This window comes from Myxocyprinus asiaticus, chromosome 40, assembly GCF_019703515.2.
Source record: "Myxocyprinus asiaticus isolate MX2 ecotype Aquarium Trade chromosome 40, UBuf_Myxa_2, whole genome shotgun sequence".
Lineage (NCBI taxonomy): Eukaryota > Metazoa > Chordata > Actinopteri > Cypriniformes > Catostomidae > Myxocyprinus > Myxocyprinus asiaticus.
The window spans coordinates 32,209,701-32,281,789 of NC_059383.1; the positions used below are offsets into that span (position 1 = coordinate 32,209,701).

General features: G+C 40.5%; 1 long non-coding RNA gene across 1 annotated transcript; it reads right to left on the reverse strand.

Moving 5' to 3' along the window:
* Positions 1-11,490: 11,490 nt before the first annotated feature.
* On the reverse strand, positions 11,491-34,586 carry LOC127431068 (uncharacterized). Its single transcript, XR_007895521.1, has 3 exons — positions 34,350-34,586; positions 16,344-16,467; positions 11,491-12,315 (listed from the first exon to the last, which is right to left on the reverse strand). It is a non-coding gene; the product is annotated as an uncharacterized LOC127431068 (long non-coding RNA).
* Between the last annotated feature and the right edge of the window lie 37,503 nt (positions 34,587-72,089).

Here is a 72,089-nt window from a genome sequence, read left to right on the forward strand (position 1 = left end):
GGGAGTACCCTGCCGTTGAGACAACATGGCCCCGACACTGTTGGTGGAAGCATCAACTTCAACGATGAAGGGAAGTTTGGGATTGGGATGCTGGAGAATGGGTTCAGTCGTAAATGCATCTTTTAGCTGCTGGAAGGCTTTGGCTGCTTCTTGTGACCAAGGAAGGATTTTGGGCTTGTTTTTGAGGAAAGAAAATAAGGGAGCGACGATGGAGCTGAAATTCCAGATGAAATGGCGGTAGAAGTTTGAGAATCCTAGGCTGAAGCTCTTTCAAGGTGGTGGGTTGTGGCCAGGATTGAACGGCTTGAATCTTTCCAGGATCTATCTGCACACCCTCGGGACTGATGATATAGCCCAGGAATTGAACAGAAGCTTGATGGAAGGAGCATTTCTCAGCCTTGAGGAATAACTGGTGCTCACAGAGATGTTGGAGGACCAGTTTCACATGGTGGGAGTGATCTGCTAGGTTGGAAGAATTTAAGAATATCATCAATGTAAATTAAAAATCAGTGGAGTTACTCACGGAAGATCTCATTCATGAAACTTTGGAAACCTGAAGTGGTGTTGGGAAGGGCAGCACAGTCTTTGCAGTCCTTGTTGAGACTAGACACTGCAGGTAAGCACGAGGTTTGTATATATGGAGTCTATGATTACATAGTTGATTGTGTCCAGGTGTGTGTGTGATTAAAACTCTGGTGAGAGGGAGTGGAGAGTGGAATGAGGCTGAGAGTCTGATGGAAGCGTGACAGTTACATCTGCATGACCCATTAATGTGCAACCGCTGTGCAAAAAAACTTTCCTCTGAGATGGTACAATGATAAAATCAGATGGTAATGCATGGCACTTTGAAATTTACCATGGCACTAATTGATATCGTGGCATGTACCATGTTATTTGCATGGTACCTTATACAGAAAATCTAAAGTTCTGACAAATTTGCCATAAATTATTTTCACATGCAAATGAGCTTGCGATTCGCTGCAAATGCTAGCCAGATGTTTTCAAAAAATGTGAAGAGTTTGCCGCAAAGCTCATATGCATGTGAAAATAATAAGTGGCGAACTTGCAGCAAGTTTGCCAGAACTCTTACATTTTTGAAAGGGACTTTAAAGAATACCATGGTATATGGTCAAAAAACATGGTACTACCATAGTACCATGATTCATGGATGAAAAACATCACGCTAATAAAAAAGCACCATGATGGTAGTACTTTTTTTTGCTTTATTCCACTTTCACAGTTGCATCTGGTGATGCAAAATTCAACTCGTCGCTAACATGAGACTAACACAGAAATCTGTTAGCCCTATGCCAATGCGTCTAAAGAATTTAAAACACATCTAGATTTAAAAGCTGAATCCTGTGCATAGTGAAATGTTTTCGTGAGGATTTGGGAACAGTAGGGAACATCAGTAGGGAGTCTGATGGAGCTCTGCCGCTAAAATTGAATTCAACCCCCTGCTGCTTCCAGAGTTTCTCCTATTTGAGAGGCCTGAACCAACAGGAAACAAGTAAATCCACACAATTTATTTGACATGACCTTTTTTTTAAAAAAAAAACAATGCGTCATTTCTTTCATTTCTTTCATGGCAGTTACTGGGGATACATGCTTTCTGGCATGTTCAGTGGCCCAAAAATTATTTGCACACGTAAAGAAATAGTTAATCCAAAATCTAAAATTATGTTGACATTTACTCGCTTTTATTATCATAGTTAATGTGATGAAATAGACCTGTGGATACTGTGCTTGAGCACCTGTGTGAACCTGAAAGGAAATTACATCATACATCCACTAAAATAGCCAATAGGCAAACATGACTAAGAAAAGTGAAGTTAGTTCTGCAAAAAGGTCTGGCATTATTTGTTTGCAGATTGATAGTTATTTTCTATTGCAAAGACATTCATACATTTTAAGTGTTGCTTAAGTGTCCAAATACTTTGTGGTTACTGTACTAATACCCGATAAAGATACATGCCGCTCAGTTTCCAATTAAACAATTAATTGTGTCTTGCATAGATACAATGAACGTTTCATTGTCATTGCATTACACAGCAGAATAAATGCATGAAACTTGTATGGCTGTTGTCAAACTAGTGTTAAGCACACATATAAATAACTGCATACGTTTGCCCACAGGGCTTATTTATCACATCTACAACTGAATGCAAGCACATGCACCATTTGTCTTGAATAATGCATGGTCTGTCTGAGACATTTTGCAAATGCTGAAATATTCATGAAATTTCTATAAATTAGAAAGCACCTGTCCCCCATGTTTCAAGCATATATACAATGAACAACGTGCTTCATAGAAATTCAGTGCTACAATAAAAATCCACCTTTAATTTTCTACACCAGATGGGTCTGGCAAGAGAGGATAACACACCACCACAATCAGTTCCAAAACAAATTACTTTTATTTTTCACAGGGGCTATGTAAAGCAACCGGGCTGGCCAAAGACATCAAGAGGCAGTGCTACCACCAAGAATAAGTGCATTTATCACTCAATTCAATGAAGAAAAAACCCCACTACACACTAGTGATAAACTAGCACACTTAAAACCACACAACTATCCAGTACATGCAAGAATTAAATAGGATTTTGGCTTTCCACATACCACCTTGTCTAAGACTCAACCCACACTACAGTTTACCCTTGAATTTCAAATATTATTTTATTAAACTCGATTAAATACATAGGCCTATTACACACACACAAAAAACATTCAAATCTTAAAAGCACTTAACTTTCCAATGAACCACGTCCCCTGCTCCTGGGGGTCCGTGCGAAGTGTGGCACCGTTGTCACAGCACACGTTTTCTTTTTGGCAGCAAGATGAGTCTGTCTGGAGTGGAGAGCTGAGGCCCACCCATGAAGACTAGTGTAGAGCGGATGCTTTCTTTTCACCCAAGAAGGGGAAACAGTCCACACAGCCCAGTCATGAGGTGTGAAGTTAATTCCAGTGTCAAGCGAATGTGTCCAAACTTTACTCCAGCTCTAAAGAAAGTGTCTGCAACGTGGGCAGTACCACAACAACAAAGTTGAACCCCGTTTCTCTGAAACGGAAAGGGCGGCTCTCCTACAAACCCAGTCCATATCTACAATAATTTCACACCCTCTAACTGTCTGTCTTCATCGCTGAGGACTCTAAACAGCCACGAACGACACCCCCCTCCCAAATTAACGAGGGCCACCATACTCGTCCTTTCAGGCATTTTCGTGAATGTGTGACATCAACAGTTATTTATTTGTCCTTTATGTTTGTAGCTTGTCAGAATGTATGACATAACTAGGGATTGGCATTTTGGTAATTTTGTCTACTCGAGTACTCTAAGTAATTATGCAACAGTCTTTTATGATAATATGTTATATTTATATAGTGCAAGAGCTCAAGGATGCTTTGCAAGAAAATCACATTATAGGGTCAAATGGGAGTGAAAAAAAACTCAATTCAACAGCTTTTGATGGACTTAAAATGTTGTGCGACAAGATAAGTCTTTAATTGAGATTTGAAGGTGGAGATAGAGGTGATGTTGTGGAGGTTTAGTGGAAGTGAGTTCCAAAGTTTAGGAGCGACTACACTGAATGACCCGTCAGCCATAGTGGAGAGTCAAAATCCTGGGACAAAAGGCAGTCTAGCATCAGAAGATTGGAGTGTACGCTTAAGAATGTAAGGGAGGAGTAATTCACATAGGTAGTGCAGTGCTAGGCCATGAAGTGCTTTGAAAGTTAACAGAAGTATTTTTAATTGGATGCAAGATGAGATGGGTAACCAGTTTAGATTGAACATGATGGGAGTGATATGTGCAGACCGTTTGGAGAGTACTCTAGCAGCTGAATTTTGAACATACTGTAACCTAACAATGGTTTTTGTGGGTACGTAAGTGAAAGGAGCATTACAGTAATCAAAACGAGTGGTCATTAATGAGTGGACTAATGTTTCAGCATCTGTCTGGCTAAGAATTGGACGGAGACGTGCTATGCGTCAGAGATGGAAAAATGCAATCTTAGTGAGGGAGCTAATGTGGGCTTCAAAGGTGAGGGAAGAGTCGTGTGTGATGCCGAGATTTTTAACAGTATTAGAAGGTCCAATGAGTGTTCCATCAATGTCAATACATACATCTATGTTTCTGTTGGTGTGCCAAAAATTATGATCTCAGTTTTATCATTGTTGAATCTGAGAAAGTTTCAGTTCAACCAGTTTTTTATATCTTTGATACAGGCGGTTAAAGTAGAGTGTGGAAGGGTTTTATCTGACTGAAAAGCTGTATAAATCTCAGATAACTGGGGCCATGATGGCGAATAATGTGACAAAGGGGATATAGACATATAGACTGTGAAGAGTAGTTGTCCAAGAACAGAGCCTTGGGGGACACCTTGGGTAAGGAGGGCTATGGGGGATTTGTAATTTTGAATAGAATTGCAGTATTGTCTGTCACTGGAGTAGGAGGAAAACCAGGAAAAAAGCCGGATCTGTAATGCCAATGTCAGAGAGTCAGGAGATGAGTGAATTTTGACAGATGATGTCAAACTGAGATTGAGCAAAATCAGGGCAGTAAGGAACCCAGAGTCAGCAGAAAGGAAGAAGTCATCGGTGACCTTTAGCAGAGCAGTCTCAGTGCTGTGATATTGACGGAAACCAGACTGAAATGGGTCATACAAATTATTGGCAACCAGATGAGATTCTAACTGGGAGGCAACAACCTTTTCTAGGAGCTTTGAGATAAAAGGAAGACTGGAGATAGGTCTGTAGTTAAGATTATGTTAGACTGTACAATGTACATCTTGCATTGTCAGTCACAATTGACAGCGATCAATTGTTTCAAGTTTCGACATCCTTATCGACATACAAAATTGAAATGGAAGCAAAGAAACCCAAGCAAGCTCTTGTGAAATCGTTGGCAATGTTTTGCCAGGAAAAGAAAAGCAAAAATTTTTGTCTGGAGGCAAAAGAACTAGGTATTTTGATTTCTCCTTAGACATTGATGGAATCCTTGTTAAACCCGCTAAGTACGTGTCGTGTATTTTGTTGGTTCATCTTTTTCATGTCTTTTATTTTGAAATTCTAGTTCCTGTTTCATGTCATGTGTTCCTGGTCATGTGATGTCCTGTCATGTGTCTTGTTTTCATTGGTTTATTGTCTTGTTATCTTGTTATCAGTTCTGTCTGTTCATTGGTTCCTTCATCATTGTTTTACCCCTTGTCCATGTATTTAAGCCCTCATGTTTACCATTGTCCTTTGTCAAGTATTGTATGTGAATGTATCATTGTCGGTTCTAAGTCATGTTTATGTTTTGTTTCATAGTCTACCAAGTCATGTAAAGTTATGTTAAGTCAAGTTCATGTTCACGTTTAGAGTTAGGGTTTTTGGATTTCACGATTTATAATAAACGCACTTGGGTTCGCACTTCATTGTCTCTTCGTCTGCCTGTTGCCAGCAACCTTACAGTACGTCTGTAACCTAGGTGATACATTTGACTTCTCCCTCAACTTTGAAGACCAGATTAGCTCCATTTATAGAACTGCTTTCTACCATCTCTGTAACATAGCTCGTCCTCGACATATGCTCAATGAACAAGATGCTGAAATTCTGGTCCATGCCTTTATCACTTCTTGCCTTGATTACTGCAATGCCTTTCTCACTGGGCTTCCTTATTAAACCATCTCCAGACTTAAACACATTCAAAACTTAGCTGCCAGAGTTCTCACCCACAGTTCTCTCATATTACACCTATTTTATATAATCTACACCGGCTTCCCGTCTCATCTCGTATTGATTGTAAAATCCTCCTTCTGACCTTGCCATGAAGAGATTTATTTATGAGTTGATACTATTCTTTTATTTGTACTGGTTGCTGTACTGACTCTACTACTAATTTTATTGATTGTAAAGTATCCTTGAGCTTTGGAATGCTACAAAGTTAAGTTAATTTTAATCATATGTTCAAATGTTGTGAAGTGAATGCCAAATAATAAGATATTTACATTGAATATTATATAGAAATTAATATAAACATTTATGACTTCTTGCACACACTGTGGTTGCTGTGCTCCTATTGGCTATTGATTAGATGGCTGTCCGAGATTGCAACCCACATTTTTGGATACTCCTGGAACTTCATCAGAAGCTAGGATTCATGGCAAAGGCAATCAAATGGTCGTCTGTGAGCTTGTCACACTAACCCTGACAAAAAATCTAGAGTTGCCACAAACATGCTGCAAACTTGCTGCAAATGAGCTTTGCAGCAAACTCTTCATTGTTGTCAAAGGTTTGCTGCAGGTTCCCCACTACCAGTGAAGAGCAGCAAACTTCTGGAAAACATTTGTGGCGAATCACAAGCTCATTTGCATGTGAAACTTATGAGTGGTGAATTTGCGGCAAGTTTGCAGCAATTTTGCGGCAACTCTAGATTTTTTGTAAGGGATTCGAATTGATCAAAGACTGCCAATTTTGCCTTATGACGAAATAAAACTTTAATGACTCACAAAATTTGTGTCAGACAGCAAAATCGTGGCTGAGATCATATAGGTGCTCTGACCTCTTCCCAATCCTGTAAAATTAGCCTAAAACGCCAATCCAAGGCATCACAAATTAAATTTAAAGCTGTTCTTGATTTGGAATTTGGAGTATGTGCATGGTTGTGGTCTCTTTTGAAAGGGGACACTCTGACGTTTTTTTTCCCCAGCAGTCAGAATCACTGTAAGTGCTATTAATTTTGAGTAATAGAAGTTTGAACACACTGAAATAGAAGTTTGCTTTTTTCCGCCTGTATTTTTTGCATACAGGTTCCTGCAGATGACTATAACTGGGAGCTATTAGCTGGAAAACACAATGGGACCACAGCATGAAGCCTTACCTAGTCCAAGTTCAAATTTGATAACAATACCACAGAAAGTGAATATTTTACACATGTTTATCTAAGGGTATGTCCAGGCATTTTCCAAAAATGCCTTTTGGATACTCCAAAGGACCTTTGGTAACCATGGCCACATACCTAAGATTAAAAGGCTACTATTTTTGAACGCTTTAACGTACAGTCACAATTTTGGGCTTTAATGAAAGGTGACACTTAGAGCTATCATATCCCATATCCAGCTCCACTATTAGTATTGCTGACACAGAGTAACTGAAGCATATACACATTAGAGTGCTTTTTTCCCTTCTTGAAACTAAACTTTGTGCATATAAAAGAGTCAAAACAAGTGCTATGGTGGAAAAGCAGTTTATATAAGAAATACACACCAAAATATTTACATACTTTTTACACAACATATTTACATACATTTATACCTTTTACAGGTTTTTGGCAACATACCAGTCATTGTAGCAGTCACGTTTGGGGACAAAGCATAAAGGCACATCACAGGAGGAGCACTTCACAGGTGTCTTTGCATGGCACTGCCTGCATTTCAGTTGACCAGCGGTGCTGAGTCCACTGATATGCACTGGACTGTGATGTGCTCTCTGTGGAGCAGGAGATACGGGTCTGGCTGTGGAGTGAGACCCCAACTCTACCAGCTCCTCAGCAAGGGTCTCTCTGAATGCCTTCTGGTGCATTCTCCTTCTGGTACCTCTCCTTTACCTTTTGCAATGTCTTTGTGGAGGAGAAGGCGTTCACTATCGCGATGTCCATGAAATGATAAAAGAACATCTTGTACCACTTCTGGGTCTTGTGGATGGCTTTATAGTACCCTATCAGGGAGTCAGAAAGGTCCACTCCACCCATGCACCTGGATGGACAGAAAAAAAACAACATTGAAAAAATATACCAAAACATAAATATATCAACCACACATATTATTACATTTCAAACAGCATAAAACATAGTTGAATATATAGTATGTACTGGTTGTACTCCTTTACTGCTGGTGGAACTGGGATGTCCTTCAATGCCCAGTGCTGATCTGCACTTTTGACCCTTCTCCATCTTGGCTCCAAGATTCAAGGCTCTCAATCTGCAATATGTAGAATGTTCCACACAGCAGGGATCCATCCATCTCACCGGCTGTATAAGGTCAAACACCACCTCACATACATGAATGCAAACAACCTGAAGGTCTTTGATTTATAGTGGCTAGATACAAACACATTTCACTTAGAATAGATGTTCGGCTGTAATATATACATAGCCAAATGCCTATTGGTCGATATTGGAATTTTAAAGGCCCCTTTGAAGCTGAGACCATTTACATTTGCATTTCAAAATAAAACCTTCTAATAAAAAAGAAAAAATTGCGAGAAAAGGAAAATTTAAGTAGGAGGAAAATTTAATCTCTTTCCAAATCTCTCTCTCTCATCCTCTACTCTCGCCCCCACTCGCTCTTTTTCTCTCTCCATCTTTATTTCTCTAGGTTTTTCCCTCTTTGCAGAAAGCTCACTTGTTGTATTTGATTAGTTTTTATTCTAGCAGTCATCTACCTATATGTCTGTGGTCCATGAGAAGGGCAGCAGCGATTCTGGATCACTTCCTTATTCAAACACAGCCGAAGGGGTCAAAAAGGCAGACCTGTCATCTCCAATGTATTAAACTGCAAAAGAGAGCAACATCTACAATATATGAACTGCAGATACAAGGAAATGAAAAATGCTGGGTGGGAACTTAACCCTTTGTGTGCTTAGGATCCCATAAAGCTATCAGACAGCTCAAACGAAAAAAAACAAAAAAAAAAAACACTGTCTCTTTTTTTCCTTTTTTTGTGAAAACATGACATTAATTGGTCATTTCAGATGATCCTAAATGGGAGGACATGGTCCCATCTGGTATTGGAGTGGTCTCTCATTGTGAGGGTGCAGGAGACACCCGTGACCCATAGTGGCAGTGTTGAATAACCTATTGTCTCCTCAATCGATCAGAACACAATGCGTGACAATGTTGCACCAATGGTTTGTGAATGGTGTTGAAGGTCAGCCCTCCATCCAAACCAGTGCCCCCTCCCCAACAAACACACCTCTATTAACCCTCCATCTCCTCCTGTCCAACCAGTACTGCTATCCATATAGAGACAAGCTCAAAGACCTTGCATGCAGAGATATGCATCTGTTGCAAATTCAGTCCCTTTTTCTTCCTCTTCTAAGGGGTTTGACATGTAAAACCAGATTTAGATTTTTCTGAAGGACATAGCACAACTTGAAAGGAAGCAAAAATTAATGTTAAAGGAACTGTTCACCCAAGTATTACAATTCTGTCATTATTTCATTTCAGCATTCACCTGAACATCTCCTTTTTGGTTCTAATTTGCCTCTCGTTATTTTCAAAGGCAAATGAGCATGTGAATCATCGCAAGTGTTTGCCAGAAGTTTGCAGCTCTTCACCGGTAGTGGTGAAACTCCAGCAAACCTTTGGCAACAATGGACAATTTGCTGCAAGTTTGCCGCAAAGCTCATTTGCATGTGAAAATTATCTGTGGCGAATATGGGGCAAGTTTGCGTAATATTTGCAGCGACCTCTGAATTTTTGTAAGGGTAAGCATTTCAGGCTCAATTTATTGCAAAAGTTTGATATTTTGGATAAGGGTTTGTTTTAATCCCTAAACCTACATATGAGCAACAGTAAGAGTGATGCTCGCCTTAGTAAGCAGCACTAAATAAGATCATACAAAGCTAATACATTCTAAAACAAAATAATAAAAAAGCATATACTTTACCTTCAAAGTATGCATATAGTTATAAGTATAATAAAGATAAAAATATCCATTATATCTGCCACACAAAACAACAACCAAACCAAACAAGCATACTCACACACACAATGGGGATATGCACAATGACATGTTGTACAAATATTTCCGCGCATGAGGGGTGCATGCATATTTTATGAAAAGTTAACAGATTGCTGTGTTCTGAACCTGATGTCTCTTATTGCATCTCCGTCCCCCAGCTGTGTCCCAGCAGCCCATGTTAGATCATTGTGTTCACGGACACAAAGCCGCACAGAGGGAGAGATACAGATTGTATTTGATTGATTGTAGGCGAATAAATCGAGCGTCCTTATTCTAAGACCGGTCACAATGGGCAGATTCCAAAAAGAATTCAGTTTAATACTGCAGAAATGTGGAGAAGGTTATGGGATCTAGTGCCTTCAAAGCTCACGTGAAGCATATGAATTCTGTGTGATGCATAATAGAGGTTCCTGTAGCAGTAGAGCATGGCGCTTGCAACGTCAAGGTCATGGGTTTGATTACCTGGCAAATTACAGACTGATACATTTTTTACCTTGAATGCACTATAAGGTGCTTTGGATAGAAGCGTAATTTTTCACTGTAAATTAAGGCTATTATGGATTGCACCTTATTCACACAAGTCTGTGCTATTAGCTTGGTGCTATTAATGTTGTGCCATTTTCACCAGTGGAAAGCAAGCAATAAATTGAATTTTTGTTTGTTTAAAAGAGACATTTGTGTATATTTTTTATAGATAATTTTTTTTAAAAGAATTGTGTGATTTTATGTACTTTTTCATAATTTATATGATCTTTTTCAGCAGATCTGTAATTATAGTTCAACAAAAAAACATAAAAAAAGAAGGAAAAAAGGGATGGAGATGGTAAGGAATGAGCGAAAAATAGGAGTGCGGTTTGTTTAGTGGGTCTTTGTGGAGAAGGGCCTGTATTAACAGGGGATGCGAGTGCTAATAAAACGTGAGAGCTGCAGAGGTCACGGGGTCATGTGCTCATGTAATGAATGGAGAAATTTAACTCATCCAATTATAGGAAAGTAAGATGAAAATCCATACTGTTACTCTAGGCACTGAGCCCAAATGCAAAATGAATAATGTCAAGCAAACCTCCGGCTCTCTCCCAGCTTTCTCTCTACTTACTCTCTGTGTGTGTGTGAGAGAGAGAGAGAGAGTGAGAAGGGAAAGAGAAAATATATATGCATTGGCTATGCATCCCTTTCTGGCAAAGTGTGTGTATTAATGTCTGTGTGAGTCAAGGATATTATCAAAGCCTAAAAATATCACTAAGACTAAAATTAGCAGTTAAAATGGTTTTCGTTTACTAAAAATAATAAAAAATAAAAATAGTTGTTAACAAAAGAGTGAGAACTAAACTGAAACAGTCTACTACAGTGTACTACAGTATCAGTGGCATGCTGTGAATAAACTGGGTACCCCTTCAATCCTTAACTAGCGCTGAAAAACACTTTGGCTGAGTTCGGAATGGCATACTACCCATTCTGCTCTTACTACTTCTGCCATATGTGTCAATGGCAGAAATAGTATGAGTAGCATAGTAGTACGCCATTCCAAACTCAGCCCAAGTCTTGTCTCTCTTCTTGGTTCCCCTCTGATTGCTCCCCAGGTGTCTCCTTTACATTGTTACCTTTTGTGTATTTAATGCCCTCGTGTTCTCATTGTCGGTTCTTGTCCTTTCTAGGCTGTAGTGGTTGTGTTCTTGTTTCTTGAATTCTTGTGTTTGTTTTCCAGTGTTTTTTGAATTTGTTTTGAGTTTCTTCAAGTCAAGTCATTTTTATTTGTGTAGCACCTTTCACAACACACATAGTTTCAAAGAAGCTTTACAGAAAATCATGCATTAACAGAAAATGAAACTGTAATATCTATAATGTCTTAGAGTCATCGTGTAGTTTGATAAAATGCAATTGTGAATTGTGCTTAAAAATAAGTGAATAAATAATAGTTGTATGTAGAAACGCAGTGAGCAAGCCAAAAGTGACTCTGGCAAGGAACACAAAACTCCATAAGATGTTGGTTAATGGAGAAAAATAACCTTGGGGAAACCAGACTCACTGTGGGGCCAGTTCCCCTCTGGCTAACATCATGAATATAATGCCAATATTACTTAATTATGTATAGTGCAAGTCATGGTATAAAATTATTAAACTAAGTGTTAAGGGTCAGAGTTTAAACAAAGATTTAGTAAGAACTGTAAGATTGATGACTAATGTCTTTGTAGTTCATCCTGGATTAACTGCAGAAGTTCACTTAGATGCATTGTCCTTTGTTAGTTGGCTGATGAAGTGTTTTGTTGGCAATTCATTGATAGTCTATATATTCCATTATAAGAGTGTAGTAGTTGATGCAGGCAGAGATCAGTGAGGTGGATCGCAGTTCAACCAGCCGGTAATTTCGGTGAAGTCCAAGGTTCAGGCAATGGCATATGATGTATCCCATGTCTTATGGTTAGAGTTGGCACCAGTTCATCCTCTGAAGTCCATCGTAATAGACTGAAGTGATGTTTGGCTTGGCACCTGCTGCATTTAGTCGTCATCACTCGAGACACGTAGCAGTGGAGTCCAACACCAAGCAGGAATAGAGCTGGATCCAGCTGGTTCTGGTGACCTCAGGATAGGAGTCCTGAGGTTGAGACAGGGATACAAATAGAATAAAATTAGCATAGATGCCATTCAATTTATTGCAGAGTTATAGATCATGATCAATGTTTCTGGACCTAACTAAAGCAGCCTAATTGTGAGTTGAAGGATAAATTAGGTGAATGCCTGGCTAAATAGATGAGTCTTTAGTCTAGACTTAAACTGAGTGAGTGTGTCTGCATCTCAAACTGTGTTAAGGAGACTATTCCATAGTTTAGGAGCCAAATATGAAAAGGATCTACCCCCTTTCGTGAATTTTGATATTCTAGAAACTATTAATGGGCCAGAATTGTGCGATCGTTATGAACGTGATGGAATATAGCATGTTAGAAGGTCACTTAAGTACTGCAGAGCTAGACCATTCAAAGCTTTGTACGTAGTAAACTGAATATTAAAATGAATATGAAATATAACAGGTAGCCAATGTAACAACAATAAAATGGGGCTAATATGATCATATTTCTTGGTTCTAGTCAGCACTCTGGCTGCTGCATTTTGAACCAGTTGAAGTTTATTTATTGATCATCCTCCCAGTAATGCATTACAATAATCTAGTCTTGAGGTCATGAACGCATGAATTACTTTTTTGACATCAGCAACAGAGAGCATGTGTCATAATTTAGCAATATTTCTTAGGTGGAAGAATGCTATTCTACAAACATTTGATTGATTTTCAAAGGACATCTTGGTATCAAATATAACACCTAAGTACTTCGCTGTTGAAGATGATGTAACAGTACATCCATCGAGAGTCAAATTGTATTTTAGCAACTTGTTTTTAGAGGTTTTTGGTCCAATAATTAGTACCTCTGTTTTGTCGGAATTGAGTAGAAGGAAATTTCTGGCCATCCAATCTTTGATTTCATTGATACCTCTGCTAATTTGGAGAATTGTGAAATTTCATCAGGTTTTGAAGAAATAAAATGTTGGGTATCGTAAACATAACAGTGGAAACTTAATCCACGATTCTTGATAATATCTCCCAGGGGAAACATATACAAGGGAAAAGCAGAGGCCCTAAAACTGATCCCTGTGGCACTCCATACTTTTGTTTGGTTTGACAATTCCTCATTTACATAGACAAAGTGGTAGCGGTCTGCTAAATGGGACCTCAACCATGCTAATGCAAGTCCATAAATGCCAACATAATTCTCTAGCCAATTCAAGAGAATGTTGTGATCTATCATGTCAAAGGCAGCACTAAGATCGAAAAGCACTAGAAGTGAAATACAGCTGCGATCAGATGATGAGAGAAAATCATTTGTAACTCTAATAAGTGCAGTCTCTGTACTGTGATGGGGCCTAAATCCTCACTGAAATTGTTCATATATACTATTTCTCCGCAGAAATGAACATAGTTGGGAGGACACTACCTTTTCTAGTATTTTCGACATAAACGGGAGATTTGAAATCGTTTTACAGTTAGCCAGTTCTCCAGTATTATGTTGTGGCTTCTTAGTAAACGGTTTGATAACTGCCATTTTAAAGTTTCTTGGGACATGTCCTAAGGATAGCGAGGAGTCAATAATATTAAGAAGAGGCTCTGAGATTACAGGGACTACCTCTTTTAAGAGCTTAGTTGGTATTGTATCTAACAGACATGTTGTGGCTTTTGATGTTTCGCTAAGTTTTGTTAGCTCTTCATGGCCTATGACAGCGAAGGATTGAAGTTGCATGTGAGGAAAATTATGAGACACTGTTTTCTGAGGTACTTTGACAAATGATTGCATAATTCCAATTTTATTTCTGATTATTTCAATTATATCAGTAAATAAATTCATGAAGTCATTACTATTGTGCTGCGACAGAATATCTGCTTCAGTTGAGGCTTTATTCCTAACCAATTTAAAGTTTGCTAAAATATGCTGACCTGGCAGCTTTTAGTGCCTGTCTGTAGCTACAACACTATCCTTCCATGTACCGCAAAATACCTCTAATTTTGTATTCTTCCACTTGCACTCCATTTTCTGAGCTGCTCTCTTGAGAGCATGAGTGTGATCATTGTACCATGGTGCACAGCTTTTCTTTAATCGAAGGGGGGCGACACTATCAAGAGTGCTAGAGAAGACTGTTTTTATATTTCTTCCAATCCCAATAGTTCTTCTAGACTTTGTGGCTTTCTGAATGTATGAGATAGATCTGGAAGATTATTAGTGAAGCTGTCTTTAGTGGTCAAAATAATAATTCTACCTGAATTATAGTGGTGTAGATTGAGTAACATTAGCTTATCGCAGCATACAAGAGACGAGGTAATGATCTGTGATGTCATCGCTCTGCGGAAGAATTCCTATAGTATCAACATCAACTCCATATGACAGAATTAAATCTTGCATATGATTATTGTGATGAGTTGGTCCTGTCACATATTGTCTGACTCCAAGAGTGTTGAGAATATCGATAAATGCTAATCCCAATGTGTCATTTTCATTATCTATGTGAATGTTGAAGTCACCAACGATTAAAGCTTTATCTACCATAACTACAAGATCTGATAAAAAATTAGCAGATTCACCAAGGAAATTAGAATATGGCCCGGGTGATCTATATACTGTAGCAAGGGCAAAATAGTTTTTTATTTATATCTGACGGCATCACATTAAGCATTATTAGTTCAAAAGGCTTAAACATATCCTGTCCTCTGAGTAACAACAAAAACTTCACTGTAAATTGTAGTAACACCTCCTCCTTGACCCTTCAGACGAGTCTCATGTTTATAACAATAACCTGGGGGAGTAGGTGACTTTAAATGAGTAGAGTTTATTCATTTAAACTAATATATTCATCCGGTATAAGCCAGGTTTTGTTCAAACAGAGCACATCCAAACTATGATCTGTAATAATTAAATTTACAATTAGTGCTTTGGTAGAAAGAGATCTAATGTTTAGTAGGCCTACCGTCATATGATGTTTATCTTTAATTCTTTTCAAGTTTGACCATAATCAAATTTTTTTCTAAATTATTTAGTGAGAGTTTTGTGTTTGGTAGTTTGGGGAACAGACACAGTCTCTATGTGATATCTTGGTGATACAGTCTCTATGTGTTGTAGTTTATGTGACCTGTGTGACACCTCAAGGCAGTTGGCAGATGTTTGGATTAACCAGTTTGTCTGCTTTCTGACCTGGGCCCCAGTTAGTCAAATACTATCATTATTAAGACTATGAACCAAATTACTAGAGAGGAGAGCGGCACCTTCCTTGGAGGGATGGAGTCCTTCTCTCTTTAGCAGGTCAGGTCTACCTCAAAAACAATTGTCTATAAATCCTTTGATATTCTCCGGACACCACTAAGACATCCAGCCATTCAGTGACACTAATCTACTATAAACCTCATCACCACGATGAGCAGGGAGGGGGCCAGAGCATATTACAGTGTCTGACATCATTTTTGCAAGTTCACACACTTCTTTAACATTATCTCCAGTGATCTCTGACTGGTGAAGCTAGACGTCATTAGTGCTGACATGAATAACTATTTTAGAAAATCTACATTTAGCATTAGTTAGCACTTGGAAATTTGATCTGATGTCAGATGCTTAATTTCCGGAAATGCATTTAACAATAGTGGCTGGAGTCCCTATTTCCACGTTCCATACAATAGAATCACCAATTATTAGGGCTCTTTCAACATGATTCTCAGTGGGTGCATGACTGAGTGAGGAGAATCAATTGGAAACCCTAACAGGAATGGGAGAGTGGTGTCGTTTTGCTGAGCGAGTATGCCGCCAAGATGTCACCCAGATGCCCTGCTGCAGGGGCTCTACATCTGGAACCAAAGTGTGTGTGTTGCTCGCTGTACTATCCGCATGCGAAACAGTATCTACCGGCTTCTCTTTCTCACTGACCTCCACTGCCGTTCGGATGTGTGTCTCTAACTCATTAACCTTCTCCGTCAGCCTGACTAATTCCTTACATTTATCACATGTGAATCCCTCACTGCTGATGGAAGAAGCTATAGTAAACATGTGACATGCAATGCAGGATGAAATAACATGAGCGGATGCCATGACTTACCGAAATTGTTTGTTGTTGGTTGTTCCTGAATGGTGAGGGATTGAGATCGATGTGAATCCCTCACGCAATTGTTTGTTGTTATGGTTGTTTTTGATAAGCGGTGCTTTGAGATCGATGCAATAATCTGTGTAACACAGAGGAGAAAATGGGTGCACGCTGTAAAATGTGCGCAGTTTAAAATTGCACTTATATACGTTCTCTCGTCTGGTCTCTCCACACACTTTACAGATTCACAATACTTAACAAAGGACAAGAGAAGATGAGGGCTATAAATACACAGACCAGGGAAACAAGATACCAAAGACAACCAACGATATTACAGAACTGAATACAAGATAACCAATAACATGACCAAACTAATAAACAGGATAACAAAGACTCAAAAACATAAACCAATGAAATAATAATAATAAAAAATAAAAATAAAAAAAACATATGGAATATGAGGCTCACATGACAAGACAAGGAAATCACATGACATGAAACATGAAGCAGAACTAAACTTCAAAATAAAAGACATGAAATCAAAACATGACTAGTACACCTACTGACTGCTAGGGAGGTCCCGTATGTTACAGCACTGCAATATGAACGAAAACAACTTTTTCTTTTTATATCTTCAAAAAGTTTTGGAATGTCTGATTTAATTAATCTCAAAGCTTGACTTTAGATTATTGGTATATTCTACCCAATTATACTCAAAAGAGGCTGTTTGATTGACATTCAAAATGGTAAAAGTGAAATCCACAACACCATAATAATAATTATCCATGCTGGAAGGCGGTAACTTTTAAAAAAACTGAATCCCACTTATTACAAATAGCGTCAAACAAAATGTTGATGTTGCAACAATAGCAATTTCTTTCTCAAGTTCTACAGTATGCTGTTTTGTTACACATTTGACAAATACAACTTAAAATTTTAACTTCAATAGTAATTTGGTGTTGTTAAATGTATGCTGCTGTTTTATGTGTCATCATAGGCAGATGAAATTTTTTTTAGTGTTATAAGGGTAACAACTAAATTAAAATCAAATAAAACTAATCTAAATTGACAACCAAGATACAATAAAATGCAAAACTAGTGAAAAAAATAACTGGTGAATTTATGCACATGCACAATGGTTTGCATGCATATTTGATGTTCAGAGAGCTTGTTTGCATAGTCTCACTGCTATAGGGACCAGCCTTTTTCTTTGCGGATTGCTGCAAACTAAAATCAAAAGGTCGATACCACTGAACTATAATAACAGGTGATAGTCCCACCGAAGCCAATTTGGCCCCATTTCAAAGGAGTTTGCTCATGAAATGTGCCCTTAATAAACAAGTTTATATAAAGCCATGCATTTGTCAGCCAATATATGCAGGAGTGTGTGCTTTCAAAAGATGATGAGGAGAAAATGAGTATTGTGGCCTTGTACCACATGGCCTTTCCAAACATCACAAAATATAGATTTATTCCGATTTAAAAAGCAAGCGCAGAGCAGACTGGCTCAGCTATAACGTCTCGGTTACATACGTAACCTCAGTTCCCTGAGACGAACGGAACGAGACATTGCGTTCTGCTAATGCATATGGGGAGTGTCCTTCTACACGACCTAGTTGAAACCTCTCTACAATAATGCCAATATTCTAATATTGGCTATGCAGTGCTCCAGACTTAAAAAATGACTAAGGAGCCATTGGCTCCTAAACTGAAACATTAAGGAGCCAAATGGCTGTTTTTAGTCATCAAATCACAGAATTGCTTGATTTAGATTGCTGTTCAGAAACAAATGAAAAAAAGGAAGACAGTTGATAACCCATTAATCTAAGGTTTAAGAAACTGTATACAGTATATAGTTGAGAAGATAAGTTTGCATTCCCTTTTGTCTCATAAATTTTCAAACCCCTTTCATAATTTATACAAATATAAGAGATAAAAGATTTTTTTTATTTAATACTGCTCTTCACAATCTACATTACAGACAATTACATAAAGTATAGTATGCATATAGTAGTTTGTTGTCGTCTTCTTTTTTTTTTCTGCCCTTTACTCCCCAATTTTGAATGCCCAATTCCCAAAGCGCTCTAAGTCCTCGTGGTGGTGTAGTGACTTGCCTCAATCCAGGTGGCAGAGGACGAATCTGTACAGTGTGTGTGTATATATATATATATATATATATATATATATATATATATATATATATATATATATATATATATGTGTGTGTGTGTGTGTGTGTGTGTGTGTGTGTGTGTATACATTATATACATCACAGTATATAAATTGTTTTACAATATCGCCTTAGTCTTTTACTGTTACCAGATGGCCCAGACACAGAGACTATAAGAGTGCAAATTGAATGAAATCCCAGATGCAGTTTATTGTGCTACTCCAATCCCAATCAATAATTACCAGGAGAAAAAAAAGGTGGTACACAATACGGGACTTTTAATTGTAAAGCAGCCGAAATACACATGGGACTCTTATTTTGAAATATCTGCACTCCCAGTTGTGAGCTCACCTATGGCTGATTCGCTGAGAAAGTGAATCTGATTCAAACTGCTAACCTAAGCTCCTGAGTTCAGTTGTTTTCAGGTGATTCATGAAAAAGATCTGGTTCAAAAGAATCATTTGGTCATGACTCTCTCGTGCTGGGTTTGTTGTTGCATGCAGCGAGCTCGTCACCACAACAGAATGGGTGAAAAGTGGCTCGAGACACACTGGTGCGTGCTCTATAGATGTATTCAATAACTCACAAGATGATATCTGAAGAAACCGCATATGAACGCACACATTTGCGACCATTTTAGTGACGGTCTGGAGCCCTGCTATGGTGTTTGAGCCCTGCACTTTTAGGCGCGAAGCTGTCCGCTATAAAAGCAGGTGTGCAAACACCATTCCTCAGAATTTTCTGACTGAGGGTCAAAAAGCGCACCGCTCACACCTCAAAGGACTCTGAGTCTTGTAGTGCGGCCAGCATTCGCAATGTCTCGTTCCCTTCATCTCAGGGAACCGAGGTTACGTATGTAAACGAGACATTCCCTTGCACTTAACATTGTGTTCTGCTATTGCAAATGGGGAACAGAACCCTATCACACCAAACTACATGACATAAATTTCCCATAGAGGAAACATGACACCGCAGTCTCGTGGGACAGCGACTGACATGAGTATGCCACAAGTGAATGACACTTATGGTCAGCCAGGAGGTGAACACTCAGAATAAATATATGAACTATGGTCATATAGTATGGATTAACCCCTTCACAAACCCAGTCGAAAAGGAAGTTTATTTATAATGAAGTGCCTGTAACTTTGGGAGCACAACTGTCCAAATGCAGGTGGTTGTGTAAAGTGACAGGGAGCCCGTACCTAAGAAGAGAGGCATAAGTATATATTTGGTCAATAAAATAGCAAGCGCTCTAGACAGAGAGGACTTGTTTTGAGAGAGATGCTTTGTCTAGGTTGTAAAACCTTGCGAATGTGTTTGAGATGTAAGGACACTGTTCGTCCATGCCCATGAATAGGCCACACCTCTAGTTGAGTGTACTTGAACACCAATTGGGCAATTCGCACCCTGCGACTCATAAGCCAGGGTGACCGTATCAACGATCCAGTGAGAAAGTCTTTGCTTGGAGACAGACATTACTTTCGTGTGTCCTCCACAGAACACAAAGAGTTGGTCAGACAGTCTGAACTAGCATGTGCACTCAACATATGTGTGTAGCGCTCGCAAAGGGCATGACAAATGCAAGGACTGTTCCTCATCGAATTAAATGGAGGAGGGAAAAAGTCTTGAAGGTGAACCACCTGTGCTCTGAAGGGTGTGGTTATAACCTTAGCCACATAGCATTTTCTGGGTTTGACAGTGGTTTTGAAAGGCCCGGACCAAACTCCAGACTTGAATTGTCAACGGACAGTGCTTGCAAATCACCAACCCGTATTATTGAGGCCAAAGCCAGCAGTGATGCAGTCTTAAGTGAAAGCACACGCAATTCAACATAGTCCAGAGGCTCGGAGAGAGGCCCCGTGAGCACTTTTAGGACCAAGTTAGGTCTCATGTCTGGGCTGTGCCGGGAAGGGGGATTTAGCTGCCCCGCCCCCTATAAATTATGATTAAATCATGTTTTCCTATAGAGGTGCCAGTTTCAGGTGCATAATATGCAGATACAATTGCCACATAAACTTTGAGCATAGACGGAGTGAGCCCTGTGTCCGATCGCTCTTAAGAAATGTACAAATTTCAGGTATGGGGCAGTTCACTGGGTCTTTGCCATTTGAGAAGCACCAATTAGTGAACAAATTCCATTTCAGTGCATAAAGGCGTCTTTTGCAGGCCATACATGAGCCAGCTGGTCATGGTGACATATGTACACCACTAGTGGTCATTCACAATATTGGAATGAAAAGCTCTCAAAGCTAGAAAGACAATCAGTAGCTCTAGGTGCTTGACATGTCATGGCCGTTTCGCACCTGTCCAGGTTTCGAAAGTCGAGTATCCATTACACACTGCACCCCAACCTGTGTTAGATGCATTTGTGGTCAGCACTTTCCTACTGAAAACTTGACCCAACATAAAACCCTATTTGGTAGAAGGCTGGCGCTGTCCATGATGCTAGAATAGCCAGACAGTGGCGAGTAACCACGATGCACATGAAAATAAAATGACTTCAGTTTTTTTTCAGATTGAACTGAAACAGATACTGAAGAATGGTCTGTATGCGCTCGTTCATTAGGTGCACACGTATGAACTCCTAAAAATGAGATTTACTGGCTAGGGAAAAGTGTGCTTTTGCCCAGTTGACATTAGACCAGATTTCCCATATGGCAAAGCAGCAAGTCTCTGTGTTCACTCAGTAGTGCCTCTGATTGGCTAGTAATAACCAGTCGCTGAGGTAATTCAAAACACGCACAACGTTCATTTTCAATGGGGCGAGCGCTGCCTCGATACATTCCGTGAATGTGCGGGGAGCCAGAGACAGACTGAAATTAAGGACTTTACAATGATAAGCGGTTCCCTCGAATGCAAATCTAAAAATCCACCTGTAACACGGTGCAATTGGTACATGAAGTATGTGTCCTTCAGATCTATTGATGCAAATCAGTCCTGAGGATGGATGTGCAATAAGGTCAGTTTCCGAGTTAAAATTTTGAATGGGCAGGTCGCGAGTGCACGATTTAAGCGTCTCAGAACTAGAATGGGCCAAAGCCCGCTGTCCTTCTCCAGAGCGAGGAAATAACGGCTTTAAATCCCACTGTGTGTGTCACAGTCTGTGCGTGCAACACCGGCACATCCTGTGGTCGGACCACAGATTGTGCTCAATCGTTGTAAACACCAGCTCTGCCACACCCCTGAGGACTTGCCACGCATTTGCACAGCGGGACAGCAGGCTTAATTCATGTGAAACAACCTCTATCACGTTCTTTGCAAGAAGATTGTGTATTTCAGCTCGTAACACCAGCGCCTCTTCAGACGGAACCATGGAAGACAGAACACTGTTGAAACATGGCGGCCAACATGCAAATTGGATCGTATAACCATGTTCAATCGTTTTTAACACCCAGTCGGAATGCCAGTAAGAGCTTGCCATGTGTCCGCATAATGGGACAGAGGGAAATTTGTTATGTTCATAACATGATACAGTATAATGCACCGCTCATCATTGGGAAGCAGTTGCACATAAATGTGTGGGCTTTGAAGTGGGAAAGCTCTTTATTGAAAATGTGTAAGCATCTCGTGCATGTGCAGCGAGCACTGTAATCTTATTGCAATCTTTGTAATACATTACAAGATATAATGCGGCACTCACCATTGGGAAGCGGTTGTGCAAAATGTGTGGGCTTTGATGTGGGAAAGCCCTTTATTGAAAAAGTGTGAGCATCTTGTGTGAGCGCTGTACTCTTTGCAATCTTTGTATGTTCATACACGGTATAATGTGCCGCTCACCATTGGGAAGCGGTTGTGCACAATGTGCAGACTTTATTGCATGTGATTAATGTGAGACACAGAAAACAACATATTGAACAACATTTTGAACAACAATAATCCTTTCCCGACAAATAGCAGTGGGGAAGAGGGGAACAGTATTGCGTGTCAGGAACTCTTTTGCTGCGCATTGGGGTTTTTCCTGTCGGCACGAGGCTTGCACTGAGGCAGCTGCCTTCGTTTGGGCCACGGCTTGTGTGGCTTTACAAGTGACTCGGTGGCAACTTTTGCCAATCGCCTGTGCAGTGACTTTCTTGGCTCGCAGCGCTAAGTCCGCAGTGGTGCGGGGCTCTTTAAACGTTTCTGGATCGTAGCCTTGCTCGTCCATTTGTTTGAGGAACTTAGCTTGGAAAACTTGGAGCACCATCATCACGTGGAGTGCTGAACCAGTTTAGCCTGCCACTGAGTATGCTCTTCCAGCCAGTGCGGACGTTAGTCAACACGGCTTAGGAAGATGAACGGGGCATGATTTCCATGCCCTGCTACTCACTGGGTAGAGATGTGCCGCTACCGCCTCTTTCAGGGGGGGGTAGTTGGGCATAACTTTTGTCTTCCCCGTGGTCCACTTTATTGAGAAGAGTGGAATCACTGTGCGAGCAAGCTGAATAGGGCACGCGCCATGATTTTGTCTGTTCGTTATGAACTTCTAGGAAGAGCGGGGCAGATCTGAGGAACGTGGTCGCTTGACGGCATCTGGACTGCACAAACCATTCATCAAGGTGAGATTTTTCAGGTTTCTCTGGTGAGACCGAGCTCTTCGACCACCCTTGAAAGGATATGAAGCATCTCTTTTTCAGTGGCACGTGCACGCTCCTTGCCTCACTGGGGGAAGAGATGGCAGCATCATCCACTGACCACTCACAGATGCAACGAGAGACATAACATCATCAACCCCAGCATCAGAACCGTAGAATGTGATGAGGCGCCGCGCTCTTACAGAGGGCCAAAGCTCATCACATACATACTGTATCGGCATAGATGCAGTACATGGAGACTGAGGGGCTCGTGGGGCGTGTGCAGGGCGACAGCGAATGCAGCTCTCATGCTGATCTGAACGCGGGATGTGTCCCTCGCATAAGAAAACACTTACGGAACGACATCTTTAAAAAGACACGAACACGTAAGTGGCTCTTTTATATATTATACTATATATATATATACACAGTATATATACAGTATATACATACATACATACGTATACACAATAACACAATAGCTTATAAGGATACAAAATTCCTGCCGAAGTGCTGCGGGGAATCTGGAAGCTGAAGTGGCCCATTCACCAGCGAAGTGCCAAGGTGGAGTAAATGTTCGCCAGAACACTGCAGGGGAGTGAAGAGTCTTCTTGTTGCCATGAAGATTCTGCCCACTGACTCATGTATGTCGATGGCGAAGTAGTAGAGGGCTTCTTGACGAGAGATGAATTGCTGTCTTGAAGGAAGAAAATTCTGAGGAATGGTGTTTGCGCACCTGTTTTTATAGCAGACAGCTTTGCGCCTAAAAGGGCAGGGCTCAAACACCATAGCCAATATTAGAATTTTGCTGTTATTTTAGAGAGGTTTCAACTAGGATGTGTAGAAGGACACTCCCCATATGCATTAGCAGAACGCAATGTCAAGTGTACTGAGTCGTAAGGGAACTCATATTTTACAAATAACCGCCACACTAGCTCTGTGCTGTGCCACCAGACACTAGCAAACACACACACATAAACATGCAACACTTCTATCAATCACTTCGCTCATCTCCAAAAGGAAACTCATAAAACAGACTATTATTTGGGAAAGCAAGCCGCCAAAGGAAAGCTTTAATTAAACCCCTTTATTTATATGTCAAGTGAAAATGGGGGGAAATCTAAATCAGATTCTTTTTCTGCTCTTTTTTTGTGCGAGCTGTACCCTTGGAGGCAAGTCATTATGGCTTATACATAACCATCACGGCACATTAAAATCACATTACACAACAACGATAATCATCACGTTCAATTACATGTGGTAATAAATGCGCGCACAATCTTTGCTAAATCTATTAGCGTGCCATCGCAGGAGAGAGGACAACAGACATGGAAATGGAAGGAAAACTGGGTTGGATAAGTTTTTTAAGCGAGCCCAATTTAAGCATGTCAGCCTGCATCTACGTCCTGGATGTGTGAGGTATGGCTGCCATGCCGGCGTCACTGCGGGAGATGGTATGAAGCCAGACACGAGCGCTTCAGGTTGCGTTCATACTCACTCAGCGTTCACACAGCGGAATACGTCAGAAACTTAAGTGGGGCACTTACCCCTACTTGCCTCAGTAAATATGCAGCTGTATAAACTGTTTAAATTAATGATATGTAACTGAAAAAAGAAGAGCTTTGCAGTATCTGCCAACATAAACGCTATTAGTCTGCCATCAGCGAAGGAGTCTGAAGTGCTTGTGCTATGAAACGGGCAGTTTGCTCCACGGCCTCAAGCCGGAAATGTATATATTATGCACAGATGAGAACATTCAAACTATCTAACACACTATTAAGTTGATGCTCAGCCATTTCTAAGTAATACCTCTTGTTACCCAAAGACTTTGAGTATTTTATCTCAGTATATTTCCTTTAGCCCAAATTTTCCATATTGAAACGTGTCCCAATATTTCTCAGTAATTAGTGGTGCTTGCTAATGCAAGTATTACTGTTACTATAGGCAGTGTTGGGGAGTAACGAAATACATGTAACGGGATTACGTATTTAAAATACAAAATACAAGTAACTGTATTCCACTACAGTTACAATTTAAATCATTGGTATTTAGAATACAGTTACATTCAAAAAGTATTTTGATTAATGAAGAGATTACTTTGCATTTTATTGTCATTTGTTTCATTTAATATTTAGTCCTTTCAGATGGAAAACATTTATACATATAAATGATGCGATCCAAAGTGCATTTGAACAGCGGTGAAACACTTTCTTATGATGTGTTACATTCATATGAGCAGACAGAGAAGTAAGTTTGAAGTAAGTTTGGAGCAGAAGAAATAGAAATAAACCTTGTGTAAATTGTCAGTTTTACGCTAAGCTAAAATGCTATTTCTAGCCATTTTTCTTGCACGTTACCAGGCATGATCATATTTTTTATCAAGAAAATTCACGTTGGATCATAATTTCCTTTTTTCTAGTGAGACCTTTGATATTAGGGCAAAAATTGTATTCTGGATAATCACTTTTTTTTATTGTTTTCCAGATCAATTTGATTTATCTTGTTTTAGAAACAACACTGCATAAGATATTTAGGTTTTTCAGAGAATGTATTTTTAACATGTGTATTTTGTCTTACTGTACTGGCAGAGTTTTTATAGTCAAAACAAGTGAAAAAATCTACCAGGGCTGAAGAAGTAATCCAAAGTATTTAGAATACGTTACTGACATTGAGTAATCTAACGGAAAACGTTACAAATGACATTTTACAGCATGTATTCTGTAATATGTAGTGGAATACATTTCAAAAGTAACCCTCCCAACCCTGACTATTGGATATACCTAAGTCCCTTTCAAGGCTAGTCAGTCCACTCAGTGGCTACCTTTGGAACGCTCCCGGGCAGCTATTATCTATGGATACAAGCGGCATACAGTAAAAGTACAGCTCCCATCCACTTGAATGGGAAAAGACCAAAATCTCCAAAACAGCTGCTCATAAATTATGATCAGAGAACATATTTCATATCAGCAGTAAAATCTGACAACAATGGTATCATAAATTATGCTTCTTTAGCACAGATTAAGGTGGAAAAAAAAGGCTTTTTCAGGCAAGTCCAGCTAATGCGCATGCACATTCTCAAGTTAACTGACAGGCAATGTCTGTATCTGCAAGGTGATTGGATCTTTTACCTGTAAAGCAGGACTTCCTTTTCTACACCTACCATATTGGGCATTCCAATACCTCAAGTGGTCCATCTGGGGCTAAATAGTCTCTGGTTTTGAACAAACACCTAACCTAAGTATCAGACTTAATCAGACTTATGATGCCTGGTGAACAAAAAGGGCCAAAAATCCCATAGATTCACACTGAAGGAGGCACCCAAGATATCTACGGACTAAAATATATATTTTAGAGATTTTGGGATGAATTCTTTTGACTTGCGCTAATAAGCAACATCTCAGAACATCCTAGCTTCCACTGAGACCCCATTAGCAATAGTGTAGCAATGCTCTGGCAACTACCCACAACACCCTAGCATCCTGGGGGCAAGTTTTGCATGGGCAAGCACCATATTTTCTTTTATAAGAAAGTAAAAATCTAGAGTTGATCTTGTTTTGTTTTTTTACTTGAGTTGCTAGACACATTTACCCCTTAAAGGTTAAGAGGATAGTGCAATAAAATATGAAAATTCTGTCATTATATAGTCACCATTGTGTCATTCCAAACCTATATGACTTACTTCCACAAAACACAAAAGGAGATGTAAGACAGAATTTTAGGAACTATCCCTTTATTGAGTTTTTTCTCTTTCTTTATCTTTTGATTTTCTCTCTTTTGCACCACTCAATATGTATATTTGCCTGAAGTCTCTCTCTCTCTTATTTCCACCACTCTTTCCACAAAATAGGCGTGAGCTGTAATTAACTGTTATTTGGGATTGATTGCAGACAGCTTACCATTGACTAGCTGCATTATGGAGTCCCTTCAAAGTAGGATTTTAGCCCTGCCAATACACTGAGTTTATTTCAGCACAGGATCAATACTGCATGTATTAAAAGCTTTATTTGGACTTTGTTGGCTCTGGACTGCCGTTGTTCCTCTGCGCCAGTGACTGGGTTTCTGCCTGTGCCCTGTCTTCACCTTTAAACTCGGCCCAGAGGTGCAAAGGTGATTCTATGGCCTGAATTTCACTTGCATTTAAATGTAGCCCAGTGCTTTCAGATATAAAGTTCTGTCCTCTCCTGCAGAAATAGAGTTTAAATTTACTAGTTTTGTTTGTGCTTGATTCCTAGCTGCTCTGCTCTGTGTTAGGCCAATGAACAGTATTAAGAGTCATTTCATCCTTTTCTAATGGGCATCATTTCGTCTATATATACCTTTTGTTTCATTGTTACAGGTGCTGAGTACCAAATGCAGGGAGGCTAGCTCTTTTATATTAGTGGTGTCCCCCTCACAGTGTGCCATGCTCATCACCTGTATCCAGGTGTGTTTGTGTGTGTGTATGTGTGTGTGGGTGTATGTGTGTCTGTCTCTGTCTTTGGGACCCATTGAGTGTGTGTGTGTGTGTGTGTGTGCATGTGCATGTGTCTTTGGGACCCATTGAGTTCATTGCTAGCCTGCCCCTCTTGCTGGTAAACCTCAGTCTCTGTAATTGTCTTATTGTGCTGCCTAACATTTTGTGGCATAGTCGGGTACATGTTTAAATCTACAACTTCGCATTTCTCATTTTTATTCCATGCCCCTCGCCACACATATTACTGTTGGTGAATAACCTATATGGTTGGTTTTAGTCTATGCTTAAAAAAAAAAAAAAAAAAAAAAACTTTCTTAGTGAAAAAATGGTTAAATGTGTTTTATTAATATATTAAATTTATTTTAGTAGTTTGCAAGTTAATGTAATCCTGCCACGAGGATAGCGTAAGTGTTTGGCTCGCTGTCCCTGGAGGAGGGCTCAAGGCTCGAGACTTGACCTGAGCTCGAATAACCCCCTGGAATTGTTGAGTTATTTATGAATAGATGGGAGGAGTTGGGGTGGTGGAGGGATGCTGGAGGAATCGTTGCAGCATGGATGTAAGCAGCTGTTTATATATGCTTACTCTGGCGATGTGATTGGTCGGATTAAATGAACATGCTCCTGCTGAAATTTGTTATGAAACTCCATTTGTTTGTCAAATTTGGGAATATACAAAGCATGTAATTTCCATATACCCTCAGTGTAGCATTTGGCATCAGTGTTGTTTTAATATCAAGGACCACAATGGAAAGAAGTTCAGTAGTCAAATAAACGGAAACTGAAGTTTCTATGAATTATATATTGAACAAAACTCAAATCAGAATTTATTTGCACCTTTTGTGCAATGCAGTACTAAAAAAAATGCAAATCAAGCTGGCATTTTTAGACTAGAGTTTTTGGAATGTACCTCAGTCTGTTTTACATCAGAGTTCGTTTTGCTGGTGTGAAAGTTGTCAAGTCATTTTTATTTGTACAGCACTTTTCACAACACACATTGCTTCAAAGCATTGTTAATTAACTTCACCCAAATATAAGCGAAGCTAGAAACAACTAAAAGCGCTTTAAGGTACCTTGGCATTTGCAAATTGACAATCGTGAGTCGCCATATACTAATTTCACCGTTCCGGCACAGTTCCACCAACACGGTTGAGAACAGTTGAGTATGGTTAGCTAACCGTGCTGAGAATGTGCCGTGCCGAACAGTGCTCATATGGAAATGCCACTGTAACCATTCCATACTGTGCTTAGAACCATTTGGCCTGACGGTGAAAAAGCAGCTATAGAGTGCTATCGGTCTGGAACAACACAAACAGATACAAGAGGAGTAAGGCAAAGAGTGAAGCATCTAACATTATACTAAATATAAGCACTCTTGGAACACCTCTTGTCCAATCAGATTAGAGGACTGAAACTAACTGTATAACAACAAAAATAAGCATTAATTTGTTCCAAATTTTCAAACATGTCACAAAATTTTCTGTTAACTAAGATTAGGAATCTGCACTTCAGCTCTCCAGCAAAGAAGGAAGGAACAAAATATTTAGTCCTTCGACCTGAAAACCTCTCCAATCTGAATAAAGACTTTTGAGTTAGCTACTTCTGTCAGGAAAACACAACTAAAGTAGCATCTTGTCTGCCAAGCCAAGTAGATGTAAAATTATATTTACTTCTCAAGCCTCTTCACTCTTTTCATATCAGCCTTCTTCAAAGTTTCTTGGTGTCCTTGAGTGTGCTGTTTATGTCCATAATAATCTCATGCTGTCAAAAACCCAAATGACATTCTTTCAAGCTGAGACCTCACAATCTGTGTTGTACATGAAGGAATAGTTCACCAAAAAATGGACATTCTGTCATCATTTACTCACCCTCATGTTCTGATCCAGCATTTCATTATTTATTGTAAATGTATGGGGGGAGACATGAAAATTCACCAAAAAAAAAAAAAAAAAAAAAAAAATAATTTTAAGATTTACACATTTCAATTTTATAACAAAATTCCATCAGACTGAATTGAGTAGGCTTAAAAAATACTTTAAGTTAAATTAATTTAATTAAAAAAACTTATACAATTCAATTTGATGGAATTTTGCTATGAAACTGAAATGCATAAATCTTAAAAAATAGGCTTACATTTTCTTTTCTTTTTTGTGTTCTTCAAAATGTCTTTTTGTGTTTCATGGAAGAAAGAAAGTAATGTGGGTTTGGAACAAAGTGAGGAGTAAATGATAACAGAATTTTAATTTTTGGGTGAACTATTTCTTTAAAGTCTACACAAAATGGTGTTCTTAACCCATTTTACTTCTGTGATATGACATTTTTAAAGCTGGACTTTTTAATTGGATATGAATTAGAACTGATTGGATCGTGAAAGTGGTCTCGATATGACAGACAGACAGGTGATTTTAGGGGAAAGGCTGAAAAATAAGAAGGATCTGTGATGTCAGAGATGGATCAAATTAATTAATTTTTATAAAATATAGCGAAGGCAAAAAAATATTTTTTTTGGTGCAGTTTTCTTTTTTGGAGTAGCATTCACAGATGCATTGTTCATAGGGGTGTGACGATACACTTAGCTCATGAGACGAGACGGTACACGATACTGGGTTCACGAAAACGAGACGATATTTTAACACTCTATACACTACCGGTCAAAAGTTTTGAAACACTTTTTTTTACAATTTTTAAGATCATGAGAAACATTTCAGGCAAGTGTTTCAAAACTTTTGATCGGTAGTGTATATGACTAGAAAAAAAGTATTTTATTCAAATCAAATCAAATCAAATCAAAAATCAAATCACTTTATTGTCACACAGCCATATACACAAGTGCAATGGTGTGTGAAATTCTTGGGTGCAGTTCCGATCAACATAGCAGTCGTGACAGTGATGAGACATATACCAATTTACAATAACATCAAATTAACACAGCACAATTAAACATCTGTTATACACATAATTACACTCAACAGTATACAAATAATAACATACACTGTACAGTATACAATACGCACTATATAGATACACATTAGTCAATAAAAATAAAAAATAAAAATATATAAAAAAGTATATATATATATATTACTTCCTGGAGGGAAGTAAGCTCTCCTCCGATGATGTGTCTGGCAGTTCGCACCACCCTTTGCAGTGCTTTGCGGTTGTGGGCTGTGCTATTGCTGTACCAGGCGGAGATGCAGCCAGTCAGGATGCTCTCCACAGTGCAGGTGTAGAACCGTGTGAGGATGTGGCGGTTCATTCCAAACTTCCTCAGTCGTCTCAGGAAGAAGAGGCGCTGATGAGCCTTCTTCACAACGACTTCAGTGTGGATGGACCATGTGAGTTCCTCAGTGATGTGGACATCCAGGAACTTGAAGCTGCTGACTCTCTCCACTGGTGCTCCATTGATGGTGATGGGGCTGTGTTCTCTGTCTTTTCTTCTGAAGTCCACCACAAGCTCCTTTGTCTTACTGACGTTGAGGGAGATGTTGTGCTCCTGACACCAGTGTGTCAGAGTGTGCACATCCTCTCTGTAGGCTGTTCCATCATTGTCAGTGATCGGACCTATTACCTTCGTGTCATCAGCAAACTTAATGATGGCATTGGAGCAATGTATTGCCACACAGTCATGTGTGTACAGGGAATACAGGAGTGGGCTGAGAACATAGCCCTGTGGGGCTCCAGTGTTGAGGGTCAGCGATGAGGACATGTTGCTGCCTATTCTAACCACCTGGCGTCTGCTTGACAGGAAGTCCAGGATCCAGCTGCACAGCGAGCTGTTTAAGCCCAGAGCCCGGAGTTTCTCATCTAGCTTGGAGGGCACTATGGTGTTAAATGCTGAGCTGTAGTCTACAAACAGCATTCTCACATAAGTGTTCTTTTTTTCCAGGTGGGAGAGAGCAGTGTGTATTGTAGATGCAATGGCATCATCAGTGGAGCGGTTGTTGCGGTAAGCAAACTGCAGCGGGTCAAGAGAGAGAGGCAATACAGAGCAGATGTAATCTCTGATTAGTCTCTCAAAGCATTTGCTGAAGATGGGGGTCAGAGCAACAGGACGCCAGTCATTTAAGCAAGTTATTTTTGATTGTTTTGGAACAGGCACAATGGTGGATGTTTTAAAGCATGTGGGGACTACAGACAAAGAGAGGGAAAGGTTGAAAATGTCCGTAAAAACACCAACCAGTTGGTTCGCGCACGCTCTGATGACACGGCCCGGAATGCCGTCTGGGCCCGCGGCTTTGCGGATATTCACCCGTCGGAAGGATCGGGTTACATCCGCTACAGAGACGGAGAGTGAACTAACCTCTGTAGCTTCAGCCGCGAGAGCTCTCTCCGTGAGGGCGGTATTATTTCCCTCGAAACGAGCATAAAAAGTATTTAGCTCATCCGGTAGAGAGGCAGCGGTGTTCATGGCGGAGTTTTTATTCCCTTTAAAGTCCGTGATAATGTTAATTCCCTGCCACATGCTTCTAGAGTTGGTGGTGTAAAACTGTCCTTCAATCTTGCTCCTGTACTGGCGTTTTGCGGTTCTGATGGTTTTTTGGGGGGCATAACTGGCTTGTTTATGCTCCTCTGCGTTCCCGGAATTAAAAGCGGTGGCGCTATTAATCCATGGTTTCTGATTCGGATAGATCCATACTGTTCTGGTCGGAACCACGTCCTCTACGCACGTTCTGATGAAACACATTACGCTACCAGCGTAAAGCTCGATGTCGTCATCAGAGGCGGACCGGAACATCTCCCAGTCCGTGTGATCAAAACAGTCTTGTAGCGTAGAATCTGATTGGTCCGACCAGCACTGGATCGTTCTGAGGGTGGGTGCTTACTGTTTCAGTTTCTGCCTGTAAGCGGGCGGAAGCAGAATGGAAGAGTGGTCCGATTTGCCAAATGGTGGGCGTGGGAGGGATTTGTAGCCATCCCGGAACGGAGAGTAGCAATTGTCCAAAACCCGGTCCCCTCGTGTGTTGAAACTAATGTGCTGGTGATATTTTGGTGCGACTGATTTTAAACTGGCTTTGTTAAAGTCCCCGGTCACAATGAACGCGGCCTCAGGGTGCGCGGTTTCCTGCTCACTTATAATCCCATACAGTTCCTTGAGTGCCCGGTCTGTGTCAGCTTGTGGGGGGATGTACACAGCAGTGATAATGACCGCTGTGAATTCCCTCGGTAGCCAGAATGGTTGACACAGAAGCATGAGAAATTCAGACTGAAAGTCACAAAATGCAAAACAATGCAGGTGCATTTTGAAATGTTTTAACTAATCATCTTGTAATGAATGTCACTTCAGTTCTACTTTCTCAGTATGAATTATCATATGCAGTAAAAGACAGAACAATACGCAAGCACTGTAAAAGGTTTTGCCACAAACTCAACTGACTGGCTTCTCTCCTGTATTTCACATGAGTCTCTTCAGACCTGGTTGATTTTAGTTGAGAGCTGCGGTGGTTCTGTAGGTGTCTTTGCATAGTGCTTGTGTTAGCCGCGGTGTACGGCACTATTTTCTTACAGAGCTTACATATTGGCTGTGTCTCGTTTGGAAGGCTGCGTCCTCCGGAGGTCGCATTTGTCGGCCGCATATGTCATCGAGGCTGTCTCGTTTCATTTTTTATTTTAATTTTTTATTGGGAATGCAAAAAAGGTTAACAATTGTATAAATGTAAGTGCATATACATAAAAAGCATTGACAATAGATAAAAAAATAAGAAAAAAAATAAATAAAAATTAAACGAGACAGCCTCGATGATGTATGTGGCCGATGAATGCGACCTCTGGAGAACGCAGCCTTCCAATGAGACACAGCCTTTGTTCGTGTCTTGTCTGTCACTCTGTCACCATTTATTGTTTCAACCGGGTACCTAAAATGCTGCCACACAAACGATTTAAAATTGGCGGGGGCATCTTCTATGCTAATTTCACCCTCACACTCCGTCATGCTGATATCGTGAGACAGCTTTTCACCTCAACGAGAAATATCGTCACGTTTAAATATCACGAGATCTCGTGGCACGAGATATCGTCACACCCCTAATCGTTCACAATAAAACCAAAAAAGTGTATTGAGAAATAGTTTCATGTTGTCTTTAAAGTGCCTTACACTTCAGGAGTGAAATCACAACCCTAGATATCAGCAAGAAATAGAGGCGAAAACACATGCTGGCAGAATGTTTTAGAGTATAGTGTACTTCTTGAAACTTCAATATCATACTTTTGATGAATCAGACTTGTGGTGATGACTACAATGTATAAGAAAAAAAAATACACACAAACACACCCCCACACACACTTTTCAACCTGACAAAAACATCCAGCTGTGATTCTGTGAAACATGACCAGAGTATAATAAGACTGGGTTCTCATCAACAAATTGACTTTCTGTTCTTTTTTCCACACGAACACAAACACACAAACACACACACACACACACACACACACACACACACACACACACACACACACACACACACACACACACACACGTTGGTGCAGCTATCCTTATGAGGACTCTCCATAGACATAATGATTTTTATACTGTACGAACTATAGATTCTATCCCCTAACCCTACCCCTAAACCTAACCCTCACAAAAAACTTTCTGCATTTTACATTTTCAAAAAACATTGTTTAGTATGTTTTTTAAGCGATTTTAATTATGGGGACACTAGAAATGTCCTCATAAACCACATTTATAGCATAATACCCTTGTAATTACCCGTTTGTAACCTAAAAAATGTCCTTGTAATCCACCCAAACCCACCCACACACACACACACACCCACCCACACACACACACACACACACACACACACACACACACACGGCTTGTCTCTCTGATGAGATATCATTTTGTCATTTACCATGCTGCGCAACAAGATGTATATCCCCCACAAATCCATCAGCGACAGCGGCAGTTTTGTCCTTGTCTGCGCTCTCCCTCAAGGCTACAGCAGGCTCAATGCTGTGGCTCTGCTTGGTGGTGGAGGCGAACGTGGCTGCTACACTATAAATGACTGCATTCTCCCTCACTGTCAGACCCCCCTATACACACATTTGTGCATGTGTGCTGTTACAGTCATTCCTGCATCCCACCACAGTCCTTAGTTCTCTCTCATCTAGAGTTGAGCATGAATGTTCGTACGATGGAATGTCGCTCCAAAGAGAACAGTGTATATGTCATGTTTAATCAGCCACAATCACTCAAACAAAGTGGTGATTAAAGAACGATTTAGACATTGCAATGCTTGTCTGTCACTGTGCTGAATGGTGCCCGACTTCATAGGCCTTCTATTTCTCTTGGTAGATTTTTATGCTTACATACCCTGTGAGTAGGTTGGAGTATTTGGTTTCTGAATATCTGTAAACACTATGACAGTGTTTCCTGCGTTTCTACTGAATCTAAAGTGCCAAATCAACAGAAAGACTGGGTACAGTGAAATAATACAAATACAATATTTTTTATTTATTTATCTGTATTTGTATTTTAATAAAGAAACAAACTTGATGTTAAAAGAAGTTCTTTTTTTGTTTAGTGTTTCTGTTCAATATTTAGGATCAATTATTACAATACAGCTATTCTAGAGACTTGGTTTAGGATTTTTCCAAAATCCCAAAATCCCTTCATTTCTAACTCGAACTTCTCCTAAGGCGTTCAAGATACATCCACCAAACTTGGTACAGACCTTCAGACTGTTCTGACTTATTGTGCTTCATCTTTTCTTACTTATCTGACTTACGGTTTTCCCATAGTGGACACTCAGGCTGTTTCTCAATGTGCGTTCTTATGTGTTCTAACGTTCTTGTAGACTCGTTCGACGTCATCATCCACTGCCGAAGTTCAATTACACGCAAGTACTAAAAATGCATAAAATTACCCGAATGTGTTCTTGGTCAGGCTGAATATTGAGGATGCATCAGATGGTGACTTGTGGGCAAGAACCCATTTGAAGTCTGAGAAGTCATAGTGCTATGGTGGTAGACGAAGGACATTTACTGCATCATTGTGTTTTCCCTCCAGAGTTTCCCATTGTAAGATTGCGAAAGTCTGACGGCTCATGAGATTCACTATACTCCGTCAACATTTGTTGTTTTGTTGGGCATCATTTTAATAAAGTAATAAACACATGGAGGAAACGAGTGTTAACAGACTTTATTCTTTTAACTTATCACCTGCAAAACCTCACTGGTGTGATGATATCAATGCTGTCACTGGGACGGGAGGTCAGTTGCGCAACAGGAAATTTAGCAATTATGAGTTCTACGAAGATGTGAACCTAAACATCCATCCATCCATCCAGCCAGCCATCCTTCATTAATGGAATCACTAAGGAACCAGCGTTGTTGAGAGATGGAATAAGAACCAGAGTCATTAAATTATTTATGATTCCAATTCTAACCTGTGAGGCACCCTGAAGGACCTTATATCTGCCTACTCAGCTGGAAAAAAAGACCTGGAACACCTACACCTACACACACCATTCTGCTAATGCCAACTATCTTGATATTGAATAATTTGGTGGGCTTTTCATTCCCCCCAGACTTTCAGGTCAGGTCAGCTCACTAATGAGCGTGGAAGGCAGGGTCCCATGCAAACGCTTAATTTTGATAGGCCTGCACACCAAAGCAACCCAATTATTTCTCTTAGACTATCACCATATTTGTGCAAACTTAAGATGGAGGTGAGATTTTGTGTATTTGAGGCTGTATAGAACAAACTCATTATAGTTCTCAGACGGTTCTCTGACTTTTCACAAAACGGTGCAATTGTTTTTTTTTTTTGTTTTTTTTTTGTCTTGACTGTCAGAAGAGAAGAAGTGCTTTTTGTCATTCAGTACTGAAGATGGGTCAAGGGTCAAATCAAGAAATATGGACACCTCTGGTGAATGTCTTGAATGCAGAAGTGTTAAGCAAGGGCCATTGTATTTCCTCAAAAGACAGAGAGCATACATTATCCAGCATAGATGTTCCACATAGTGCATCTAGAGCCAAGGAGAGTGACAATCAGCACGTCCCACGGCACAGATCCATTATGACAGGCTGTAAGTATCCATACATCACTAAACTCATAGAAGAAAAATGCTTTATTAGCTGCGTCCCACATCTGCAGTCATTTTTAAGGACACTGTTGCCACAGCAAGAAAATGAAATGCAGTTACAAAAGAATAATAGGCAGGAGTTTGTCTGAGTGCCAAGACGCCGGTGACTGCTCAGAGGTTCTTTGAAAAGCATGTTAATTATAAAATCCTTATGCAGTGTGTTTCTCTGCAAACTTTCAGAGATTAGCTGTCAAAGTGTTCATATATTCAGTTCTGACATTCCATTAATGAATCATTATCTATTAATGCATAAATATTAACAGAAAAAAAAATTAATTAGTTAAATCATTGATGTGGATCAAAATCAATGGGGAGGTTACTTAATTAGGAACAGCACAATCTTTCAGGAGCCCCAGTTATTTGCTTCATGTGATTCTATTTGGTTTTGTTCCAAACTAAGGTATTTTTAACCTAGAGTAGAGGAAATCTGTATTGATCAGATGATGGTCTAAGTTTGTCTTATTTAAGTATTAACTTTGTCTTAGATGTTTCTCTTCAAATTCTTTAGAATAAATAAAAATGGACACAGAAATTTGAGACCTCTGTTGGCATACAGAAATATATGTCATATGAATCTATAAAAGTGAATCTGGCTAACATAGTTGAGATAATTTGGTCATGGAAGAATTTGATGACAAATGTTTGTATTCATTCCGAAATATCTGACTTTTGATTGCAGACATGGTATTTTGACAAATCTAAGCACAGTTTTGAGATATTGTTGAGATCTCTTCTGTAACTCTAAAATGAAATAAAAATAGACAATTGTTGACATAAGCTAAGAGTACAGAGCTATTAAATGAATGTGGACAGCATAGCTCAGATAATTTGATTTTGGAACTATAGAAATACTTGAGTTTATCTTGAGGTCTCTGACTTGCTTGCAGACTTTGGTATCTTGGCAAATCTGAGCAGTTTGAGACATTGTTGAGATCACATTTAAAATTCTTGAGACATGTGAGATTGCTTTGTTCTTTTTCTCAGGAGAAATATGTGGGAAGTAGGAGACTTAAGCAAAAGTCTCCATTTGCTCTACATTTAATCAAATTGATTTTTAGAAGAAAGAACTGAGATTTTAAAGAGATCTTATTTGTAATTTTTCTTTCCTATTGGAAGGTATAGTATGCTGATGAAAACTGTACATAAAAGCAACTGGTCAATTGCTACAGCACAATGTAAGACTTTACATTTTTAGATTACATTCCTTTAATTCGCTTAGCATGCTGTCCAATTTAATTAAAAGAATGCTTATACAATAATTCACAAGTATGCAAACAGTACCTTTAAAAACAGTAAATCACAAAAGAACTCAACTAAGCAAAATCTTAATAACAAAAATCATAGCATGCCTTCATTTCTCTGCAATTAAAATCTCTGCTCAACACCTTATTCAGGTTTAAAAGTCTCAAATATTACCAAATCTTTATCCCATATAGAACAGGCAGTGTAGCTAATCATTATTCTTGACAATGACTGTCAGATTCATATGTTATATTGTACCTAACTCACCCAGCATACCAAATGAGAAGCTCATAAAAATAACACTAATAATGAAAATCATTACAGAAAATATGACTCCACTGACCTTTTAAAATGCTGGATTCTCAACTTCTTTTCCTAAATCCCCAGGTTATTGACTCGGCAGCTTTTTTAACGGTACTTGTAAAAGTATGGCGGGGTAGATTTTATAACCCTTGCTTTCCCCTAACCTTGCCAGAAAGGCCTGACAGGTGCTTAGCATGAACAATTTTCAGAAAGAGATCCAGAGATATTAGGCTAACTTGTGGCCCAGTCACCCTGACCTGGCTAGTCTGGTTCATATACTTCATTTTGATTCTCAACCATAACTGTCCTTTGTATCAATGTTGGTGCTAAGAAAAGCCTTAGAATTTTCAAACTGTTCATTTGAATAAATTGATTCTTAACTCAATTTGTTTTGCATCATCACATGCCATTTCTTAAAGTATTAATATTTTAGTTCTAATACTATATTATATTGCTAGGTTATATTGGTGCATGTAAATACAAGTGGTAAAATATCATGCATCCTTGTGTTTTTTTCATATGAAAATCATGTTTCCTGTATTTTACTTCTTGTGTTAAAAATTTTGAATAAACTTGGCTAAAATGGCTTTTTGGTCACAATTATGGTTCCTCTACGCCATTTTAGAGCAAATACAGAAATACTGAGAAATATTTTTACATTCTTAAAAGGCTCAAAAATATTGAGATATATTTTTTGCTTAATCGCCCAGCTCTACCAGTCATAGTCGATCACTGTAACTAACTACAGTAAGATTGCGAGAGCATCGGTCAAAGCTATGTGAATGAGCAGAGTGCAAATTGTTGAGTCATCATGTGCAACTCTGTCTCAGTTGTCTGGTGCTGTATTTAACAGGTTACACTCTTATTTAAGGGGTTAAACAGGTTTGATTTTGAAAGACAGTTGATCCTAAATGTGTGCATCGGCTTGATGCCGCCTTTCGGTGTGTCTCCTCAATGCTGGAGCCCCATATATCAGCTATATCTCAGCATATGCTTCTCTGAGAAGAAGGTTATTAGCCCCGTATAAATCACAGCAGCCATCATCGCAGTATAATGCCACAGATGAGTACATAGACCATTTCCCCAGATCATTCAACACTGTGGGTAACTGCTAAGACAATTTTGTTGGAGTAATGCCATATGTGTTGATTGTTGCTCTGGGCCAAACATATCCTAAGGTCTGAAATTATTTAGAATTGTTTTGGACTATAATTTGTAACAGAAATAAATGGTAAGAATAACAATATTTTTATATTTTCTGAGGAAAATGTGTGTGGTGTTTGCCTGTGCAAAACTTGCTGCTACAATGTTGGAGTTGGCCTGACAACTATCCCAGTTTTTGCTAAGATGTTTTGAACTGTTTCAAAAGCACTGCAAGTATGCTCTGGGCAGTTGCTAGGGTGTTGCTATGTGGTTTCTAGGCAGTCGCAATCTGCCCTGAGTTGTAAGAAGCCACTCTTAACTCGTATGTTGTGTTCCGGTCATTTTGACCCGCACAACTTTTTTTTTTTCTTTTTTTTTTTTTTACTTAATCCAATTGGAATAAAATTCTTTGACTTTGTTTACATATGGTATCTGAAAACACACAAACAGACCATTTTCTTTACATTTACATTGTTACACCTGTTGTTTATGGGCGGGGCTACAAAATAAGAAAAAAAGAGTGTTCAGGAGCATGTCCAACCATCTGATGCGCACATATGTGCATGTGTACACACTCATACACACACCCAAACACATCCACTCACACAAACACACACACCTTTTGGTTTCCTAGCCAAGCTCTGAGGTTTTGTATGATTTTTACCAATGCAGCAAAGGTTCGGCGGTTGCGAGTGTGTGTGCTTGGATATGTGCGCGCGCACACACACACACACACACACACACACACACACCTGTGGTGTTCCCAGTCAGAAATGACCGACTATTAGGAATGAATGGATGAGTTTACAAAAAAGAAAGAATGAGTGTTCAGAAGCCTGTCCAACCATTAGATGAGCACATACTCTATGTGAATGTGTGCTTGCAGCTTGTAGTCTTCAAGCTTAAAACACACACACACACACACATACACACACACACACACGTTGGTGCGGCTATCCTTACGAGGACTCTCCATAGAAATAACGATTTTTATCCTGTATGAAACTATAGATTCTATCACCTAATCTTACCCCTAAACCTAACCCATTTTTACATTTTCAAAAAAACATTGTTTAGTATGTTTTTTTAAGCTATTTGAATTATGGGGACACTAGAAATGTCTTCATAAACCACATTTATAGCATAATACCCTTGTAATTACCAGTTTGTAACCTAAAAAAAATGTCCTCGTAAACCACCCAAACCCACCCACACACAGGTCAGGAAGCAGACAAACTGGTTAATCCGAATGTCTGCTAGCTGCTTGAGATGTCACATAGGTCACATAAACTACAACACATAGAGACTGTGTCTGTTCCCCGAACTACAAAACACAAAATTCTCACTAAATCATTTAGAACTGTTTTGTTTTTTATTAAGGTCAAACGTAATTTATTTATTTTATTTTTTTAAGATAAACATCATATAAAGGTTGGGCTACTAAACATTAGATCTCTTTATACAAAAGCAATAATTGCAAATGAAATTATTACAGATCATAGTTTGGATGTGCTCTGTTTGACTGAAACCTGTCTTAAACTGGATGAATATATTAGTTTAAATGAATCTACTCCCTCAGGCTATTGTTATAAACATGAGCCTCGTCTGAAGGGTCAAGGAGGTGTTGCTACAATTTACAGTGAAATTTTTGGTGTTACTCAGAGGACAGGATATACGTTTAAGTCTTTTAAACTAATAATGCTTAATATGACACTGTCAGATATAAATAAAAAATCTGTCGTCTTTTGCCCTTGCTACAGTATATAGATCACCTGGACCTTACTCCGGTTTCCTTGGTGAATTTTCTATCTGGTCTAATAGTTAATGTAGATAGAGCTTTAAATGGAGTCCGACAAAATGTGACAGGACCAACTCATCACTATAATCATATGCTAGATTTAATTCTGCCATATGGAGTTGTTGTTGATACTATAGAAATTCTACTGCAGAGTGATGATTTCTCAGATCATTACCTCGTCTCTTGTTTGTTGCGATCAGCTAATGTCACTCAATTTACACCACGCTATCATTCAGGTAGAGCTATTCTTTCAACCACTAAAGATAGCTTCATTAATAATCTTCCAGAATTGGCTCACATACTCAGTAAGCCAAAAAGTCTAGAAGAACTTGATGAAATAAAACATATCAATACAGTCTTCTCTAGCACTCTTGATAGTGTCGCCCCCCTTTGATTAAAGAAAATTAAAGAAAAAAAGCCTCGCACTGTGGTACAATGATCACACTCATGCTCTCAAGAGAGCAGCTGGGAAAATGGAGCGCAAGTGGGAGAATACAAAATTAGAGGTATTTTGAAGTGCGTGGAAGGATAGTGTCTGTAGCTACAGACAGGCAATAAAAGCTGCCAGGTCAGCATATTTTAGAAAACTCATAGAAAATAACCACAACAATCCTAGGTGTTTATTCAGTACTGTGGCTAAATTGGTTAGGAATAAAGCATAGACTGAACCAGATATTCTGTCGCAGCACAATAGTAATGTCTTCATGAATTTCTTTACTGATAAAATTGAAATAATCAAGTAAAATTGGAACTATGCAATCAACTGTCACAGTACCTCAGAAAACAGTGTCTCATAATTTTGCTCACAAGCAACTTCAATCCTTCACTGTCATAGGTCATCAAGAGCTAACAAAACTTATAAAAAAATCAAAAGCCACAACATGTATGTTAGATACAATACCAACTAAGCTCTTAAAAGAGGTATACCCAGTAATCTCAGAACCTCTTCTTAATATTATTAACTCCTCGCTATCCTTAGGACATGTCCCAAGAAACTTTAAAATGGCAGTTATCAAACTGCTTATTAAGAAGCCACAGCTTGATCCTAGAGAATTAGCTAATTACAGACCAATTTCAAATCTACCATTTATGTTGAAAATACTAGAAAAGGTAGTGTCCTCTCAACTATGTTCATTCCTACAGAGAAATGGAATATATGAACAATTTCAGTCAGGATTTAGGCCCCATCACTGTACAGAGACTGCACTTATCAGAGTTACAAATGACTTGCTCTTATCATCTGATCACGGCTGCATTTCTCTTCTAGTGCTTTTAGATCTTAGTGTTGCCTTCGACACAATAGATCACATTCTCTTGAATAGGCTGAAGAATTATGTTGGCATTAGTGGACTTGCATTAGCATGGTTTAGGTCCTATTTATCAGACTGCTACCACTTTGTATGTGTAAAAGAGTTATTGTCAAATCCAACAAAAGTTAAGTATGGAGTGCCACAGGGATCAGTTTTAGGACCTCTGCTTTTATCCTTATACATGCTTCCCCTGGGAGATATTATCAGGAATCATGGAATAAGTTTCCACTGTTATGCCGACGATACCCAACTTTATATTTCTTCTAAACCCAATGAAAATTTACAATTCTCCAAATTAGCAGTGTATCAATGAAATCAAAGATTGGATGGCCAGAAATTTCCTTATACTCAATTCCAACAAAACAGAGGTACTAATGATTGGACCAAAAACCTCTAAAATAAAAATAAAAAAATAAAATAAAAAACACTAAAATATAATTTGACTCTCGATGGATGTACTGTTATGTCGTCTTCTTCTGCAAAAAACTTTGGTGTTATATTTGATACCAGTCTGTCTTTTGAAAATCTAATTTCCAATGTTTGTAGAACAGCATTCTTCCACCTGAGAAATATTGCTAAATTATGACACATGCTCTCTGTTTTTAATGCCAAAAAATGAATTCATGCGTTCATGACCTCAAGACTAGATTTTTGTAATGCATTACTGGGAGGATGTCCAGCAAGTTCAATAAATAAACTTCAACTGGTTCAAAATGCAGCTGCCAGAGTGCTGACTAGAACCAAGAAATATGATCATATTAGCTCAATTTTATTGTCATTACATTGGCTACCTGTTAAATTTCATATTAATTGTAAAATTCTGTTAACTACATACAAAGCTTTGAATGGTCTAGCTCCACAGTACTTAAGTGACCTTCTGACACACTATTTTCTGCCACGTTCATTACGATCACAAAATTCTGGCTTGTTAATAATTCCAAGAATATCAAAATTCACAAAAGGAGGTAGATCCTTTTCATACTTGGCTCCTAAACTATGGAATAGTCTTCCTAACACTGTTCGGGATGTAGACACACTCTAAAGACTAAAGACTCATCTATTTAGCCAGGCATACACCTAATTTATCCTTCAACTCACAATTATGCTGCTTTAGTTAGGTCTGCCAGAACCAGAAGCATCCATCATGATCTATAACTCTGCATAACATTGAATGGCATCTACGCTAATATTATTGTATTTGTTTCCATGTCTCAACCTCGGGATTCATATCCCAAGGTTACCAGAGCCTACCAGATCCAGCTCCTTTCCTGCTTGGTGTCAGACTCTACTGCTATGTGTCGCTGAGAGATGATGACAAACTACAGCCGGTGCTAGCCAGATATCACTTCAGTTTTTTTTACTTCAGAGTATGAACTAATGCCAACTCCAACTGTGAGACATCGAATACTTCATATGCCATTGCCTGAACCTTGGACTTAGGATTTACCCCACCTAACCTCATCGAAATGACCTGCAGGTTGAACTGTGACACACCACATCATTTATCTCTGCCTGCATCACCTTTGTCTATTGATAGACTACACTTTTGAAATGGAATACATAGACTGTCATTTAATTGCCAACAAAAGCCTTCATCAGCCAACTAACAAAGGACAATGTATCTATGTAAACTTCTGCAGTTAATCCAGGATGGACTTCAAAGACATTAGTCATTAATCTTAAAGTTAATAAAAAAAATGTATTTTTATTTTTAAAACACTGGACCTTAATGCTTAATTTACAAATTTAAATCCATGACTTGCACTGCACACAAATAACTAATATTGGCATTATATTCATGTTGTTTAGCCAGAGGGCAACTGGCCCCCACAGTGAGCCTGGTTTCTCCCAAGGTTATTTTTCTCCATTAACCAACATGTTTTTTTCCTTGCCACAGTCGACTTCAGTGAGCAATTATTATTTAATTATTTAATTTCTATACATGTTTTATAATAATTTAATCAAACTACACAATGACCAATGTATGACATTATAGATATTACAGTTTCATTTTTTTTGTTAATGCATGATTTTCTGTAAAGCTGCTTTGAAACAATGTGTGTTGTGAAAAGCGTTTTACAAATAAAAATGATGACTTCACACACACACAGACAGACAGACAGAAAGACAAACAGACCGACCGACCGACCGACCGACCAACCCACCCACCCAGGCAACTTCTGAATTGTTCTTGACCCCACAGGAACAAAGGAAAAATATTATAACAATGTGTTTTTGGGACGAGTCGCGTGGCACCATGCGAGGGTCAGACGTGAGATTCGATAAACCCTGTTCCATAACTGTTCTATGAAGACAATATGTCAAAGAATTCAAAATCCTCATGCTCTGGAGACATTAAAAGACACTTACGTGCTCAAGCTGATACCCCTGACAGGGCCGCAGACCTGGGACTCAGTTTGGATGGTGCATGGGAGAGATTCAGCGTCAACTGTCGAGCATGTCGGCAGTGCTAATGAAGGTCGTTGCTGACTTGGAGGATCTTGCTGTAATACGTCGATCGATCACTGCCATTGAGACTAAATTCTCTGAGTTGGTTACAAGAGTGGGGGATGTCGAGAAACGGATCAGTTATCTGGAGTCATCGTAGAGGGAAATAGCTGCTAACCCACTAGCGACCAAGACGGACTTGGAGCACATTTGGGAAAAGTTGGAGGACTTTCAGAATCATAACTGACGAAACAACATCCGAACTGTTGGAATTCCTGATAACGAAGAAGTCCGAGATATGGTGAAATTCCTGGACGAGCTCTTCCCGAGTCTGCTCGACATAACAGGCCATAAGCTGGAAATCGAGCGAGCTCACAGGGTCCCGGCTCAGAGATCCGCGGAGGGAGACAGGCCCTGATCACTTCTGGCTAAATTTCTGAGATCATCCGATAAAGATCTTGTGTTTCGTGAGGCGAGGAGTAAAGGAAGGCTTTCTTGGAAGAATCACAGCATTTTCTTGTTCCCAGACTTTGTGAATTCGACAAGAGAGAAACATGATCGATTTAAGGAATGCCAGAAACTCTTACTTCAACGGAAGGTCACTTTTGCACTGATGTTCCCGGCCAAACTGAGAACAGATACTAAGGATGGCCGCAATATATTTACATGCCCACGGCAAGCGATGTTCTTCATACAGTCAATGGAATGAGTAAGTCATTGTGTGATGCAGCCGAGAGGACCTGACTCACTGAACATTCACTTGACCTTCCGAGGAAACTGGGCGCCTTCTTTGTTTCATTTTGTGTTGGTTCTGCCTAGCGGCTGAAGTTGGATTTGTGGAATAACACTCCTTCAGGACAGTTTGTGGATGTATCTGCACATTCTTTGTGCTTATGCCTCCTACTGGATGAAGTTTGTTTTGTGGAATATTTCTTGCAAATCATTAGAGTGATTAGGTCATTTGTTACACTCATGTAACAGCCGAATGGGCCGGCTCACTGAACATTCGATTGACTGCCCGAGGAAACTGAATGGCCTTCTTTTTTGTGCTGGTTCTGCTAGTGGCTGGAGCTTGTTTTGTGGAGGAACACACCTTCGGGACAGTTGTGTGGATGAATCTACACGTTCTTTGTGCTTATGACTTATATTAGCTGGAGTTTGTTTTATAGATTATTTTCTGTTGTGTAATTCTGTCTCACAAAATTTGTATAAAATCACCGGACTCAAGCAATCCGACGGCAAAAGTGTTGTGGGGGCTCTCGTAGGTGTACATGGACTGTTTGAGTTTAGAGGGATGGACGCCAGTTGGCACTTTCAAGAATGGGGTTAATGTGCACATTTTTCTTTTTTTTTTTTTTTTTTCTGGGGGAAGTTCGGGGTTTGTTTGTTGCTCTAATGTTGGATTGTGGTCTTTATAATTTTGTTTTTGACACAATCTATTTTTTCCTAATATGTCAAAATGTCATATGTTAATATGAGTTGATTGTCTCTCTCCACGTGGAATGTGAATGGGTTGGGGCACCCCATAAAAAGAAGGAAGATTATTTCTTTTTTAAACGCAAGAAATATGATACAGTGTTTCTTCGAGAAATGCATATTTCCCTGCAGGAAGCTGACAAATTTGGGAAGATATGGGGTGTACATGTCTTTTTTAATGCTGGCTCAAGTAAGAGTGGGAGAGTCATTACACTGATAAGTAAACATCTACAATTCAAATGTCTCAAACAGATTAAAGATAAATTAGGAAGAGTCATTATTGTTTTAGCAGAAATTCAGAGGCAAAGGTTGATTTTGGCTAATATTTATGCACCTAATGCTGATGATCAGGGCTTTTTTTATAGATCTTGAAGGGATGTTGCAAGCTGCTAGCACCTCTCATGACATAATATTGGGAGGAGACTTTAATCTTTTGATGGACTCAGTCCTTGATCATAGTAAAGCAAAAGTGTGTAAGCCCTCTAGAGCAACATTGACACTTCACAGGATGTGTAAAAGTCTTGGTCTTACAGATATTTGGAGACTTTTGAACTCATCTGGTAGGGACTATACATTTTTTCATCAGTCCATAAGATTTATTCTAGAATAGATTTATATATATATATATATATATATATATATATATATATATATATATATATATATATATATATATATAAGTCCCTCATTTCATCTGTTGTTGATTGTTCAATTGGAAACATTTTAGTCTCAGATCACGTGCTGGTATGTTTAGAGGTGTTGCTATATATGGAGAAAAGGAAATCATATAGTTGGTGTTTTATTGTATCCCATTTGCAAAATCCTGAATTCCAACATATGCTAAAGGCTGAAATCAGTGTCTATATGGAGACCAACTGGACCTCAGCATCCTCTGTGGGCATGGCTTGGGAGGCACTTAAGGCGGTTCTTATGGGTTGGATCATACAGTATGCCTCATTCATCAATATATCCAAAGCACAAGACCTCTTGGAGTTGGAAGGGAATATTAAAAGTGCCGAGGCCGAGCTGAAGCGCCGAATGTCGTCTGATGGCCTCAGAGAACTGACCCGATTGAAATACAGATATAATACTATAATTTTGTCATGGAAGGTGGAATTTTGTCTATTCAGGGCAAGACAGTCATATTTTGAGTCGGGGGATAAAACAGGGTAGCTTTTGGCTAGATATATAAAGCAGAAAGAGCCTTTTTCTACCATTCCCTCAGTTAAATCTGCTGGTGGTGAAATATTTAACTCAGCCATTGATATTAATAATGCTTTTAAATAATTATATCTTGATCTCTATAGTTCCACGTCTTCTTCTATTGATGAAGACATTAGAAACTTTGTGGAACCATTAGAACTCCCTAAACTGACGAATGAGCAAAAAAATTATCTTGATTCTGAGATAACATTGGAGGAGCTTGGCGAGGTAATTAAGGCCTTGCCTACAGGCAAGTTTCCGGGGCCAGATGGTTTTGTCACTGAATTTTTTAGATCTTACGCTACAGAACTGGCTCGTCTTTTGTTAGAAGTTAATACAGAATCGTTAAAGAATGGAAAGCTTCCGCCAACCGTGACACAAGCCCGGATCAGTCTGATTCTTAAAAAGCACAAAGATCCAAGCAAGGGTAAGAGTTACCATCCAATTTCTCTGATCCAGCTAGATGTAAAAATATTGTCAAAAACTGTGGCTAACTGATTAAGCAAAGTTATGACATCTCTTATACATTCAGATCAGGTGGGGTTTATTCGGGGCTGCAGCTCTTCTGATAACATTAGGTGTTTCATCAGTATTATGTGGTCAGTGGCGAATGTTCAAACTCCGGTCACGGCCATCTCACTTGATGCCGAAAATGCATTTGATATGGTAGGATGGGATTATTTATTTTTTTCAGATTTTGGAAATGTATGGGTTTGGGAGTACTTTTATTGGATGGATTAAGTTACTGTAATCTAAAATGGATTAATTTTAGATTACTTTACTCTGGATAGGGGCACCCGGCAGGGTTGTCGTCTTTCCCCATTATTGTTCTGTCTTGCCCTGGAAATAGGTTATAATCCCATATAAATTGATTCCGTATATTGTCATGTCTATTTAATTTGCTATTTTGTATCAATAAAAACTATAAAAAAATAAATAAATAAAAACTGTGTTTTTGGAACTTTCACATTCTTACAAAGAATAAGAACAATGTTTGATAATATACAGAGGCTTTCCCTTGTATAAGATCAGGTCAGCAAAGTCTACTCTCAATAATTTCCAAAAACTGGTCTGCTTACTAGAAATCAAGTTAACAAAAAGATCTAATGCAATATCTAGTGAAAATATATTCATAATGAGAGATTTACAATATATACATTTTCATGGGCCGGTAAGTTTTTAAAAGGGAACACCACAATTGTGACTTTATGCCATTGTTTTTTTTTTTTTTTTTTTTTTTTTTACAAAAAGAGTGGAAAAAAAATAATTTCAGGTTAAAAATTCAAACAAAGTAGTGTGATAAACAGGACAGATAATTGTATGAATGGTATTTAATATAGTAAAAAAATATCCATAAAAAAATGCCTTTTTAACACAAAACATTTGTTGCATTAGCTCAGGTAATTTAGGACTATTGTTCATAAATTCCAAAAAGAGATACAAAACCTGTTCTAATAACTAGAAATCAAGTTGAAAAAAACATATAATGCAATATTTAGTGATAATATATTGATTATGTGAGATTCATAAACCATTTGAATGGGTCGGTCATTTATTTGACCCAGGAACACAAGGAGTGGTAGCCATTGAGGAACTCGGCACAAGGGTTAAGTCTCTAAGATGTTCGGATACCTAAATGTGTGTGTGTGTGTGTGTGTGTGTGTGTGTGTGTGTGTGTGTGTGTGATCACTTTTCAGTGGCTGTCTGGTAAGATTTTTGCCTCTTTTATCATCTGCTTGGGGGAAATTGTATGTCCAATTGCTTAGAAAATTAATAGCACACCTCTCCTAAATAATCCACATGATTTCAGGTGTCATTCATGTCAGTAGCACAAACATGTAGTAATAGAAATGCCTGCAATCAGCACAAATTCAGACTTAAAGACCCCATGAAATCAAAAGTAATTTCCCTATCTGTCACTCACTCAACGTTGTCTCGATGTAGTGACACTAGGGGTCACTCTTGGGAGCCCGAGACACCTCTGGTCTTTGATAAAAGGCCAATGAAAATTGCAGTCAGCTGAGCTAAAGGCACGCTCCTTGAAGACTGCCCTCCTGACTGTGCTCAATTCCATCAAGAGGGTAGGAGAACTGCAAGCGTTCTCTGTCAGTGAAACATGCCTGGAGTTCAGTCTGGGCTACTCTCACGTGATCCTGAGACCCCGACCGGGCTATGTGCCAAAGGTTCCCACCACCCCTTTTAGGGATCAGGTGGTGAACCTGTGAGCACTGCCCCAGGAGGAGGCAGACCCAGCCCTATCGTTGCTGTGTCCGGTGCGTGCTTTACGCATCTATTTGGATCGCATGCAGAGCTTTAGAATCTCTGAGCAGCTCTTTGTCTGCTTTGGTGCACAGTGGAAAGGAAGCGCTGTCTCCAAGCTGAGGATCGCCCACTGCCTCATTGATGCCAGAGCTATGGCATATCATGCCCAGGACATGCCGCCCTGGTAGGGCTACGAGCCCATTCTACCAGGGGTGTAGCGGCCTCCTGGGCCCTGGCCAGGGGTGCCTCTCTAACAGACATTTGCAGAGCAGCAGGCTGGGCAACACCCAACAACTTTGCAAGGTTCTACAACCTCCGGGTGGAACCGGTTTCATCCCAGGTAGTGGCACGCAATACAAGTGGATAAGCCCAGGATAGCCAGCCGGGTGTATCACTTGCACATAGCGTCTTCCACCTCTTTTGAGCTGAAGACGTGCGCCATTAATTCCCGGTAGTGTTCACAAACTATGTTCCCTGGTTGACTTCCTCCGAGCCCTGTGGCAGTCGAGTTTTCGGAGAGACTCGCTGCCGGCCCAGTACACGTACTAACTAAGAGTCCAGTACTGGGGTAGGTGCTCCGCATGTGTCATTTCCCTCTAAGGTAAACCCCATGTGATGTATATCTCCCGCTAATTCATTTCCCTGTTGGCAAACTGCATCTTCCTTGGGCAGAGCCCCTCTGCCCCAGTCTCCATGTTTGTAGTAACTCCTCCCCCGTTGGGTAGGATCTAACTTGAAGACTCTCCACTTGGTCCTCAAGACCATGTGACGTATTTTTCCCCTCTCTTTGGGCGAGGTGTGGTCTCCGCGGTGTCCTCCCCTTGGGAGGGACACCCCCGACTAGACCTGGCGGCCCAGTCAGATAATCCCCCTTCTTTTTTAGGGAGTGGAAAAAAGAAGGGGAAAAGAGGCCATGACTGGGTTAGCCTGTCTCTTTTGGGTAGCTGACTTGTCCCCAAAGGGTCGTTTGACACATAACTATGTTGGGGGAGGTTACGTGTCAGCCTGGTGTGCTGGCTACGAGGCACACAGTGGTCTGCCCGTCACACACCGCCAGTTCACGTAACACAGTTTAGCCAGTTGTGGCGTTTTGTATAGGGACCCCTAGTGTCACTACATCGATACAACATCGAGTGAGTGACAGATAGGGAACATCATGGTTACTTGCGTAACCTCTGTTCCCTGATGGAGGGAACGAGATGTTGTGTCCCTCCTTCCACAACGCTGAACTACCCACTGAAATGGCCGGACCTTGTCTCGGCTCCTCAGCATAAAACCTGAATGAGTGGTTGCATACCAGCTCCTTTTATACCCGTATGTCCGGGGGAGTGGCATGCAAATACCACTCGCCAATTTTCATTGGCCTTTTATCAAAGACCAGAGGTGTCTCGGGCTCCCAAGAGTGACCCCTAGTGTCACTACATCGACACAACGTCTTGTTCCCTCCAACAGGGAACGGAGGTTACGCAAGTAACCATGACATTTTGCTGCTTTTAGTCAATGTCTATCAGCTTTAATGTCATCTATGCTAGTTTACTTCTAAATGTTTACAAAATTAATTTTAAGAAGATATAAGCATTTAAAATGTACAGGCTAAACAGACCCAGGAGAGAGAGACTACTGGGATAAGCATAATAAATAAAAAGCAATAGTGCAAAGTTCCAAAGACCAAATCTAAACCCGATATCATAATAACCTCCAAAGGCAAAATTCAAGCACATTTACCTATATTGTAAAGCCACACCATACTTTATTATTAAACAAAGCCATTAGTTATACCTTTTACCAACTGATGTTGTTTGTCTGCAAGTGGCCATAAGTGTTTAATAAGTATGGTGAAATGTGAGACTGGATCAGGGCGGAAGCTGACCAGCTTTGATTCTCTTTAGTCCCAAATGGCTGTATATCTAATTAAAGGTCTGGGTGTTCTCCTTTTCTGCATTTTTTTTTTTTTTTTCTTTACTGTTTGCTGTTTCTGCATGCCTGTCAGGTCAACTATTTTGCTAATGATGCCAATTATAAGAAAACATAGTAAACCTCAAGGATTATTATTCTGCAGGAAAGGAAGGGGGGTCTTGACTTTGGTGTCATCCCTCCTGTCGTATCAAAAGTATAAACTGTTGCCAGGAATGTCACATGCTAATTAAGAGAAGATACATTCACAGGTTAAGTACTGAGGGGACTTGGAAACATAATAAACTAGAATTCATTATAAACTCACAGTGATCAAGCACCTCTAATGTTATTCCCGATGCCATTGTGCAGCCATGGTGAATATCATAAAACCAAGGAGCCTTTAACAGACTCTAGCTTGACTCCCTGGAGTTCTAACATTGCCATAGAGACCAAATGGTCTGAGATTGCCATAGCGACCTACTTCCCACTGGTTGAGGGGAGTACTCGGGACATCATCAGTGAGGCTGCTATAATCATCCCTGCTGCAGACATATCCTTGTGATGGTCGTATTTGCAATTACCCAGCAGAATGTCATCAACACAGCCCAGGGCTTGGCCTGAGGACAACCCAAGTTCAATGGAACACATTTAATGACCATCAACATTGCAGCGCAGCAAGCAACTTTGGAGTCTGTCAAGCTATGGACAAAAATCAACATGATGATTCAACAGGGGTCTTAGGGATTAAGTGTATACTCATGGCTGGAGCATGTTTAAGCTGTTTAATGGGCATATGGGATGACTAGATATTGTTAGGAATTTTCCATAAAGTAGTGTAGATTCCAGCACAGATGGGGCAAGTGCATTTGTCACTGTTCTTCCACTGGGGGGCACCAGCTCTCTCTGGGGAAAAGCTTCCAGAGGTCCCATCTGATCAATGCAAACCTTTTTCTCCAAAATGTAGATGGGTGGAAGCAAACATAACATGACTCCTGGTTGTCAAATCAGTTTGAAAATTTGCACAAATTGGCAAACAAAATAAAAAATTTGGCAGTGTAGGCATTACTGGGGAATTGGGTGGGCTTGCTTGAATACTCAAATGAAGTTTGGATAAATTGTTACTAACACTAACATATTTTAAAAGAATAGATAAGAACACATAATAATATAGCCTATAAGAATAACAGTTATATACAATCACTTATCTTTACTAATTATTAATGGTGGGAACTTTTATTTTCCTTGCCTTTAATGTATTTCTTTATTTACTTCAGCATAATAATTTTATTGTCTCTTCTGACAGTCAAGCCAATAAAGCTGTCTCTGTCTCCATTCTTATATCTTTATGACAGTGGGTGGTGACAAATGGGTATATTTTATGTTATGAGTGAGTAATTGAATCATTGACTCAATTGATTTGTTTGAAATGATTCGTTAAAACACAGTCATTCACAACTGAAACAATGGAAGTGAATAAAGGCTCCAGCACACTTACAGAGAAGTTCTTCTTTGTTCAGAGGTAAAAATTAGTTCGAAACAGCTGAGCAATGACATACTGTTTGCGAACATACAGACAATGGCCACGTTACGGGGGAGGCGTTTAGAGGTACATTTAAATATGAGGACGCTCAAGACTACATGTAAAACATCAACTAATATAACATTAAAATGTGTTATCGATGACTTAATGCCTCGTTCTATGAGTAGAATTCACACAAGTTCAGTAAAAGAAGCTGTTTTAAGTACTCAATGATGATTTAAAGTGATATACAGATAATGTTTAATTTGCGATGTTTACTTTTTGCATTCATGGTGCTAATGTGCTAACACTGTCATAATATATGCCGATAAAATTATGTTATTCTAATTTATGATCACACTGACACAACTGCAAATATGACTATATAAAAGAGTGTTAATGGGCAGAATACAAACAAAAGAATGATGATAGGCATATTTTATTTTAGGCAAATGTGATTGGCTTTTGGCTCCAGATCGCACATGAGTGAATGTGCACTTAAGAGTATTTCAGAATTTGGTTCCTTTTGTAGACTAATTAAACAAAAAAATTGCATTGCATGTTCTTGGAAAATGTCTGCACGCGAACAATCATACAGACGTAGGTAAGTTTGCACCAGCTCGCTAATAACTCTACACACTGTGCGTTCATGTTGACTGATCTTAACTGACTGAACGGGAATTAGCTGTCGTCCTCACTGTAGGTGGAGCTCCAGGTCACACCTACCAATGACGTGGACCAATGGTAGTAAGTAGGTATTTAACAGCCAGTGAGAAGTTTTTTTTTTTTTTACTTCACACTGGCGAGCTGACAAGTTCAATAACACCTTCTATTTGACCAGCTAAATGACATCACACCCGTTCATTCTTAGATTTCGTTGGAAGTGTGTGGGGGCCTAAATAAATATATTTTTATTATTATCTTTACTAATAGCCTACAGTAATTACTAAAACTTTATGACAAAAAGCCTAAATGAAATGAAATACGATAATGAAATTATCCACAAATTTCACACCTCACTTTACTAGGCTCTGTCTGTGACTTTTTTAGAAATGTAAACTCTTTTTGAAGATCCTCATTAAATGTACTGTACATGCATGCTTCCTTGACATTTTTCCAGCCGCAATTTCATCTGTGTGCTCTTTCAAACTGACTCTTCACTAAATTCACTAACTGGACGTCTATTAATAGGGGATTGTGATTGGATAGTTTAATCCAATCATGTACTTCAAATAACACGGTGTGATTTTATTGGCTTTACAAGCCGTATCCTTGGCTACCTTTGATTAGAATACTCACGTGACTGAGAAATCCGTATAGGAGATTTTAGGAGAGGGGAAATATGGGACAAAACAGATTTTTCAGAATAAGTTGGGACACTAGATAAAGTGCTTAAATACGGGTCTGTCCTGGGAACAACGGGAGGTCTGGCCACCTTATCTATTAGGAATATTCCTCCTTATGTAAAACAAAAACTGAAACTCCATCTTTTTTTCTTCTTTAAACTATGCTAAATTTGAAAATGTTAATTGTTCTTGAACTCTGGTAAGGTGCTATATAAATGTAACATTATTATTATTATTATTATTATTATTATTATTATTATTATTTAAGACGTTTAAAAGAGTTTAAGAAGTGTTACGTTGTACTTTATTAAGAGTTCCCTATCTGACTAGGGGTCACTCTTGGGAGCCTGAGACACCTCTGGTCTTTGATAAAAGGCCAATGAAAATTGGCGAGTGGTATTTGCATGCCACTATACGGGTATAAAAGGAGCTGGTATGCAACCACTCATTCAGATTTTCTCTTCGGAGCCAAACGGTCATGCTCACTGAGCTGAATTCCCACGAGTGTTCATTCACCTCTGCTAGAATCTCCATGTCTGGCCCCTGGACGGGACGTGGAAGACCTAAGTGGTCTACCACCAGCTCTACGAGGCGCCTTTATGCCTTTAAGTGGCGTCTGTTCGCTAAGTGGTGTTCTTCCCGATGGGAAGACCCCCAGAGATGCGCAGTCAGATCTGTGCTTTCCTTCCTACAGAGAGGTTGGAAGGGCGGCTGTCCCCTTCCACCTTGAAGGTGTACGTTGCTGCTATAGCAGCACACCACGACACAGTGGACGGTAAGTCCTTGGGGAAGCACGACCTGATCATCAGGTTCCTGAGAGGCACCAGGAGGCTGAACCCCTCCAGACCGCACCTCGTTCCCTCATGGGACCTCTCTGTAGTTCTTCAGGGTCTACAGAGAGCCCCCTTTGAGCCTTTGCAGTCAGCTGAGCTTAAGGCACTCTCCTTGAAGACTGCCCTCCTGACTGTGCTCACTTCCATCAAGAGGTTAGGAAACCTGCAAGCAAAACATGCCTGGAGTTCGGTCCGGGCTACTCTCACGTGATCTTGAGACCCCGACCGGGCTATGTGCCCAAGGTTCCCACGACCACTTTAAGGAACCAGGTGGTGAACTTGCGAGTGCTGCCTCAGGAGGAGGCAGACCTAGCCCTGTCGTTGCTGTGTCCGGTGCACGCTTTACGCATCTATTTGGATCGCACGCAGAGCTTTAGTATCTTTGAGCAGCTCTTTGTCTGCTTTGGTGCACAGCGGAAAGGAAGTGCTGTCTCCAAGCAGAGGATCACCCACTGGCTCATTGACGTCATAGCTATGGCACGCCCAGGATGTGCCGTCCCCGGTAGGGCTACGAGTCCATTCTACCAGGGGTGTAGCAGCCTCCTGGGCCCTGGCCAGGGTTGCCTCTCTAACAGACATTTGCAGAGCAGCGGGCTGGGTAACACACAACACCTTTGCAAGGTTCTACAACCTCCGGGTGGAACCGATAGTGGCACACAATACAAGCGGATAAGCCCGGGAGATCCGGCCGGGTGTATCGCTCGCACATAGTGCCTTTCACCTCCTCTGAGCTGAAGACGTGCGCCATTAATTCCCAGTAGTGTTCACAAACTATGTTCCCTGGTTGACTTCCTCCGAGCCCTGTGGCAGTCGAGTTTTCGGAGAGACTCGCTGCCGGCACAGTACACATGCTAACTAAGAGCCCTGTTCTGGGTTAGGTGCTCCGCATGTGGTGGTTCCCTATAAGGTAACCCCATGCGATGTATATCTTCCACTAATTTGTTTCCCTGTTGGCAAACTGCATCTTCCTTGGGCAGAGCCCCCTCTGCCACAGTCTCCATGTTTGTAGTAATTCCTCCCCCATTGGGTAGGATCTACCATGAGACTTTTCCATATGGTCAGCAAGACCATGTGACATATTTTCCATTTAAATATCCCCCCCTTTCTTTGGGCGAGGTGTGGTCTCCACGGTGTCCTCCCCTTGGGAGGGACACCCCCCAACTAGGCCTGGCGGCCCAGTCGGATAATCCCCCTTGTTTTTTAGGGAGTGGAAAAAAAGAAGGGGAAAAGAGGCCACGACTGGGTTAACCTGTCTCTATCTTTTGGGTAGTCGACTTGTCCCCAAAGGGCCAATCGACACTCATAACTATGTTGGGGGAGGTTATGTGTCAGCCTGGTGTGCTGGCTATGAGGCACACAGTTGTCTGCCCGTCACACACTGGCAGTTCACTTAACACAGTTCAGCCAGTTGCGGCGTTTTGGCCGGGCCTTGTCTCGGCTCCTCAGCATAAAACCTGAATGAGTGGTTGCATACCAGCTCCTTTTATACCCGTATGTCTGGGGGAGTGGCATGCAAATACCACTCAGCAATTTTCATTGGCCTTTTATTAAAGACCAGAGGTGTCTCGGGCTCCCAAGAGTGACCCCTAGTGTCACTACATCGACACAACGTCTTGTTCCCTCCATCAGGAAAGGAGGTTACGCAAGTAACCATGACATTAGTGTTTGTTCCACTCCAGCGATTACTATTGTTGAGCCATTTGTTTGTTTCCACTCAAGCGTTTGTTTCCACTCCAGTGTTTGTCTTACTCCAACGATTGCAATTAAAGGATTTAAAGATTCCACTCCTGCATCTCCTCTCTTCCTCTTCCACTCCTAGAAACACAACATTACAGAAGGACTGACCCACAACAAAGAAATACGGATTTACTTACCAGTTCCTCCCAATGTCCTCCTCTACTCCAGCGATCTGGAGTTGGACTCGGTCTCGATGACAGCGCGTCTCATGAACGAATGCGCTCAGTCGGTGCTGAACTGTTGGAAGGCATGGAGGGAGGAGTCGTGGAAGGCAGAGACAGGGGCCGTGGAAGGTGTGGTAACAGCGTTACCTTGGAAACAGATGATATTGAGGGGTAATGAATGAAGAGCCATTGAGACCGAGTCCAACTCCAGACCGAGAAAAGAGATGCTCTGAACCGGGGAGAGCTTGCTCTTTTCCCAACTGACCCGAAGCCCCAGTCGGCTGAGGTGTCGAAGCACGAGGTCCCTGTGTGCGCATAGCAACTATCAAGAGTGAGCTAAGATCAGCCAGTCATCGAGATAGTTGAGAATGCGGATGCCCACTTCCCATAGCGGGGCAAGGGCTGCCTCCGCGACCTTCATGAAGACACGAGGGGACAAGGACAGGCCGAAGGGAAGGACCTTGTACTGGTACGCCTGGCCCTCGAAGGCAAACCGCAGGAAGGGTCTGTGTCGAGGTAGGACTGAGACGTGGAAGTACGTGTCCTTCAGGTCTACCGCCGCGAACCAATCTAGCTGTCAGACGCTTGCTAGAATGTGTTTTTTGCATCAGCATCTTGAACGGGAGACTGTGCAAGGCTCGGTTCAGTATTCGCAGGTCCAAGATTGGTCGCGACCCACCACCTTTCTTTGGTACGATGAAGTAAGGGCTGTAGAACCCTTTCCTCTTCTCGGCTGGAGGGACAGGCTCTATCGCGCCCTTGCTCAGGAGGGTCGCAATGTCTGCACGCAAGGTAGCGGTGTTCTCGCTCTTCACCGAGGTAAAGCGGACGCCGCTGAACCTGGGCGGGTGCCTGGCGAACTGAATCACGTAGCCGAGTCGGACGGTCTGGGCCAGCCATCGCGACGGGTTGGAAAGTGCGAGCGACGCGTCGAGGGGGAGCATGGGGATAATCGTGTTGACATACCGGCGGGTGAGGTCTCGTGGCGGGGTGGAGCTCAAGGTGCCACGTAGAAGGGACTCGAGCCCCGTGGCTGTGCTGAGTCGAGGGACATCGAAGCACTTACTTGGCTCCTGCCGCCCACCATGAGATTGGCCAAGGAGGGGGGGAGGAAGAGTCTTGTCCCCGAGGTCCATCGGCACTAATTCCGTGTGGGGGTATTCATGCCACAGCTGGGCGCCCAGGGACGGGGGATCCGCTGCTGGAGCGCCAACCCTGCCAAAAAGGAACGGTGGATGGTGGTCATGATGACAGCCATGCACACCGGACATGTGACCCAGGAAACAAGGAAACTGCTCTTTTGCTGAACCTTTGGGTACCGCAGCCTCTGGGGCATGCGGCGAAAAAAAAAGTTTCTCCTCCCGGCCCTCCACCAGGGGATGGAGTGGTCTGTGCACCAGCTCCAGACAGATGGGCGCTTCGAAGACTTCCTTGGGTTTTTGGCGACTGGCCCTGAGACAGGGGGCATCTGCTTCCTTTGATGGGCTGCACACCAGGGCCAGGCCATTGGGGCGGGCTGCGGCAGAGCCGGAGATGTTGCTACAGGGAGACGCCCTTGGCGACGAGCAGACGGGGTGCGGGATCTTGAGCTGCGCCGGGGCAGGATGTGTTTTATAGCCTCCGTCTGCTTCTTCACCGTCAAGAACTGCTGGGCGAAGTCCTCGACGGTGTCGCCAAACAGGCCAACCTGGAAGATGAAGGCGTCAAGAAACCGTGCCTTGTTGGCCTCTCGCATCTCAGAAAAGGGAGGAGCGCCTTTTCCACCTGGGGGATCACCGAATACCCCCTGGCCGCTCCACCATCAAGGGTAGCGAGAGCGGGGGAGCTGAAAGATCAGGACCTGGCAGTAAAAGGTGCCTCCCAAGACCTTGTCAGCTCCACATGCACTTCTGGGAAGAAAGGAACAGGGATGGGGCATGGCTGTGAATGGCGCCCCAAGCCCAGGAACCAATCGTCGAGCTGCAAGGGTGTAGGGGAGAGTGGAGGTTTCCACTCTAGCCTGACGCTCGTGGCCACCCGGGAAAGCATGTCTGTCATTTCCGCGTCGGCCTGAGACTGGGCGACCGTACCCGAAGGAGGAAGCCCAGCCGAAGCCTCAGCATCAGACCGGACGAGCCCGCTCGCCGATGCTGCGCTCGATAACTCCGAGCACACGATCGGGGCAAGCGAGCGTGCTGGGGAATGGGAGGTCCGTGGGGGGATACCCGGTGAAGGTGGTCCCATTGAGCTCCCCAAATCACCCCCAGTGCTAACCGGCACGGCCTCATACCCGTAGGTAGAAGGACCGAGGCGGGGAGCCAATGGGGTGGCTTGCTTTCTTACGAATGTAAGCCGCGACCGCAACGTTGCCATGGTCATGTTCTCGCAATGAGGACATGATCCATCCACGAACGATGTCTCCACGTGGGCAGTGCCCAGACCCGTAAGACAGCGATCGTGGCCATCGGAAGCAGAGAGACAGCGACTGCAACCATGAATAACACACAAACGGAAAGGCATCTTTAAAAAAACACGTCTTTAAAAAGACGTTCTGTGTGTGCCGCTCTTTCAGAAAGAAAATATACTTTTTTAGAATATACTCTTTTAAATGTTCTGCAAAGTCTGCAAGACTTTTAGGCTGCCAGATCAGCTAAGACCAGCAAACCGTCTTAGTCTGGTTTAAGATGATTATTTAGGTATAGCTGATATAACTGCACTCGATGACATGTGAATCATGGCCTGACTCTGTAGCACTCTTGAATACGTTTCAGTCTGTGATATTAGCATACGGCAAGAGCGAGCTTTCCGTGAATATTGGATTGACATTAGCTGATCAGGAGAGATCTGAGCAGTGACTAGCAGAGATGACAAGTGAGACAGCACTGGCTGCCAAGCTCAAGGCACTGGGGATCACAACGAATAAAAGTAATCTAATCCAGGAGAAGGCTACAGGAAAGCATGGAACAGCCTCAGGGCCTAACAGCCATTCTTTCTGTCTGTTTCTGTCTCCCTCTCTAATTTCCCTCCTTTCTCAAGGTTTGTCTTTCTTGCACTGGTTCTAGTTCTTTCTTATATTTGCTGGCTTTCTTTTTATGAATCTGACTCGTTCTGTTCCAAAACCTTGTGAGCTGCCTATATATGTAGCATTTTAAGGCATCATAGGTGCGATCCGTGTTCCAAAAACATAGCATAGTTATATCATTATACTGCCTCCTAACATGCCATAAAAAAGAAGATCCAAGATGGAGTACATAAATGTCTGTTATTAAAAATACTTAGAATTCATGCAATACTGAAAAGTATTGATAAAAATAGTTTAATATATTCGAGCGCAACAGTATGGTTCCGGAAGTAACTTATAAACCTTTAAAGAAGTGGTTCCCAACCCTGTTCCTGGAGGCCCCCCAACACTACACATTTTGGATATCTCCCTAATAAAATACACCTGATTTAACTCATTAGCTTGTTAGTAGAGACTCCACCACCTGAATTGGGTGTGTCAGATAAGGGAGATATACAAAATGTGCAGTGTTGGGGGGCCTCCAGGAACAGGGTTGAGAACCACTGCTTTAAAGGAATAGTTCACCCAAAAATGGAAATTCTCTCATTTACTCACCCTAGTGCTATCCTAAATGTGTATGACTTTCTTTCTTCTGCAGAACACAAACATTTTTAGAAGAATATCTCAGCCATGTAATTTCAAGTTAATTTCTCAAAAACTGTGTTTAATAGCAGAATATCTGGTGAAGAACTACATTACCCATGATCCAGCAGAGAAATGTCTACAATTCAGAAAATTGTGGCAAACAAAGCATGCAAGACGAGCCTGGCAGTGACCACCCACTTCCTTGATACACTGTGAATAGATACATATTTAAGTCCTTTTCACTGTAATTGCTTACTTCCGGTCACTCTCCAATGTGCGTCCATGAGGGGAATCAGTTCACGCTGCCTCCCTCATGACGTAAGCCTGCTGGCATGTTCAAATGAAAGAAAAACCAGTGAAGCTTGTGAACAGCATTCTGTTGTCTTTAAAGTGCTGATCACTATCCACTTGTATTGTATGGACCTACAGAGCTGAGATATTCTTCAAAAGATCTTAGTTTTTGTTCTGCTGAAGAAAGAAAGTCATACACATCAGGGATGGCATAAGGGTGAGTAAATGAGATAATTTTCAATATTCCTTTAAGTAAAAAGTACACAGTCTTGTGCCTTTTGTATTTTTGTCTGATTTTCAGAAAACATTTTTGCCTCAAATTAAAGTTTGTAATGTTGTGATTCATCTTTGCTAGCTGGTTGGTTTGCTTCACGGCTTAGAACTCTATTATTAAGGATTTTTATGAAATCCCTATGGAAAAACTGAATGAAAAAATACTTCTGGAACCAAGTCAGCTGAAAAAGTGGTTGGTCACTGTTGGCTCTAGCAAAAACAGCCTATATTACCCAATATTTGTGGGTGCTATGTATACTTATGCTTACTAGAGGATTGCGTGATTAGCTTAGCAACATGCAAACGCCAAACTCTATCGTTCAATCAACCGTGAGTCAAGTCTTCCTAGCAAGGGAAGTGCTATTTGGATGACATGTGGAGGAGCTGCCTATGTGCAGAATAGTGTTCCAAATCAGTTATTTTTTAGGTCCTATTTTAGTTAGGATGCTGTCTTTAGGCAGTAGCTTTGTAGCTCACTGCGGCGGAACGACCCTCCACTCCCTCTCGTCATCATCGCCCCGCCTCTTAGGACCATCCTTCAGCCTTGGCTCACAACAGGAGTGGGCTGGAGAGAGGAGAGGCGCAACTTAATGAGCCTCACTTGGGCAGCGGATCAATGCTGCCATTACAACACAGAGCGCGCCTTTCCTCAGGGATCCGGCTCATTCAGAAGCCCATTCAGAGAGATGCGCGTGCGGTTATATGTTGGAGCTCCAGTAATTGTCACGGGCAATGTGTGCGCGTAAGGGTACACCAAAGCTACCTGACCGGTTACTGTATCATGGAGGCAAATCCTCAGCTGTGATATTTACCTTGACTTTGTGAGGCGGATTAAAATTGCAGCTTCTGACTTATGATGCCTGAGTTCAACTGTGTTATAGCAAACAATGATAGCAGTGTCAGAGAGCAAATAGTGAAAAAAAAAAAGAGAAAAGAGTGTTTGTCTAATACAATTCTGTGATGAGGAGGAGGGTGTGGCTGGGCCGTGAGGACGCACGCCCGGCGCTGAATTGTCCTAATCAGCCGGGAGGGGGATAAGGATGAGCCAGAGATGCCAGTGGAAGAGAGAGAGAGAGAGACACACACACACACGTGTCTGTGTGTGTGTGTGTGTCTATGTTTCATTGTATTGTTAAAATTTGAGTTTGAAATTGAAGTTCAGTTGATTGTTCACTCCAGTTCCCGCATCCTCCTTGGTAGGGAAGGCAGAGTCTGCCACACTGGTGCCGAAACCCGGATATTTGGAGGAAGATGCGCCATAAAGGAGTCCTAGAAACTGACTGAGGATTGCGACACCGAGGGAGTGGTCGATCCAGAGAGAGAGAGAGAGAGATGCACGAAGCTGTCTGTGTGTGTCTGCGTGTCAGTGTGTTATGTGCTGAAAAGCAAACCTTTTGTGTACTGCTGAAAAGCGGTGTCTTATATTTTTGACACTGAAAAGTGCAGCAATAAATGTCTGACGTGGACTGTTCACCCGGTCCCTGCTTCCTCCTTTCCACATTAAGAACTTGGTCTGTTACAAATTCTTTGTGCTTTTGTATAGGAGAGACTGAGGCTTGTTGTCACGCTTTTTACATAAGTGGATATTTCTCAGGGTAGGTTTTTAAGTCATTTTCTGTATATGCACATACTGTACTTGAATATTTCCAACCCAATAGCAGGGCATGTTGTCACACTATATGGGGCAAGTTACAATGCAAACATGCAGTTAAACAGTCTATTATCAGCTTTTCAGCAAAACTTGAATTGGTAAAACAATTAGAGATAGTTCACCCAAAAAATTCAGTTCTCTCATTTACTCACCTTAATGCCATCCCAGATGCGTATGACTGACTTCTGCAGAACAAAGATTTTTTGAAAAAATCTCAGCTATGTAGGTCCATACAACGCAAGTGAATGGTGACCTGAACTTTGAAGCTCCAAAAAGCACATAAAGGCAGCATAAAAGTAATAAGACTTTGGTGGTTAAATCCATGTCTTAAGAAACTATATAATAGCTGTGGGTGAGATGTAGATCAATATTGAAGTCCTTTTTTTTTTTTTTTTTTACAATAAATCTCCACTTTTACATTCACATTTTGAAAGTTAAAGTGGAGATTTGTAGTAATAAGGACTTAAATATTGATCTACTTCTCACCTACATCTATTATATCGCTTAAGACATGGATCACATGTGCTATTGGACTTTTGCCTCAAAACCATAGATTTGTGTAGATATTATATAAGTCTTCAGTGAGTCTTTCAGTGGGGACGAGGGCAAACATTTGAGCCCATGTACAACTTTTACAGCCCTTCAGTGCAGTGGGAAAGCAACTGCCCAGATGATGTTGTGGCAGATTGAAGTGGCAGCAGCCTTCACCCTGGGCTTTTTATCACGCCATCAAATCTCAGATCTGACACCCTGTGGCCATCCCAGTCCACACACAGACACGGATAGGTCTCCACTCAGCACTCTAGCCTGCAGCAAGTCTCATAATGTCACCCTGCCATTGTCAACATACAGTTTTTTTTTTCCACTGTGCCAAGACATTTGGAGAAATGTTTACTCCATTTTTTCCTGAAAACACTGTGCATTAGTGCAGATCGTAAACTTGGCTGTGTATGATACAATGATACTGTCTTCATAAGTCAGCCATAAATATATTCTGTAATGTCTCATCTTACATATTTCACTATTGTTTGTAATCACCTTAGTAATGTACTGTGAACTTTAAAGTCAAAATGAAATGGCATTCATAACTCATTTCACTTCCTTAATCTGAAAGATTTTACAGTATTAATTTTAAGGAAGTAAATGGGGTCAATTTTGATATCATATTGACTTTAAAGAGCAAGTGTTTTCTCACATCTGTAAGAGTCTGCTCCATAGGGAGAGTTACATTAGGGTTGCATTAGCCCTGTGGTTGTGCTGTGCACATCTGTGCAATAGAATACATGACTGAGGGTGCTGGTTAAAATATGTGTATGCACAGTGGACAGAGAAATGTGCGTGAAAGTGTAGGGAGATCTCTACCTTGCTCTGATGGGGGTTGTGACAGAGTTGGGCGAAGAGGTGATTGACAGGGACACCCTCAGGGCATTTCATTACGGAAAGTGTCTGTCCAGATGATGGGAAAAGGATTATCCTCTAAACAGGATTTACTTGAGAGGATAATTCATTGGCTGAATTCACAGAGGGGAAGTGCTGTATTGGTTAAGGTTACAATATCTCTTCATTCACAGCTTGGCCATCTTAAGAGTGTGTTTGTGTGTGTGTGTGAGTGGGTGAGAATTCATGTATGGGTGCTTGGTAGGTGAACAGTTTGAAGACTGTAGCTTGGTCATTCCATGTCAACTTAACCCTATAATGCCGTATGTATCAAATATGATACACAATGTTTTACAGCTCTTGTTTCACTCTCTATTCAAGCTGAAAAGCCAAAGACATATGGTATGTAAGTTTCACATGTTTATGGTACCATCTAGTGGTTATTTGTGAAAAAGTGGTTTCAATGTTATATCGATCTATTTAAAATGGCAGCTGACTTGCGTGAAAAATGACTCTTATGTTGGGATAAATGACAGCCCATTTTAATAAAGTAAAAGTGACCATAATGATTATATTGTTACTGATATTTTAAAATGAGCATTTCCTGCATGTAAGCAACTTATGCTCGGTTAAAATGTTGTATATTATTTTATTGATAAAGCATGTTAAAATCCATATGTATCAAATATGATACAACAGGGATACCTCTCAATCACCATTACATTACATTCATGCCCACTAATATATATATATATATATAATCACAGAGCTTTGAAAATTCTGACATATACATTTTATAAGATATATTTAAAGCGTGAACTAATATTTCTGTGTATTTTCATATATGCAGCCTGCTCTGTCAGATCTCATTATTTTACATTACAAGCTATATTAATATCATCTTACCATCAAGTTCATGAGACCAAATGAGATTCATGAGATCAAATATTGGTATCTCTGAAAAGCCCAGGGAGTCCTCTGATAATACCCAAAGATTTACCACTGTAGCATGTATGGGCTATGAAAACTTAAATAACAAATGTCCTATACAAAAATTAATTGCTGGGCCTCAGGAGGATAATGACCTTTAAAGCCTAATGTATCAAATATGATACAAAACATATGCATTTTTTTCTTTTCTCTTTTTTATAGTTTGTAAAAACAGTTTATATATAATAAATTTGAATTTTCTGACAATTCTTATATGTCAGGCTTTACATGGTTAACCAGAGGTCCCCGGCTCAAAATGTAGTTCCCTATCTGTCACTCACTCGATGTTGTATCGATGTAGTGACACTAGGGGTCACTCTTGGGAGCCCCAAACACCTCTGATTTTGAAAAGTGGATTATTGGGAGTGGAATTTGCATGCCACTCCCCCGGACATTCCCATTGGCCTTTTGTCAAAATCAGAGGTGTTTGGGGCTCCCAAGAGTGACCCCTAGTGTCACTACATCGACGCAACATCTCGTTCCCTCCATCAGGGAACGGAGGTTACGAAAGTAACCAGGATGTTTTTGATCTTTTTTTTTTTTTTTTACTTGTAAAAATAAATACATAAATGATGATCAAATCCTAAATAAAGCAAATGCTGTAAAAGTATTGTTCATTGTTAGTTAATGTTAACTTTTGTTGTTAACTAATGTTAACAAATGGAACCTTATTGTAAAGTATTGCTGGAAAAAAGTTTGTATTTTGGGTTTGTCTAAAGTTGGAGTGCCTATAATTCCTGAAGTATTAAATATACCTTAATATCTTTTAAGATTTTGGTTCAAAACAAACTTTTCTTTTTGTATCTTCATTTTTTAAGGCCTTATATGGTTAAATCTCTGGGGCTTTCAGTGTGGCTCCATGTGAAAATTGTGACATTTTACCCATTTTTATCAACAAAATTAACATTTTCAGCTGAGGAATTTTCTCAAATTTTGTTGATTTGACAAGGAATAACCCAGCTCTAATCCAAAATCTTGTGAGCTGCCTACTTTCTACATGGACAGCTGCCTTCTAAGGCAACATGCTAACCATCATGGAACCTCATTAATGACTCATTTGGAATACATAGGCAGCAACTCCACGTGGCACACAAACTGTTTGCAAAGTACTGCCTCCGTAGGCAGCTCAGTAAGTTTATGAACACAGCATGTGTGTGTACATATGTATGCTTGTGTACCATTTTAAGAAACCTTTCTCAGTAGCTGAGGAAAACTAGTGCCAAAGGGAGCATTCTCTAATGTGAAGCCTCAAAAGAAGATAATTTAAGAAACATCCTGTTATATTTAAAAGAGAGAGTGAGAGAAATGGGGAGGTGTGAAAAAGACAATGTTTAAAACATTGCATTAAGGCAGAAACAGCTGCAGTATGAAAGGAAAAAATATCAAAATGTGAGCTCATTTGCCTACAGGCACTTGCTAAAACAATGATGGATACACAAGCAATGTCAGGCCTATTTGAATTTAACAAACTGATGATTCCCAGCCTGTCATGTAATATTTATGACCGGATAGATTGTGGAGTTCTCGTAGTTTTTATGCAACAGTATAAAATGACACCAGGCTGCTGGTAGAGGAGTGACAGGAACAGATGATGATTCCATCACTCTCACTTCCAACACCAACCCCCTGCCCTTGCCCCAGCTCCCGCACCCGCACCAAACCCTGCCCCATTCCCTGATTAGAGGCTCAACTCCTTTGAAATGCTTCCATTTTCCATCAAGCTTCAGTCTCTGGTCAGTGCCAGCACCAAAAGACTCTGCCACCCCTCCTTCAACATTTCAGACCACTACCCTGGGCCAGACACTTTCTAATCACCACCATCGTGTATAACAAATCCCATGCTTGATGGCAGAACATTTCTCTCTTTTATTTTCCAATGTGTGCGAAGTATGAGTCGAAACTCTCTCGCTAAAAGGCCACTGATTGGGGTGCCAGAGTCTGTAATTTGCAATTAACGAACAGGTCGGGGATTTGATTCGGGTCAAGGTCCTCATTTGCATACGTTTTGTTCTCCCATAGAAATTCTAAGTGTGTGTGGCAGCCAGCTCCCATGTATATTTACCCACAATCTGGCAACACAGCCCCTCCCTCAGCATGGGCCAATCAGCCAGCACTCGGCATTTACTTCAATATAGTGGCTCTCATTTGGAACTGGTCCTTAATGAATACAGGAACCTGAGCAGTGATTGAGATTGCTACTTGATGGTAAGCTTGTTAGGGCTGTGAAATTGCAAGCACCACCTCTGGCATTGTAATTGTGGTTGTTTCTCACAGTCGCTTGATGGGTCTGTTATGTTCTGGGGAAATGCTCAGAATGCAAAGTGGGGATAAGAGAACTACTTTAAATTTGTAAATGCAAATTTCAGCAAAAAGTAAGGACATCACAATGAAAATGGATCTCTGAGTAAGAATGAAAGTCTATACACAAATTGCAGCCACATTTTTAGGATGTTGTGGGTGGTTGCTAGGGTGTTGCTTACTGAATCAAGTAAAAAAAAAAAAAAAGTCCACCCAAAGTCTGTGATATTCTTGTCCATATATACGACTGGGGTTTCGTTTAGCAAAAATGTTACCACGTCATAAGATCAAACCAGGAAAAAAAGCCTTTCATTTTCCGCCAGGGAAAAATCATAAGGCTTAGAAAAGTAATATCACACCTTTACTTAAAAATGCACTTAGTAACTCTTTGTTTGTATCATCTTGGATTTACAGGAACAAATTGTGGTGTGGATGCAGCATCATTCAAAATCAATAGTTTTCAGTTACAGATGCCATTGTAGAAAATCACTTTTCACAGTCAGCCAAGATTAATTTAATCCAAGAGTGAAAGTGTCCAATAACAAGCCGGCTACTGAGATTAAGTGAATATACAGCTGGTCATGTGATTCCAAAATAGCAGCCCCCATGAGGGTGCCCCTGCCCCATGTAGAATAAAACAACTTTTCTTAAGTTACTGATATGACTAGAGTCCTCATCTCATGTGAGTGGTCATGATTTTGTACACGTTTCAAAATTACAATACATTTTTTTAGGAGTAAAACTTTTTTAATGGGGAAACAATTGAGTGCACCTTTAACAAACTGCACAATTTGAGGAATCACTCATGTCCATACCACAAATGGTGCAGGGAGAGGTATACAGTGTTTAATACTTAGGATTAGGGGTTTGTTCAAATCATTACTGCAAGTATGAGCATTGATAATTAGTCAGATTGAACAAACTATACTTCTTTAGATTTTAGCCACAGTGAACAAGATTTGTTTAAACAAAGCATATGGTTCGATATTTTGGTTCACAATGACTTGGCATGCAAAACACTACAATGACCAACAGAACAAAGGTTTGTTCACGATTTACCTAAGCCGAACACTATTCTACCAACATACTGTACCCTGAGACCAGCCCTCCCTTCATCCCCCCCATTCCTTCCTACAAAAAAGGGCAGGTGGTGTCCATGAAGGCCAGAGCTCAGTGGCTCCATCCCTGTTCAGCTATGGTGTATTAAAGCATTGGCTCCTGCCCTCCGAGTCCCAGCACAGCTCTTGTTTGCTTAGGGCCTTGCTCGGACACAAGGATGCAGATGGCGCAAAGAGCAGCCCTGGAGTGCCTTTTGACACGCTCTCGCAGAGTGCTGGGTCATGTACTCTCACTGAGTACAAGACAGGAAATCCATTTAATTACCTGTGAAGCAGAAGACTGAATGTGGGGGGTTGACAGGGAAGGACTGTGTTGCAAGGAGGGAGCTTTACCCCGCAAGACCCTTCAGTGCTCTTTTCTCACACCCTCTCTCTCTCTCGCCTTTAGCACTCACTGTCATTCCCTCAGTCCTCTCTGTCTGTCTTCCTTTCATTTACTTCCTTTACCTTCTATGTCTACTGCTCTTCTTTCCTGGCCTTCTTTACCCCTCTTTTTGTCCTTTTCTCTCTCTATTTCACCCTCTACTGTCTGTGTCATTCTTTCTCTTTTATGTGAAGCTTCATTTTCAGTCAGATCCTGTCTCGCACATTTTTTTTTCTTCTTTTACAGTCTTACCTGTTCTTTTTTCCCACTCGCCCAACTTTCTCTTTTTGCTTGGAGCACAGAGGTCAGTAGAAAGTTCCACAATGCATCAAAATGACAACGACTTTACATTTCTGTGGTTCAGCAGAGACACTAAAAAAATGTAAATGAATGTAGCCACATTCCCTCATTATAGTGTCTTGACACAGCCAACATTCTGTTAGTGTACAAACTTGGTTTAGAGTTTGAGTTTTCAAAATCCCTAACCCAAGACCAAAATTTCCAGTTGCAACTCATCCTAGAGCTTGCAAACCTTCATCCACCAAACTTGGCACAGACCTTAAGATTGTTTTGACTTGGGTTACTATAGCTTATCAGACTTATGGTTCTCTGGTAACAGACAATAAAAAAATAAAAAAAAAACACCATCCATCTTCACAATAGTGTAGCTTTTCCAGTAACAAGCTACTTTTTCTGTAGCGTCACATAATATAATTTAATTTAAAAATAGAATACTGAATGCAGAATTAAATATTATCTGATTGTTATATATTTAAAACAATTTATTCTTTACCTTCAATGTAGCTTGACTGTATTTTAACTACTTTAAGTTATGAGTAGCTTGTAGGTTGAGAAGCAACAGTTTCAAAGTAGGTTTATAAACTTTAAAATTTAAAACTTTCAGGCCAGGCTTTGTCATTCCAGCCTCAGTTTGACAAGTTCCAAATATTATGTACTCCTATATTTCCTGCAAATAACTGCAAGTAAATGCATGCAGTTATTTATTTATTTATTTGCTGGCAACAAGTCTGTAATGTGTTCTTTTGAGACCACGAGGATGTATTACTGCTGAATTGGCATGCATGCATGTCTGGCTTACTAGTAGGCTTAAAAGCAACATGGTAGCCAGTGGGCCGCAGCACACATGTTTGGCCCTGCTCTGCTGTAAAATGGTTTTCATGTCTTCATCCGTGTGTGCAATCTGACTCTCCTGGAAATAGCAGTGGAATGGCAGCAGCAGATCTCTTCTCACAACGGGATGAGCTGTCATGTTTTGAGCAAAGTTTGGCCAAGTGCCCCACATTTGATTTCTATTATAGCTGCTAGGTGCTCAAGTCAGTTTATATTTGTCTGTCCACCAAAATGTCCATATTCTTTAAAAAACAGACTTGGGATAGTGGGTGTGTGATGTTTTAGATTTGCCTATCGAGAAAAAAAACAAAAAAAATAATAGAAATAAAAAGCTAATCTGTTGATGTTAAATTCAAGTGCCACATGATAGATCCAAAAACAGATGCTAAATTTTATGCACAAAGCAAATGACTGAAGACCCTGAGGCATCCAGAATAACAGAAATCTTGGCTGATTTGGGAGGCCAGATTTTGTTAAGCATGGTTGCGCTGCATGGATAGTCGAGAGCTTGGAAGAGCTTCGCTGCTCCCTCGCAGCACGTTAGCAAGCTGGAGGCTAACATTAGTTTAGTACAGATGAAGAAAAACAGAGAAAAAGTTTTCTGATAGCCCTAAGAGGTGTGCTCGAAGCAGAACTAGCCTACCAAATTAGATCTGCATTGATTTGAAACTCTCAGAGTCAAACAGCTAATTGTATTTACCTATTTAGTATAGTATGCTCAGTAAACCAGGCCAAGAGACATCCGTTAGTAATTCATGAATATTTCAAGACCAGTGTTTACTTGAAAGAATATGACTGAAAACTGTTTAGAGTGGGGGAACGAACAGGAGAAACGAATGCTAAAGTCATTTGAATCTCTTTAGCAGGTAGCTTGCTCTGCTCTAAAAGTTACTTTGAAAGAATGACTGTAAAGCATCATGCTCAAATTGTCATATTTGTGTATAAACATCTAATGAACATCATGCAATTAGCAGAATACATCTTAAGAGTAAGTGTATTCTATAGGCTTCATCACAAAAATGTCATTTTTGTGGTAGATGTTTCACCAGTGAACAGTTTTTCAGAGGAGTCTTAATAGTGTGAAAAAGACATTTAGTTTTTTACTGTCTGCAGTTTTTGATGCTGATATAATTGAAGTATCTCTGTAATTAGCAACAGTTGTTATTGCACCATATACTGTATGTATTCCATTTCTACTGTTCAATGGTAAAAGGTATCTCTTCTATGTTATCACATATGACTAAACACTTTAAAATTTACATATTCCAATGAAATCAAAAAACATTGAATAGCCTAGACATTTTTGAGACATACTGTACGTAAACTATCAGGGCATGATGATGTTTGTAGACCTGCTGCTTTTAGAACTCCTATTGAGGATATAGAGCTCTCTATCGCTCTCTTTTCCCTCATTCTGTTCTTCTTCTTCACCCCGTGCTGCACCCTGGTCGGGTGAGACAGCTAACGATCTGTTGGGCCATGGCCTCCCCACAGAAGGGGTTCAAACAAAGTTCAGACCCTAGCTTACATGACAAAGAGAATAAAAGCGAGAAAATAGTACAGAACACAAATCCTGCTTTAGAATATTGCCATCGCCGCAAAAGGCTAAGCAGCTGCTTGAAACATTTTGTCACCTCTTTACAACTTTTGATTTACGGGAACATTAAAAAAGAGACTAGCAAATAGCTTTGATCCATTTGATAAAAC